The sequence below is a fragment of the Choloepus didactylus genome, chromosome 14 (genome assembly GCF_015220235.1).
Source record: "Choloepus didactylus isolate mChoDid1 chromosome 14, mChoDid1.pri, whole genome shotgun sequence".
In the NCBI taxonomy this organism is placed as follows: Eukaryota; Metazoa; Chordata; class Mammalia; order Pilosa; family Megalonychidae; genus Choloepus; species Choloepus didactylus.
The window spans coordinates 77,212-149,300 of NC_051320.1; positions in this window are offsets into that span (position 1 = coordinate 77,212).

Genomic DNA, 72,089 nt, shown 5'->3' on the forward strand with positions numbered 1-72,089 from the left:
CGGAGCCCCGCGCACACCTCTGGCCCCTGCCGGGCTGCGGGCAGGCTCCCCGGGGAAGGCCCTGGCGGTGCAGAGGCTGCCGCGTTCGGCCTTGCTGTGGGGAGGAGGGCGGATGCTCCCCCAGCACCCCAGCCCCTCTGCCCCCGCGCCACCCGGCACCACCCCTGCTCGGCCTCGGTGCCACAGCGGATTCTGACCCAGGCGTCGCAGAGCTCCTGAAAAGATGCGCCAGGGCCGCGGGAAGACGATTGGCAACGGTTTCCAAAACTTAGCGAAAGCGTCTAGGCCCGTGGAGACCCCTTGGGGGCTCCTACTCCCAGTGGGCTGTCACTTGGGGGTGGGTTCCCAAATCTGCCCGGCAAGGAGCCCTCCCTCGCAAACCTCCTGGCACCTAGAGTGACGCCCTGATCTGTTGGGTCCGTCAGTCTCCACCCACTCGCCTCCGGGGTGCAGCTTGCTGGGCTCTCATCCTGGACAGGATGTCCGGCCACCCGGTAGACCCTTGGCCAACCTGGGCTCTCCCAGCCTGAGGTAGGGAAGTCCAGGTGTGCGGCCAGATGTGGTGGGGGCCAAAGGACTCGGACATGGGCTCTCAGACGATGGTGACAGTTGCACAAGGAGAGAGTGCTCAAGCTCAGACTCTGGTGAGCCTGAAGATGGTTCTGGTCTATCACTCCCCTCTGATTTTTTATTAAATTCAGTTTTATTGAGATATATTCACATGCCATACAGTCATCCATGGTGTACAATCAACTGTTCAGGGCACCATCATATAGTTGTGCCTTCATCACCCCAATCCATTTTTGGACATTTTCTTTCACCATAAAGAATAAAAATAAAAATAAAAAAAGAGTAAAAAAGAACACCCAAATCATCCCCTCTCCCCATCCCACCCCAATCTTCATTTAGTCCCTGTCCCCATTTTTCTACTCATCCATCCATACACTGGGTAAAGGGCATGTGCTCCATAAGGTTTTCACCATCACACTCTCACCCCTCGTAAGCTACATAGCTGTACAATCTTCTTCAAGAGTTATTGCCATTGGGTTACTCCCCTCTGTTTTGCCAGTGTTTGCCTGATGTATTTTTGGGCAACTTGACTAGAGGCATAAATATTTATGATTGTTATTTCTTCTTTTACTAACAGATAGTGGCCTCCTTCATCTCAATAAATATTTTGCATTTAAAATCTATATTATGTGATATTAATATAGCTACTCCAGCTTTTTTTTTTTTTTTTTTTTTGGTTACTTGCTTGCATGGAGTATCTTTTTCCATTCTTTTGCTTTTAACTTATTTGTATCTTTGGGTCTAAAATGAGTCTCCTGTAAACAGCAAATAGATGGATCATATATATATATTTTAATCCATTCTGCCAATCTGTGTCTTTTGATTGGGGAGTTTAATCCATTACCATTCAAAATTATTACTGTAAAGGCACTTCTTACTTCAAACATATTATCCTTTGGTTTTTATTTGTCGGAACTATTTTTTCTCTTTTTATTCTTTTAGTTACCCTGACTAATTCTCTTTAGTTCTGTACCTTCCTCTTGGCCTCTGTCTCCTGTGTTTTCTTTTTAGCTGGCAGAACTTCCTTTAGTAGTTCTCCTTGGGCTGGTCTCTTACTAATAAACTCTCTCAGCTTCTGTTCATCTGTGCATATTTTAAACTCACACTCATTTTTGAAGAACTGTGTTGCTGGATAGAAAATTCTTGTTTGGAAATTTTTGTCTTTCAGTATCTTAAATATATTGTACCAGTGCCATCTTGTCTCCATGGTGTCTGATAAGAAATCAGCACTTAGTCCTATTTGACTTCCCCTGTATGTGGTGAACTCCTTTTCTCTTGATGCCTTCAGAAATTTCTTCTTCTCTTCAGCATTTGACTACCTAATTAGGAGATGCCTTGGAGTGGGCCTAATGGATTAACTCAGGAGAATGTTGGGCATCTTGGATTTGCATATTTATGTCTCTTATAAGAGTTGGGAAATTTTCAGCCATCATTTCTTCAAATATTCTTCCTGGCTCTCTTCCTTTCTCTTCTCCTTCTGGAAAACCCATGATGAGTGTGTTTGTGCGCTCTGTGTGGTCAGTCATTTCCCTGAGACCCTGCCCAAACTCTTCCATGTTCCCTTCATTGGTTTTTTTCTCTGTTTGAATTAGGTTGCTCTGTCTTCTAGCTTGCTGATTCTGTTTTCTACCTTTCCAAATCTGTTTTTGTGTATGTCCAGTATATTTTTAATTTCATCTTCAGAGTCTTTTATTTCTGTATTATCTGTTATTTTTGTACATATTCTGTCAAATTCTTCTTTCTGCTTTTCTACTGTGTTTTTTAAATATTTTTTCTCTTTTTGTGCACATTATTCTTCATTTTTTTGAATTTATTCAGGAGATTTTTTGTCTCCTCCAAGTTTTTGATTTGTTCCTTTGACTCAGCAATTTCTTCTTGAGATTTAGTGTACCTTGTGAATTTTTGCTGATATCTGGTCATCTGATTATCTTGACGGGTGTGTTCTGAAGGTGGGTTTCTCTCTTGTCTAGGATTAGTTGTTGCCTTTGTTGGTATTAGGGCATTGCTTCGACAGTTGAGCTTCAGTATTTCTCAGCCAAAACAGGGCTGGATCCCTGTGCAGGAGGGTGTAGACCACGTCCACTCTCTCTGACTTTGGCTCTGGAGAGGCTCTGAAAAGTCTCAAACTTTCCTCCTGCATTTTCTAGCCTGCCCAGCCTCTTTAGTTACTTAAACCTCAGAAGCTTTTTACCTCCTTGGAACCCCACAGAATCTGATGATTGGACCTGAAACTGCTCTCAATGCACCAGACAGAATCTGGCTCTGTACTTGCAGTCAACTTCCACAGCCACCCTAGTCTGCAGCCCTCCCCAAGGCAAGGATTGGGCTGCCCACAGCAGTTCCCTCAAGGATGGTGGGTGGGCATCAGGACCATGGCTGGATTTACAGTCTCTGCCCTCATTTTCTCAGATTCTTCCTCCATCACTGGCCTGTGCTTTGAAATGTCCTCCCCTCTCCCCTGGGTCCCCAGAGCGTTGATTCAGACAATTTCTGCTTGGCTATGTGCTGCTTTGAGGAGAGAACTAGGTTCTGACTTTTCCTCCCTAATCCTCCATTGGAAGCTCTTCCTCACTCCTCTTTTGTATTCCCCCCTCCCCAGAGGCTTGAGTCTTGCTGTGGGTCCCTCTGGGCTTGCATCTCTGTGTCAGGATGTAGATGGGGATCTGTCTCACTCCTGTGAGAGGTTTTATACTCGGTGTCCCTGGTGGGAGGTGGGAGGGGTCCTGGCTGCTACCTCTGGGCACTTCCAGAGCTGTGTGGTGCTGAGCGGGAGGGGAGAGGATGACTTGTGTAGTATAGAAGTTTCCTACCTGACTTCTCTCTTTCTTTGATTTAGTGTCCGTGTGATCTTTCTCCAGTCTTTACCTTCCTCCAGAGTTCTGAACAAGTGAGAATTGCCCCTTTTCACTGAGTCTCTGGGGAGAGGTTTCAAGTAACTGCCCCACATTGCCATGTTCTACCCAGTATGGACTTTTAAATGATGTGATTAAGTTTGTTAATTATTTATCTGTTTCAAGAGTTTGTGTTATTGCTGGTTAGTTGGTTTGTAATCTACCTTATTCAAAATAATTTAAGGAGGTTTAACAATTATTTTTGTTATACTTTGACATCTTTGAACCTCCATTAATTTGTTTTCACTGAAATAAATTTTGTTGGGTACATGACTATATGATGTGCCTGAGAAAATTGCGCTGATTTCCAATGCAAATTCTTGGGTTTCTGTTTTTAATTTTTAAAAACTTTTAATATTTTTTCTGTGGTAGCATATATACAGCATAATTTTCCCTCCTTTTAGTCGCTTCCAAGTATAAAATTAGTGGTGTTAATTACATTCACAATGCTTTGCTATGATCACCAACATCCATTGCCAGAAGAAATTATTGTTTTTTAACATGAGGCTGTTTATATTCCAGGAACTCTATAGTTGAACATAGAAAAATTCTTCCCTGTACTTTTAGATACTGTAATAGACCCATCTATTATTGTGCCTTGAATAATTTTTTTTAAACCTGAATTTTTATTATAAAAGAGGTTCCAACATGTCTCAGCCCCAAGACTGAAGAACACGCAGGCACAGAGTTACACATGAGTTTTTAATAGGACTTATGGACAGGAGAGTTCTTCCCATTGGAAGCCAGTGGGGAAAGATGGAAGTTAGTGCTCCACAAAGGGTGGGCATTGCAAGGAGGTGATTTATAAGGGTTAGAACAAAGACACTCCATCAGGTGTGAGAGCAGAGTTTTGGCAGGGTCTTGTGACACAGGTGTGTGGAGATTTGTTATCAGCAGTGATCAGGGGAGGAATTTTTCATGCTTTTTTATGATACAATTTGTACATTATTTTCCCCCTGCCCCCGAGGGGTCTTATAACCATTAACGACTCTTCCAGTGAAGTAGGCAATACATGAAATAACTCACTTTCACTATGGAGGGGAGGGGGGATGGGCCCTGTCACCATAGCCTGGTAACCTCTGATCTGTGTTCTGTCCCCATTAATTTGTTTCTCCTAGATATTTCCTATAAGCAGAATGATACAATGTGTGCCCTTCTGCCTCTGGCTTATTTCACCCAACACAGTGACTTCAAGGTTCATTCACGTTGCAGCATGTGCCAAAATGTCATTCCTTTTTACATCAGAATAACATTCTGTGGTATGGATAGACCATATTTTGCTTGTTCATTCATCTGTTGGTGGGCACTTGGTTTGTTTCCAGCTTTGGGCTGTTGTGAAAAATGCTGCTATTGAACATTGGTGTACAAATATCTGTTCACGCCTTTGTTTTCAATTTTTTTGGAGTATATACCTAGGAGTGGAATTGCTGGCTCATATGAAAATTCTATATTTAACTTTTTTGAAGAAGTTTCCAAACTTTTCCACATCATCTGCAACATTTTATATTCCTACCAGGACTGCACGAGGTTTCAAGTTTCTCCACATCTTTGCCAACACATTTACATTTTTTAAAATAGTAGCCACCCTAGTGTGTGTGGTATCTCATTTTGGTTTTGATATACATTTCCCTAATGACTAGTGATATTGCGCATATTTTCCTGCACTTATTGGACATTTATATGTCTTCTTTGGAGAAATGTCTCTTCATGTCCTTTGTCTGTTTTTAAGTTTAAGGGCAATTTTTTGAGATGAACTGGCACACCATAGAATCCATCTAAACTTTACAGTCGATGCCACATGGTATCATCCTATAGTTGTGTATTTGTTGCCACAATCAATTTTTGAGCATTTTCATTACTCCAAAATAAAAACAACTATAAAAATTTTAAAAAATGAAAAAGAACACCCAAACCATACATACCACTTATTTCCCCTATTTTTATATATTTTTGTCATTATTTTATTATTCATCTGCCCATACATTGGGTCTAGAGGGAGTGCCAGTCACCAGGTTTTCACTATCACATGGTCACACAATAAAAGCTATACTCTAAGACAATCATCATCAAGAACCAAGTCTACTGGATTACCATTCAACAGATTTAGGTGTTTCCTTCTAGCTATTCTAATACACTAGAATCTAAAATTGAATTTCTACATAATGTGTAAGAATAACCTCCAGATTCAACTCTGGACTGTACTTGAGATCTGTCAGCCACTGAAACTTTATTTTGTTTCATTTCTTTTTCCCATTTGGTCAGGATGGTTTTCTCAATTCCATGATGCCATGGCTAGGTTCATCCCTGGGAGTCATGTCTTGCATTGCCGGGGAGACTTACACCACTGGCAGTCATGTCCCATGTAGGGGGAAGGCTCATGTGTTTATTTACAGAGTTGAATGAAAGTCTTTGCCCATTTTTAATTGGCTGGTTTGTCTTTTTGTTGTTGAATTGTAGGAGTTCTTTTTATATTCTTGATATTAAACACTTATTAGTTACATGGCTTCCAAATTTTTTCTTTTTGCATTCTGTAGAATGTCTTTTCACTTTCTTGATAATGCCTTTTGATATCCAAAAGCTTTAAATTTTGGTGAAGTCCAATTTATTCTTGTTGTTGTTGTTCTTGCTTTTGATGTCATTTCTAAGAAACTATCGCCTAGTCTAAGGCCTATGCTTTCTTCTAATAGTTTTCATGGTTTTAGCTCATATATTTCAATTCTAGATCCATTTTGAATTAAGTTTTTAATGTGGTATAAGACAGGGTTTCATCTTCATTTGTTTCTCATGTCTTTCCAGCACCATTTGTGGAAGAGATTATTCTTTCCCCATTCATGTACTTGGCTCCCTTGTCAAAAATCAGTTGGCCATCAATGTATGGTTTGTCTCTGGTCTCTCAATTCTTTCCATTGTTCTCTATGTCTGTCCTCATGCCAGTCCTACCCTGTCTTGATTACTGTTGATTTGTGGTAAGTTTTGAAATTGGGAGGTGTGAGTCCTCTGGTATTGTTCTTTTTTTGCAATATTAATTTGGTTGTTTGGTCCACTTGTGATTCCATATGGATTTGAGGATCTGCTTTCCCATTTCTATTTTTAAAATGTTGCTGAAACCTTGATGAGGATTGCATTGAACTGTAGATCACTTTGAGGAGTGTTGATATCATACCAATATTAATTCTTCCTGTCCATGAACACATGCTCTTCTTTAATTTCTCTCAGTAGCATTTTGTAGATTTTAGTGCATACGTCATTCATCCCAATGGTTAAATGTATTCCTAAGTGTTTTGTTCTTTTGGATGCTATTTAAATAAAATTGTTTTCTTAATCACCTTAGCATCTCTTGGCTTTTTATGCCCCCATATAAATTTAATATCAAGTTCCACAAAAAAAAAAAAAATTGATGGGACTTTCCTTGGAATAGCATTGACCCAGATAGGTCAATTTGCAGAGAACTGACAACTTTCCCATTTTGTCTTCCCCTGTGAGACTATGACCCATTTCTCCATTTCCTGAGTTCTGCCTTAATGTCTTTCAAGCAGGTTTTATAACTGTTGTGCTGCTTTGTATATATTATGTCCCCCAGAAAAAGCCATATTCTTTGATGCAATTTTGTGGGGGCAGATGTATTTAGTATTGATTAGATTGGAATCCTGTGATTGAGTATTTCCATGGAGATGTAACTCAATCAACTGTGAGTGAAATGTTGGATTGGATAATTTCCATGGAGGTGTTTCCCTGCCCATTCAGGGTGGGTGTTAATTGGATCACTGGAATTCACAGACAGAAGGACCTCAGAGCAACTGAGAGTGACATATTCTAGAGGAGCTGCAGCTTACAGAGACATTTTGAAGATGCCTGTTGAAAGCTGACATTTTGGAAAAAGCCATTATGAAACACCACCTGGGAGCAAAGAAAGAAGACACTAGCCATGTGCCTTCCCAGAGAGCAGAGGTGTTTCGGATGCCACTGGCCGTCCTTCAGTAAAGGTGCTGTGTTGTTGACGCCTTAGCTTGGACACTTTTTATGGACTTAAGACTGTAACTGTGTAGCCAAATAAACCCCCTTTTATAAAAGCCAATCTGTTTCTGGTGTTTTGCAAAATGGCAGCATTAGCAAACTGGAACAACTGTCTTTAGAAAGAGTTCTGCAACGTTTTTAGATCTATTCCTGGGTACTTTAAGTTTTGCTGCTTTATGGTATAGCTTCCAAATTATAATTGCTGATGGTGGCTAGAGTACAGAAATGCCACTGACTTTGTTATATGACTTTATCCAGCCACCTTGGAAAATTCTTTTATTAATTCTATAAGTTTTTCTGTTGATTACATCTTTTATTTCATATTCTTTTCTCTCTTTTCTGGCTAGGACCTGCAATAAAATGCTGAATAGAAGTAATGATAGGGGGCATACACATCTTTTTCTGGATCTTAAAAGAAACATTTTCAAATTTTCTGTTTATTCTAGTTTTTGTACATGTCTGTAAGTGTGTGTGTGTCTTGTGTAGTTTGATTTGGTATTATGGGAAATGCAGTTTATAGGCTAAAGTATTTCATCCTAATCCTAGAGTGCTGAGAGTTTTTGGTGTCACCAGCTATGGATACTGAATTCCTTCACATACTTCTTTACATCTGTTGCCAATTAATTACATTAATTTATTTTCTAGAAGACCAATCAGTTTCCTAGGATAAGCCCAACTTGTTAAGATGTAGTTAATGTTTGTATACATTGCTGGACTCCATTTGCTAATATTTTGTTTAGGATTTTCCCATTTAAGTTCCTGAATGAGATTTGCCAGTCATTTTCCCTTCCAGAATTGTTCTTTTCTAATTTGGGACAAGCTTATGCCAGTGTCATGAAACCAGCTGGGGAGTGCTCTATCTTCTTTTCTCCTGAAGGCATAGGTAAGGTTCATATTTGTTCCTTTCATCATGGACCAACTCTTATCAGAAAGTCACCTAGGCCTCATGTTTTCAGTTTCTTTCAGATAACTGAGTAATTTGAGTCATTTGTCCTAACTCTGGATCCATTTAAAAACTTCCTCTCCAGCTATTGAAGCACCCCAATCCTATATGTCCAGCCTCTCCTACTGCTCTTCACTGCCTTCAAATACATGGATTTCCCATCTGACAAAGCTGTTCAGATTCTCTCCATGGGCCCTTCATTCAACTGACAAACAGATAGATTGATGCACCTTCCTGCACCATCATCACCTGCTGACATGGGCTCTCTACCTGCTGTCCCTGGTCCCACAGCCATGGCCATGGCTCCCTGCTGGGTGGAATCTGGACCTGTTAATTTCTGGGTCCCAGCCAGGCCCTGTCCTGGGTCAGGCATGTGGCGGGAGATCTGAGGGTACAAGGAAGGGTCTTGATGGCATTGGGCTGTGCACCAGGCAGAGGGGAAGTGTGGACTTCCAGGAGGGTGGCCACCACCACTCACCTGACCTGGGGGTACAGGGAGGCTTCTCTCAGGTTTTAGCTCAGGTGGGCTCCAGTGGTCCTGGACCAGATCTCTGCATCTCAGTACCTCTGCCAGCCCTGGAAACTTTGAAACTTGGGGCAATTGCTTCCCGCCTTCTTTCTCAGGTGTCAGTGATTTCAAGGGAAGCAAATTAAGTAGGAGGCCCACATGGTACTAGGAAATGTCTGGGGTCCAGCCAAGTGCCACAGGCCTTGTAGACATCTATTGAACATCTACTGTTTGCAGGTGCCACATGGTGCCTTTGGGGAGGAGGCTCCCTGCATGGGTGGATGGGGCCTAGAAAGGCACTGTCACTTGCCACCTCCCTCCCCTCTCCCATGACTCTGGGGTATTGGGGGTACTCGAGGCTGCAGTTTCTATCCTCTGATTTGCAGAGCAAGCAGACCCAGCCAGAGAGGTGGCCCTGAGCAAGGCTGGGCATTTCCAGAGGTGAGCATTGAGAGGTAGCTCCCTCTGGGGCCCAGCAGCCTCTCTGCAGAGATGAAAAGCTCTTCTTTAAAACCAGTTGCACCCATGTTATAAATACATTTATTAAATTACATGTTGCTATGCATGGTGCTGTGTATTTTTTTTTGCACTGTTAATTCCTTTATTTTCTGCATATTAGTGCTATGCTAACACCACAACCATAAAGAGCACAGTTCCAACTTCTGTATGTTTTAGTTTGGGGAGATCACAGTCTACAGACTCATTTACTCATGTTAGACAAGATTAACCTCATTCAAAACTTACTGCAGTTTATAAGTTGACATAAATACAGAAGTTGATGCAATTAAATAAAAACTTCAAGATATTATTTTTAAAAAGTCTTAAGTTTTTAGATTATACCTGTGCTGGTTTATATATATTATATCCCCCAGAAAAAGCCATATTCTTTAATGCAATCTTGTGGGGACAGACACATTTGTGTTGATTAGGTTGGAAACTTCTGATTGAGTGTTTCAATTGAGATGTGACCCACCCAACTGTGAGTGACACCTTTCATTAAGAGGTGACCTCTTGTTTGTTTCCATGGAGATGTGACCCTACCCATTCAGCATGGGCCTTTACTAGTTTACTACAGCCCTATATAAGGCTCAGACAGAAGGAGCTTGGTGCTGCAACTTACAGAGACATTTTGAAGACAGCCATTGAAAACAGAATTTTGCTGATGCTTTGGAGGTACTAGCCCAGAATTTGACCCAAGAAGCTGATAAGAGACATTTTGGAGAATGCCATTTTGAACCTGGGAGCAAGCAGACACCAGCCATGTGCCTTCCCAGGTAACAGACATTTTTCAGATAGCAATGGCCTTTCCCCAGTGAAGGTAACCTATTGTTGATACCTTACTTTGGACACTTTATGGCCTTAAGAGTGTAACTTTGTAACCAAGTAAACCCCCTTTATAAAAGCCAATCTAGTGACATAGCACAGTCATCCCTCAACAGAGGACCTGGGGTGCACAGCCTGGAATAGGGGCCCACTTGCAAGTCTCAGGAGCCATACGCCAATACCAAGGACTTGTGGGTCAGTGGCAGACACAAACTGTGGCAGGACTGAACTGAAGGATTAGACTATTGCAGCAGCTTTAAAACTCTAGGATCACCAGGGAGAGTTGATTGTTAGAGCCACCCCCCCCTCCCTGACTGCCCAGAAACATGCCCCATATACAGGGTGGGCAACACCAACTACACACGCAAGCTTGGTACACCAATTGGACCCCACAAGACTCACTCCCCCACTCACCAAAAAGGCTAAGCAGGGGAGAACTGGCTTGTGGAGAACAGGTGGCTCGTGGACGCCACCTGCTGGTTAGTTAGAGAAAGTGTACTCCACGAAGCTGTAGATCTGATAAATTAGAGATAAGGACTTCAATTGGTCTACAAATCCTAAAAGAACCCTATCAAGTTCAGCAAATGCCAAGAGGCTAAAAACAACAGAAAATTATAAAGTGTATCAAAAAACCAGATGATATGGATAACCCAAGCCCAAGCACCCAAATCAAAAGATCAGAAGAGACACAGCCCTAGAGCAGCTACTCAAAGAACTAAAGATGAACAATGAGACCATAGTACGGGATACAAAGGATATCAAGAAGACCCTAGAAGAGCATAAAGAAGACATTGCAAGACTAAATAAAAAAATGGATGATCTTATGGAAATTAAAGAAACTGTTGACCAAATTAAAAAGATTCTGGACACTCATAGTACAAGACTAGAGGAAGTTGAACAATGAATCAGTGACCTTGAAGATGACAGAATGGAAAATGAAAGCATAAAAGAAAGAATGGGGAAAAAAATTGAAAAAATTGAAATGGACCTCAGGGATATGATAGATAATATGAAACGTCTGAATATAAGACTCATTGGTGTTCCAGAAGGGGAAGAAAAGGGTAAAGGTCTAGGAAGAGTATTCAAAGAAATTGTTGGGGAAAACTTCCCAAATCTTCTAAACAACATAAATACACAAATCATAAATGCTCAGCAAACTCCAAATAAAATAAATCCAGATAAACCCACTCCGAGACATATTCTGATCACACTGTCAAACACAGAAGAGAAGGAGCAAGTTCTGAAAGCAGCAAGAGAAAAGCAATTCACCACATACAAAGGAAACAGCATAAGACTAAGTAGTGACTACTCAGCAGCCACCATGGAGGCGAGAAGGCAGTGGCACGATATATTTAAAATTCTGAGTGAGAAAAATTTCCAGCCAAGAATACTTTATCCAGCAAAGCTCTCCTTCAAATTTGAGGGAGAGCTTAAATTTTTCACAGACAAACAAATGCTGAGAGAATTTGCTAACAAGAGACCTGTCCTACTGGAGATACTAAAGGGAGCCCTACAGACAGAGAAACAAAGAAAGGACAGAGAGACTTGGAGAAAGGTTCAGTACTAAAGAGATTCGGTATGGGTACATTAAAGGATATTAATAGAGAGAGGGGAAAAGTATAACAAACATAAACCAAAGGATAAGATGGCTGATTCAAGAAATGCCTTCATGGTTATAATATTGAATGCAAATGGATTAAACTCCCCAATTAAAAGATATAGATTCGCAGAATGGATCAAAAAAAATGAACCATCAATATGTTGCATACAAGAGACTCATCTTAGACACAGGGACACAAAGAAACTGAAAGTGAAAGGATGGAAAAAAATATTTCATGCAAGCTACAGCCAAAAGAAAGCAGGTGTAGCATATTAATCTCAGATAAAATAGACTTTAAATGCAGGGATGTTTTGAGAGACAAAGAAGGCCCCTACATACTAATAAAAGGGGCAATTCAACAAGAAGAAATAACAATCGTAAATATCTATGCACCCAATCAAGATGCCACAAGATACATGAGAGAAACACTGGCAAAATTAAGGAAGCAATTGACGTTTCCACAATAACTGGGGGAGACTGCAACACATCACTCTCTCCTATACATAGATCAACCAGACAGAAGACCAATAAGGAAATTGAAAACCTAAACAATCTGATAAATGAATTAGATTTAACAGACATATACAGGACATTACATCCCAAATTACCAGGATACACATACTTTTCTAGTGCTCATGGAACTTTCTCCAGAATAGATCATATGCTGGGACATAAAACAAGCCTCATTAAATTTAAAAAGATTGAAATTATTCAAAGCACATTCTCTGACGACAATGGAATACAATTAGAAGTCAATAACCATCAGAGACTTAGAAAATTCACAAATACCTGGAGGTTAAACAACACACTCCTAAACAATCAGTGGGTTAACGAAGAAATAGCAAGAAAAATTGCTAAATACATAGAGACGAATGAAAATGAGAACACAACATACCAAAACCTATGGGATGCAGCAAAAGCAGTGCTAAGGGGGAAATTTATAGCACTAAACTCATATATTAAAAAGGAAGAAAGAGCCAAAATCAAAGAACTAATGGATCAACTGAAGAAGCTAGAAAATGAACAGCAAAGCAATCCTAAACCAAGTAGAAGAAAAGAAATAACAAGGATTAAAGCAGAAATAAATGACATAGAGAACAAAAAAACAATAGAGAGGATAAATATCACCAAAAGTTGGTTCTTTGAGAAGATCAACAAGATTGACAAGCCCCTAGCTAGACTGACAAAATCAAAAAGAGAGAAGACCCATATGAACAAAATAATGAATGAAAAAGGTGACATAACTGCAGATCCTGAAGAAATTAAAAAAATTATAAGAGGATATTATGAACAACTCTATGGCAACAAACTGGATAATGTAGAGGAAATGGACAATTTCCTGGAAACATATGAACAACCTAGACTGACCAGAGAAGAAATAGAAGACCTCAACCAACCCATCACAAGCAGAGAGATCCAATCAGTCATCAAAAATCTTCCCACAAATAAATGCCCAGGGCCAGATGGCTTCACAGGGGAATTCTACCAAACTTTCCAGAAAGAACTGACACCAATCTTACTCAAACTCTTTCAAAACATCGAAGAAAATGGAACACTACCTAACTCATTTTGTGAAGCTAACATCAATCTAATACCAAAACCAGGCAAAGATGCTACAAAAAAGGAAAACTACCGGCCAATCTCCCTAATGAATATAGATGCAAAAATCCTCAACAAAATACTTGCAAATCGAATCCAAAGACACGTTAAAAAAATCATACACCATGACCAAGTGGGGTTCATTCCAGGCATGCAAGGATGGTTCAACATAAGAAAATCAATCAATGTATTACAACACATTAACAAGTCAAAAGGGAAAAATCAATTGATCATCTCAATAGATGTTGAAAAAGCATTTGACAAAATCCAACATCCCTTTTTGATAAAAACACTTCAAAAGGTAGGAATTGAAGGAAACTTCCTCAACATGATAAAGAGCATATATGAAAAACCCACAGCCAGCATAGTACTCAATGGTGAGAGACTGAAAGCCCTCCCTCTAAGATCAGGAACAAGACAAGGATGCCCGCTGTCACCACTGTTATTCAACTTTGTGCTGGAAGTGCTAGCCAGGGCAATCTGGCAAGACAAAGAAATAAAAGGATCCAAATTGGAAAAGAAGAAGTAAAACTGTCATTGTTTGCAGATGATATGATCTTATATCTGGAAAACCCTGAGAAATCGATGACACAGCTACTAGAGCTAATAAACAAATTTAGCAAAGTAGCGGGATACAAGATTAATGCACATAAGTCAGTAATGTTTCTATATGCTAGAAATGAACAAACCGAAGAGACACTCAAGAAAAAGATACCATTTTCAATAGCCAGTAAAAAAATCAAGTACCTAGGAATAAACTTAACCAAAGATGTAAAAGACCTATACAAAGAAAACTACATAATTCTACTAAAAGAAATAGATGGGGAACTTAAAAGATGGAAAAATATTCCATGTTCATGGATAGAAAGACTAAATGTCATTAAGATGTCAATTCTACCCAAACTCATCTACAGATTCAATGCAATCCCAATCAAAATTCCAACAACCTACTTTGCAGACTTGGAAAAGCTAGTTATCAAATTTATTTGGAAAGGGAAGATGCCTCGAATTGCTAAAGACACTCTAAAAAAGAAAAACGAAGTGGGAGGACTTACACTCCCTGACTTTGAAGCTTATTATAAAGCCACAGTTGCCAAAACAGCATGGGACTGGCACAAAGATAGACATATAGATCAATGGAATTGAATTGAGAATTCAGAGATAGACCCTCAGATCCATGGTGACTGATCTTTGATAAGGCCCCCAAAGTCACTGAACTGGGTCATAATGGTCTTTTCAACAAATGGGGCTGGGAGAGTTGGATATCCATATCCAAAAGAATGAAAGAGGACCCCTACCTCACCCCCTACACAAAAATTAACTCAAAATGGATGAAAGATCTCAATGTAAAAGAAAGTACCATAAAACTCCTAGAAGATAATGTAGGAAAACATCTTCAAGACCTTGTATTAGGCGGCCACTTCCTAGACTTTACACCCAAAGCACAAGCAACAAAAGAGACAATAGATAAATGGGAACTCCTCAAGCTTAGAAGTTTCTGCACCTCAAACGAATTTCTCAAAAAGGTAAAGAGGCAGCCAACTCAAAGGGAAAAAATTTTTGGAAACCATGTATCTGACAAAAGACTGATATCTTGCATATATAAAGAAATCCTACAACTCAATGATAATAGTACAGACAGCCCAATTATAAAATGGGCAAAAGATATGAAAAGACAGTTCTCTGAAGAGGAAATACAAATGGCCAAGAAACACATGAAAAAATGTTCAGCTTCACTAGCTATTAGAGAGATGCAAATTAAGACCACAATGAGATACCATCTAACACCAATTAGAATGGCTGCCATTAAACAAACAGGAAACTACAAATGCTGGGCGGGATGTGGAGAAATTGGAACTCTCATTCATTGTTGGTGGGACTGTATAATGGTTCAGCCACTCTGGAAGTCAGTCTGGCAGTTCCTTAGAAAACTAGATATAGAGCTACCATTCGATCCAGCGATTGCACTTCTCGGTATATACCCGGAAGATCGGAAAGCAGTGACACGAACAGATATCTGCACGCCAATGTTCATAGCAGCATTATTCACAATTGCCAAGAGATGGAAACAACCCAAATGTCCTTCAACAGATGAGTGGATAAATGAAATGTGGTATATACACACGATGGAATACTACGCGGCAGTAAGAAGGAATGATCTCGTGAAACATATGACAACGTGGATGAACCTTGAAGACATAATGCTGAGTGAAATAAGCCAGGCAGAAAAAGAGAAATATTATATGCTACCAGTAATGTGAACTTTGAAAAATGTAAAACAAATGGTTTATAATGTAGAATGTAGTGGAACTAGCAATAGAGAACAATTAAAGAAGGGGGAACAATAATCCAAGGAGAACAGATAAGCTATTTAACATTCTGGGGATACCCAGGAATGACTATGGTCTGTTAATTTCTGATGGATATAGCAGGAACAAGTTCACAGAAATGTTGCTATATTAGGTAACTTTCTTGGGGTAAAGTAGGAACATGTTGGAAGTTAAGCAGTTATCTTAGGTTAGTTGTCTTTTTCTTACTCCCCTGTTATGGTCAATTTGAAATGTTCTTTTATTGTATGTTTCTTTTCTTTTTAACTTTTTTTTCATACAGTTGATTTAAAAAAGAAGGGAAAGTTAAGAAAAAAAAAAAAAAGAAAAACAAGGGAAAAAAGATGTAGTGCCCCCTTGAGGAGCCTGTGGAGAATGCAGGGGTATTGGCCTACCCCATATCAATGGTTGCTAACATGACCACAGACATAGGGGACTGGTGGTTTGATGGGCTGAGCCCTCTACCATAGGTTTTACCCTTGGGAAGACGGTTGCTGCAAAGGAGAGGCTAGGCCTCCCTATGGTTGTGCCTAAGAGCCTCCTCCCGAATGCCTCTTTGTTGCTCAGATGTGGCCCTCTCTCTCTGGCTAAGCCAACTTGAAAGGTGAAATCACTGCCCCCCCCCCCTCGACGTGGGATCAGACACCCAGGGGAGTGAATCTCCCTGGCAACGTGGAATGTGACTCCCAGGGAGGAATGTAGACCTGGCATCGTGGGACGGAGAACATCTTCTTGACCAAAATGGGGATGTGAAAGGAAATGAAATAAGCTTCAGTGGCAGAGAGATTCCAAAAGGAGCCGAGAGGTCACTCTGGTGGGCACTCTTACGCACACTTTAGACAACCCTTTTTAGGTTCTAAAGAATTGGGGTAGCTGGTGGTGGATACCTGAAACTATCAAACTACAACCCAGAACCCATGAATCTCAAAGACAGTTGTATAAAAATGTAGCTTATGAGGGGTGACAATGGGATTGGGAAAGCCCTAAGGACCACACTCCACTTTGTCTAGTTTAGGGATGGATGAGTAGAAAAATAGTGGAAGGAAACAAACAGACAAAGGTACCCAGTGTTCTTTTTTACTTCAATTGCTCTTTTTCACTCTAATTATTATTCTTGTTATTTTTGTGTGTGTGCTAATGAAGGTGTCATGAATTGATTTAGGTGATGAATGTACAACTATGTAATGGTACTGTGAACAATCGAAAGTATGATTTGTTTTGTATGACTGCGTGGTATGTGAATATATCTCAATAAAATGAAGATAAAAAAAAGGAAGGAAAGAAGGAGGAAGGGAGGGAGGGAGGGAGGGAGGGAGGAAAGGAAAAAAGGAATTAGGGAAAAAAAAAAAAAAGCCAATCTGTTATTTTGCATTCTGGCAGTATTAACAAACCAGAACAATACCTTTCTCTGCAGGCTATTACCTACCCCGTGATAACCATTGAATTAACTATATCAATTATAAACCTTTTTTTACTCTTTAACAAAATGTAGGTAGTTCTGAAAGCAGTGACACGAACAGATATCTGCACACCAATGTTCATAGCAGCATTATTCACAATTGCCAAGAGATGGAAACAACCCAAATGTCCTTCAACGGATGAGTGGATAAATAAAATGTGGTATATACACACGATGGAATACTACACGGCAGTAAGAAGGAATGATCTCGTGAAACATATGACAACATGGATGAACCTTGAAGACATAATGCTGAGCAAAATAAGCCAGGCACAAACAGACAAATATTATATGCTACCACTAATGTGAACATTGAAAAATGTAAAGCAAATGGTTTATAATGTAGAATGTAGGGGAACTAGCAATAGAGAGCAATTAAGGAAGGGGGAACGATAATCCAATAAGAACAGATAAGCTATCTTGGGTAAATTAGTGTTCTGGGAATGCCCAGGAATGACTATGGTCTGTTAATTTCTGATGTGTATAGTAGGAGCAAGTTCACAGAAATGTTGCTACATTAAGTTACTTTTTTGGGGTAGAGTAGAAACATGTTGGAAGTAAAGTAGTTATCTTAGGTTAGTTGTCTTTTTCTTACTCCCTTGTTATGGTCTGTTTGAAATGCTTTTACTGAATGTTTTTTTAAATTTTTCTATTTTTTATATAGTTGATTTTTAAAAAAGAGGAATTAATTTAAAAAAAAAGAAAACAAGGAAAAAATATGCAGAGCCCCCTTAAGGAGCTGGTGGAAAATGCCGGGGTAATGGGCTTCCCCACCTCGATGGTTGCTAATGTGCTCACAGACATACCGGACTGGTAGTTTGATGGGTTGAGCCCTCTACCACAGGACTTCCCCTTCAGAAGACTTGCTGCAGGGGAGAGGCTAGGCCTCCCTGTAATTGGTCCTAAGAGCCTCCTCCCAAATGCCTCTTTGTTGCTCAGATGTGGCCCTCTGTCTCTAGCTAAGCCAACCTGGCAGGTGAAATCATTGCCCTCCCCCCTACATGGGATCAGACACCCAGGGGAGTGAATCTCCCTGGCAACGTGGAATATGACTACCGGGGAGGAATGGAGACCTGGCATCATGGGATGCAGAACATCTGCTTGACCAAAAACAGGAAGTGAAAGGAAATGAAACAAGCTTCAGTGGCAGAGAAATTCCAAAAGGAGCCAAGAGGTCATTCTGGTGGGCACTCTTATACACAATATAGACAACCCTTTTTAGGTTCTAATGAATTGGGGTAGCTGGCAGTAGATACCTGAAACTATAGAACTACAACCCAGAACCCATGAATCTTGAAGATGATTGTATAAAAGTGTAGCCTATGAGGGATGACAATGTGATTGGGCAGGCCATATTGACCACACTCCCCTTTGTCTAGTTTATGGATGGATGCGTCGAAAAATGGGGGAAGGAAACAAACAAACAAACAAAGGCACCCAGTGTTCTTTTCTACTTTAATTGCTCTTTTTCTCTTTGATTATTATTCTTGTCATTTTTGTGTGTGTGGTAATAAAGTTGCCAGGAATTGATTTTGCTGATGAATGCACAACTATGTAATGGCACTGTGAACTATCAAATGTATGATTTGTTTTGTATGACTTCATGGTATGTGAATATATCTCACTAAAATGAATTAAAAAAAAAGAAAAGAAAATGTAAGTGAAAATTACAATTTCTTACCAAAATGTTTAGGGCTTTTCAAATTTCAAATATTTGCTTCCCATCCCACTTTTTCAGACATTTCAAATAAACTAAAAAAAAAAAAACCCCACATCTCAACTGCAATACTCAAAAGCAATCACTTAACATATAAAATTTAAACTATGCCCCCAATAATTTGTAGACACAGAAAAATGGCTGCCTGCCAATCTGTTTGTCACAAGTCAGGAATACTAAATTTAAGAATTAACATGAGGGTTTCATGTTTCCTCCAGTTTAGGCATTTATATCTTTGTGCTTGTCTTCTTTCAGGATGTTATTAAGCATTGTTATTTGTATCATCCATGTTTATGTACCTTAAATATCATCAATTAATACCTAAGATTTAAATTTATGGTGGAGCTTTGGGAAGTTTACAAGCAACCAATGTTCTTAGATGTGCTTGTCAGCCTCATTTCTAGAGATACTTCCAATAAAGTGAAAAAGAGAACTTTATACTTCAGTTGCATATTGAATTCAAAAACCCCTCTATACCATCCGGAGACTGCAAACTTTCTTATCTGCTTTAAGTAAAATGTTTGTCAATACTTTTACTTTGAATAATTTTTATAGCCTTATGCTTGTGATACATCTTTGGTACAAGCTCAATTATACAATATGGCCAAAGCATGAAGGACCCATACTGTCCAATTATAACATGATATCCTGCTCAGTTTTAGTGTTCAAACACTGCCATAATCAAAACCCACCCCACCTTTTCCTGTATACTGCCTTTGCAGGCTACATTTCTAAAATTCCCTACATTTAATTCATAGAGGATGTCTAAAATTACCCCATAAGGCTACTGTTGCAGTTTGCTAATGCTGCCCTTTTGCAAAACACCAGAAATGGATTGGCTTTTACAAAGGGGGGTTATTTGGTTACACAGTAACAGTATTAAGGCCATAAAGTGTCCATCAACAAAGGGTACCTTCACTGAAGGATGGCCAATGGCATCCGGAAAACCTCTGTTAGCTGGGAAGACACGTGGCTGGTGTCTGCTTGCTCCCAGGTTGGGTTTCAAAATGGCATTCTCCAAAATGTCTGCATTAGCTTCCAATGGCCATCTTCAAAATGTCTTTATCAGTTCCAGCTAGCTATGAACTCCTTCTGTCTGAGCTTCTATAGTGCTCCTGTAAACTAAACAAGGCCCATGCTGAATGGATGTGCCATGCTCCCATGGAAATTATCCAGAGTTATCACCTACAGTTGGGTGTGTCATATCTCCATGGACACTGAACTAATAGGTTCCAACCCTGCACTAATACATCTGCACCCACAAGAATGCATTAAAGAATATGCCTGTTTCTGAGGGACATAAACGTACAATCCAGCACAGCTACCTAAGAACTAGATGCTGTTTCATAATTCTCTATCAAGCACTGGCATTTGGTTCAAAGTGTTAGCATAGTGGTTTCAACAGCCTACTTACAGTTAAGTAACTATCTTGCTAGAATCTGTTTATCTGCACACTTCAAGAAAAATACATTTACAATCATTGTCATCTGTAGATTCTTTCTCTTTATCCTAATTCCCCTTTGTCAATCCTCAAGTCTATCCATCATTATTTCCTTAAAGGAAATAGTATATTATTGAACCACCAGGCATCTGACTTACTACTTGCATGAGTTCATTTTACAATTGAACAGAATTAAATTATCTTTTTTATAAAACATCTTTTCATCTAATTAATGGAGTTGTGGATCACTCACCTGTAACAAATGACTTATAAACTTAATCAGTTGCTGTAATGTGAAAACATAAACATATATTTCTCCAAGTAGGTAAAAGGTGCACATTATTAACTGCCTTATTAACAAGCAAGATATTCTAGTAATTTTAAAACTGTTAGTCTTAGACATTTGAAATAAAGTAAATATGTGTAACCCAGTTTTGTAAAAAGTCATTAAAATATATACAAATATTTCATCTATGTGTGGCATACACCATTATTGCTTCATTTTCTAGAAAGAGTCTTTTAAGTTTTTAAAAATGAGGGAAAATACAGCAAAGTTGCTAACTTTGCCATGAAAAGATCTGTGTCTTTGATGGGTTGCACTTTCATAATTTTATGCAGTGTAAGTTAGCTATATTATGGGTAAAAGGTTTTGTCCCTACTCATGCATGATGTATGTTTCACAACTTGATAGCTAACATTTCAAAGAACTTCTTACATTACCAGTTAAACATATACTGATGTGTAACTGGAACATATTAAAATATTACTCATTATTTGCTACTGTGAGCTCAGTTTACTACACTTACCTTCCATATGAAAGGTCACCCTTGAACTTACTAAGCTAAAATTAGAACTCCTAAGAGAGGGGGAAGGGTCTTAAATATAAAAGACAAAATGGTTTGATTAAGCAATACTTTTAAGTTTGCTAGATGAAACAGACTTGCAGCATACTCTGCATGAATGCAAAATAAGCCATCTACAGCAAGTGATAAGAAAAGTGGGCCAAGGGGAAAAAGGATACATTGGAAAAAACTATTCCCTTGATATTAAAAAAAAATCAAACTGTTATTATAAAGCACTTTAACAAAGTGCTGAATAACTCCCATTCCATTTGATAGAAGTCAACAAGAACATCGCCTGGCTCCCATCCCAGCATGTCGGGCGCTCCCTGCGGTCCTCCACGCCCCACGACCCGAGCTATACCTGCCACTGGCCCTACTGGCATGAGACCAGCACCTGCCCCTTGGCCATAGAGCCAACTGGGAACCATCGTACCAGGACGCCGAACTATTGGGGCGTGAAAGAATCACGCCTGGAAGACCCAGTGCGTCTTCCCGCCACACCCAGTGACTGGCCAGTGGGCATCGGATCCCCACGAGTACTGGGAGAATCCCCGCGCCTCTGATCCTGTCCACACTCACCAGACACACCAGGAAGGGCCAGAAACGGAGGCAAGCGGGTCGGGGGCTTGGGGACACCCTGTGCGGGGTCATCCTCCAGCGGCCTCCTAGATGCCCTTGCAGCGGGCAACTGGCACGGCTCTTGGCCGGGCAGATGGCGCGGGGTCAGCGAGGAGAGGCGGGCATCCAGAATTCGGGTGAGACTTCAGGGCAGCGAAGCCACATCGCAGGCGCAGGCCCAGCGGCTGCTGGCGGGAACCCTGCGGACAGCGGGCGGGGCCTCCGACGCCAATCGCGCCTCTGGAGCGCTGTGCCTGCAGACCTGTGAAAGGCCCCCACAGCAAAGGAACTGCCGCCCCCTTTCCCGAGGCGGATGAGAATCCCGTTTGGCTCCACCGCCCCAGCCCCGCTCTAGCCCTCGCCCGCCCTCCCCGCACCGGCTCCCCGCCTCCGGGCGCCAACCCGCACCACCCCCTCTAGGCTCTGCAGCCACTGAGGTTTTGGATCCAGGCTCGTGAACTCGCGAAAAAAATGGGAGCACCAGGGCTATGGGAAGTGTTTCCCCGGCATTTCCAAGCTTGGCGAAATGGTCCAGGCCCCTAGAGTCACAGGCGCTTGTAGCTCCCTCAACTGGGCTGTCACTTCCGGGTTTGGTGGGGAGTGCCCTTAGAGTGCGCCTTACCGATCACCGCGGCAGGGGAGCCACCCCTCTGCCAACCTCGGGCTCTACTGTCTCCCTGATCCCCTGGATCATTCCAAGTCCACCTAGTCGCCTAACAGGCGCGCGGGAAGCACTGATTCAGCCCACAACGCTCTCGCAGACAGGAGATCAGCGCCCATGGTAGACGTTCACCCAGTAGGGTCTCTCCCAGTCCAAAGCAATGAAGTCTAGGGATGCGGACAGATATGGGGCCGGCCCAAGTCTTCTGACGGCGGTCTCTGATCCGGTGTCCTGCCGGTGCGCAAGGAAAGGGCGCTGTAGCTGGGAGGGGCCCTGGCAAGAGGGGAGCTGGTGACGGGGCTGGAGGCTTTTGGGGAAGGCACTGCACTACCAAGCAGATTCACCGAAGGTGTTGATTCACATTTACTCCATGTATTTTTGGAGAGCAGAATATTTTCATTGAAGTCCTTCCTTATTTTCAGGAAAGGATATGTTATTTCACAAATTGGGAAAAACTGGTCAACTGGGCAGATAAAATACTCAGGAAAAAACTCATAGCTGCCAAAAAAGAAGCCAGGGGAAAATTTCTCTTCTATTTCCATCCTATTACATGGCGCAGCAAGAGTTTGTTTAATTTACTTATGTTTATTATAAACTTTTATTTGTTATCAAAATCTGAACAAGCAGACCCACTTGGCTGAACACAGTCTTACCAAGCAGTGGTCTGAATAACATGAACTCTCCAGTAAATAACCAAGCTAAATACTGGCCATTTCAAACACAGTGCAACACAGAATATCAATACAAGGTAGATTCAAGAGGCTGGCAAAAGGGAGTCAAAGTACGAAATGCTATTTACTTCTCTGAAACCAGGAAACATGGACTTCCCTTTTTCACTTCCCTTTGATTAGATTTTTAGTGCAAGATTTTCCGGGGAAAAAAAAGGCGGAAGGCGACAAAGGCCACTGCTGGCGAGGGCGGGAGCGGCCCTGGAGTGCACGGTGTCAGCGGAGTAGCAAACGGCTAGCGGCCCATGGCGGAGATGGAGTCTAGTGGGTAAGGGTCTTGCCCTTGTCCTTGGAGGTCGCACAGTCCCTGACCCCTGCCAGGGTACGGTTTCTTCGGGGACCGACGGACATGAAGAGCCCGAAAGCAGCCATCTTCCTGCCTCTGGCTCGGGTGCAGGAGTTGGGTGAGGGCGAGGGTCTGCGGTAGGGGGGCGCCTGGCGTCCGGTGTGAGAGCCCTGGTCGGATGCGCGACCGAAACATGAACGGAAGGAGGCAAGGGGACACGACGTGCCCAACAACAGCTGCCGGCACCCGGTATTCCCGGGCGGTCTCCCATCCCGGTGTGAACCGGGCCCGACCCCGCTTAGCTTCCGAAGGCAGACGCGAGCCGGCACCTTCAGGCTGGGAGAGCCGCGGCGGGGGCGGGGCTGCGCCAGGGGCCTCAAGAGGAAGTTCTGCCTCCGGCAGGGCAGCCTCAGAGGGCCAGCGGCTGGGTTGTACCGCCCGGCACAACACCGTTCCCACCCTGGTGCCTGCCCCTGAGCGGAACATGTTTGCACATCCCGCTGAGCGGAATCGCCAGGGCGCGGTGCCATCCCGGCAACTCTGGCATCAAGCAGCCACCCTCCCGTCCAGCCCCTCCCCTGAAGCCCGCGCGGGTCCCCGATCCCCGCCAGGATCCCGCCCACACACTGCAGGGCACTGAGCGCGCCAGGGCAGGCAAGGGTGACGAGCAAGCCGGCGGAGGGCTTGGCAGCCCGAGACACAGGCGCGTCTCCTCGCTAGAGACGATCCATTGCTTCTCCCCCCCGCCCAGCCCGTCCCGCCGTCTCTGCGGTGCTCCGCGCCACCTGCTACCGGTGCTGCACCTGCCACTGGCCGTGCTGGCAAGAGACCTGAACCTTCCCCTTGGGGAGCCATCGTGCCCGGATGGTGACCACTTGGGGCGCAAAAGAGCCGGTCCCCCCGAGGTTTCCGCGAAGTGCTGCGCCTGTGATCCTGTCCGCACACACGGGGGACATCAGGCTGGGCCCTAAACGGAGGCCACCGTGTCGGAGGCTTGGGGGCAACCTCTGCGCAGGCATCCTCTGGTGGCCTCCTAGATGTCCTCGGAGCGGGCAACTGGCAGCGGTCTTGGCCGGGCAGAGGACGTGGGCTCTGCGAGGAGACGTGGGGATCCTGAATCCGGGTGAGGTTTCCCAGCCACGGACAGAGGCTGCGTCAGCGGAGGCGGGGGACCAGCAGCTGCTGGCAGGAAGGCTGGGGGAGAGCGGGCGGAGCCTCGTCCGCCAATCCTGCCCCCGGGGCGCGGGTGTGCCTGCAGACTCGTGAAAGGCCCCGGCAGCTTAGGAGCCTCCAAACCTTTCTTGAGTCGGCTGAGCGGCCGGTGTGGCTCCACCACCCCAGCCCCCCTCTAGCCCTCGCCCGCCCTCTCCGCACCGGCTCCCCACCTCCGGGCGCCAACCCGCACCACCCCCTCTGGGCTCTGCAGCCACTGTGGTTTTGGATCTAGGCTCTCTTGAACTCGCGAAATCAACAGATTTTGGTGCCAGAGAAGTGGGGTGCTTTTGCTGCTGAGTTTGCAAATACCAAACATGTTGGAACGGCTTTTTAAATGGATAACGGGAAGATTTTGGAAGAATTGTGAGGAGGTTGATAGAAAGGGCCCAAACTGCTTTGAAGTGACTGTGGAAACACGGACTCGAAAGATACTTCTGAGGAGGCCTTGAGCAGAAATGACGAATGTGTTGTTGCAAACTGGAAGAAAAGTGTTCCCTGTTTTTAAGTGGCAGAGAATTTGGCAAAATTGAGTCCTGGTGTCAGATGGAAGTAAGAATTTGAAAGTGACAACCCTGAATACTTAGCTGAGGAGGTCTCCAGACCATGCGTGGAGGATGTACCCTGGCTTCTCCCTGCAGCTTATAGTAAAATGCGAGCGGAGAGAGATAAACTTAGAACTGAACTCTTGGGTTCAAAGAAACCAGAAGCTGATGGCTTGGAAAATTATGGGCGTCCAGGCGGTGGAATCCCAGAAGCCAAAGCCCAGCATGAGGACGTAACCAAACATGGAACCCAGTCACCATTTCAGTACAAGCCAAGATTGGAAAAGGAGTTAAGCAGAAAGGATTTGTGGAAAGTCCTATTGTCTGACTGCTTTGACCCGTGTGTGCTTCATGAAAAGCCAACAGAATTTTTGAGAGATCTTTATAGACAGATGCTGCTGGTCTGGACTGGAGGAGACAGACAAGAATAAATTGAAGGAAAAATTTCTTCAAAGACAGAGCCATGGAGGTTGAGGTCTGGAGTCAAGAAGCCTTGGGCTTTGAGAGCAGAGAGGCCCAAATTCATGGAAAGGGTGAGTTTGACCCAGAGGTCAAGGGTGGGCCTTCTGCCTCGATGCTTGGGAAGTTTCGCCACCTCAGGACTCAAAGAGTTTTGCCACCTCACATTCCCAAGGGAATGGGGATAGCCTGGCCACCACCCCACTGTTCTGAAGGGGTTGAGCATGTGCCCTGGAGATGGAAGGGAATCCGGGTGCAGCCCCGATGTTTGAGGAGGGTGGGGCCGAGAAGGTGGTCTCCCCAATGTGTGGATATGTTGGAGCACTCACCCCAGCATTTGGAGAGGAAAGGGCTGCCACAGAGGCCCTTAGGAAGGGTTAGGCTCCCGCTCTCTCAAGCCCCAAGGATGCAACGTTGTTCTGTAAATGACTCTCAGACTTTGAAATCTAATGGAGTTTGTCCTGTGGGTTTTAGGAACTGTTTTAGTCCTGTGAACCCTGTTTTCCTTACTGTTTCTCCTTATGGCAATGGGAATGTTTATCCTATGAATGTCCCTCCTTTGTATATTGGAAGCACATAACTTGTTCTAAGTTCACAGATCCACAGCTAAAGGAAAATTATGCCTTAGGACTGACCACGCCTATGATCAATTTTGATGGGATCTTGTACTTAACTATTGTTACCGAAATGAGTTAAGTTTCTGTGATTTTTTGTGGGATGAATATATTTTGTATAAGGAAAGATAATGTCATTTTGGGGTCCAGGGGGTGGAATGTGCCAGTTTGAATGTATTATGTCCCCCCAAACACCATTATCTTTGATGTAATATTGTGTGGGCAGACTATCATTGTTAATTAGATTGTAATTCTTTGAGTGTTTCCCTGGAGATGTGCCCTGCCCAACTGTGGGTAATGACTCATTGGATAATTTCCAAGGAGGTGTTGGCCCATGAATTCAGGGTGGGTCTAAATTAATTGCTGGAGGCATATAAATGAGCTGACAAACAAAAGGAACTCAGTGCAGCTGTGAGGGATGTTTTGAAGATGAGCTACAGCCAAGAGGGACACTTTGAAGAAAGCCCAGAAGCTGCAGATGAGAGATAGTTTGAAGATGGCCATTGAAAGCAGACTATTGCTGCAGAGAAGCTGAGAGAGGACAGATATCCCAAGTGCAACTAAGAGTCACATTTTTGAGGAACTGCAGCCTAGAGAGGAATGTCCTGGAAAAAAGCCATTTTGAAACCAGAACTTTGGAGCAGACGCCAGCCATGTGCCTTCCCAGGAACAGAGGTTTTCCGGACGCCATTGGCCATCCTCCAGTGAAGGTACCCGATTCCTGATATGTTACCTTGGACACTTTATGACCTTAAGACTGTAACTGTGTAACCAAATAAACCCCCTTTTATAAAATCCAATCCATCTCTGGTGTTTTGCATTGTGGCAGCATTAGCAAACTAGAGCAGATTTCAGTGAATTCGCTTGGTTATGCAGTGCCTTCCCCAAAAGCCTCCAGCCCTGTCACCAGCTCCCCTCTTGCCAGCGCCCCTCCCAGCTACAGCGCTCTTTCCTTGCGCACCTGCAGGACACCGGATCAGAGACCGCCCTCGGAAGCCTTGGGCCGGCCCCATATCTGGCCGCATCCCTGGACTTCATTGCTTTGGACTGGGAGAGACCCTACTGGGTGAACGTCTACCATGGGCGCTGATCTCCTGTCTGGGATGAGAGCGTTGTGGGCTGAATCAGTGGTTCCCACACGCCTGCTAGGCGACTAGGTGGACTTGGAGTGATCCAAGGGATGAAGGTGTCAGTAGGCCCGGAGGTTGGCAGTGGTGATCCCTAAGGCGCACTCTCCGCACACTCCCCACCAAACCCCAAGTGACAGCCTAGTTGAGGGAGCTGCAAGCCACTGTGACTCTAGGGGCCTGGACCATTTCGCCAAACCTGGAAATGCGGTGAACAATTTCCCTAGCCCTGGTGCTCCCATTTTTTTCGCGAGTTCACGAGCCTGGATCCAAAACCTCAGTGGCTGCAGAGCCTAGAGGGGGTGGTGCGGGTTGGCGCCCGGAGGTGGGGAGCCGGTGCGGGGAGGGCGGGCGAGGGCTAGAGCGGGGCTGGGGCGGTGGAGCCACACGGGATGCTCATCCGCCTCGGGAAAGGGGGCGGCAGTTCCTTTGCTTTCACAGGTCTGCAGGCACAGCGCCCCAGAGGCGCGATTGGCGTCGGAGGCCCCGCCCGCTGTCCGGAGGGTTCCCGCCAGCAGCCGCTGGGCCTGCGCCTGCGATGTGGCTTCGCTGCCCTGAAGTCTCACCCGAATTCTGGATGCCCGCCTCTCCTCGCTGACCCCGCGCCATCTGCCCGGCCAAGAGCCGTGCCAGTTGCCCGCTGCAAGGGCATCTAGGAGGCCGCTGGAGGATGACCCCGCACAGGGTGTCCCCAAGCCCCCGACCCGCTTGCCTCCGTTTCTGGCCCATCCTGGTGTGTCTGGTGAGTGCGGACAGGATCAGAGGCGCGGGGATTCTCCCAGTACTCGTGGGGATCCGATGCCCACTGGCCAGTCACTGGGTGTGGCGGGAAGACGCAGTGGGTCTTCCAGGCATGATTCTCTCACGCCCCAATAGTTCGGCGTCCTGGTACGATGGTTCCCAGTTGGCTCTATGGCCAAGGGGCAGGTGCTGGTCTCATGCCAGTAGGGCCAGTGGCAGGAATAGCTCGGGTCGTGGGGCGTGGAGGACCGCAGGGAGCGCCGGACATGCTGGGAGGGGAGCCAGGCGATGGGGCGGCTTTGCGTTAGGATGCTCTGATGTGACATGAACACAAAGCGGCAGATGTTCTTGTTGACTTCTAGCAAATGGAATGGGAGTTATTCAGCACTTTGTTAAAGTGCTTTATAATAACAGTTTGATTTTTTTTTTTAATATCAAGGGAATAGTTTTTTCCAATGTATGCTTTTTCCCCTTGGCCCACTTTCCTTATCACTTGCTGTAGATGGCTTATTTTGCATTCATGCAGAGTATGTTGCAAGTCTGTTTCATCTAGTAAACTTAAAAGTATTGCTCAATCAAACCATTTTGTCTTTTATATTTAAGACCCTTTCCCCTCTCTTAGGAGTTCTAATTTTAGCTTAGTAGGTTCAACTGTGACCTTTCATATGGAAGGTAAGTGTAGTAAACTGAGTTCACAGTAGCAAATAATGAGTAATATTTTAATATGTTCCAGTTACACATCAGTATATGTTTAACTGGTAATGTAAGAAGTTCTTTGGAATGTTAGCTATTAAGTTGTGAAACATACACCATGCATGAGTAGGGACAAAACCTGTTACCCATAATATAGCTAACTTACACTGCATAAAATTATGAAAGTGCAACTCATCGAAGATACAGATCTTTTCACAGCAAAGTTAGCAACTTTGCTGTATTTTCCCTCATTTTTAAAAACTTAATAGACTCTAGAAAATGAAGCAACAATGGTGTATGCCACACATAGATGAAATATTTGTATATATTTTAGTGACTTTTTACAAAACTGGGTTACACATATTTACTTTCTTTCAAATGTCTGAGACTAGCAGTTTTAAAATTACTAGAATACCTTGCTTGTTAATAAGGCAGTTAATAATGTGCACCTTTTACCTACTTGGAGAAATATACATTTATGTTTTCACATTACAGCAACTGATTAAGTTTATAAGTCATTTGTTTCAGGTGAGTGATCCACAGGTCCACTAATTAGATGAAAAGATGTTTTATAAAAAAGATAATTTAATTCTGTTCAATTGTAAAATGAACTCATGCAAGTAGTAAGTCAGATGCTTGGTGGTTCAATAATATACTATTTCCTTTAAGGAAATGAATGATGTGTAGACTTGAGGAATGACAAAGGGGAATTAGGATAAAGAGAAAGAATCTACAGATGACAATGATTGTAAATGTATTTTTCTTGAAGTGCGCAGATAAACAGATCCCGGCAATATAGTTACTTAACTGTAAGTAGGCTGTTGAAACCACTATGCTAACACTTTGAACCAAATGCCAGTGCTTGATAGAGAATTGGGAAACAGCATCTGGTTCTTATGTAGCTGTGCTGGTTTGTATATTTATGTCCCCCAGAAAAAGCCATATTCCTTAATGCATTCTTGTGGGGGCAGATGTATTAGTGAGGGGTTGGAACCTATTAGTTCAGTGTCCATGGAGATATGACACACCCAACTGTAGGTGATAACTCTGATTGGATAATTTCCATGGGAGCATGGCACACCCATTCAGCGTGGGCCTTGTTTAGTTTACTGGAGCACTATAGAAACTCAGACAGAAGGAACTTATAGCTAGCTGAAGCTGATACAGACATTTAGAAGATGGCCATTGGAAGCTGATGCAGACATTTTGGAGGACGCCATTTTGAATTCCAACTTGGAAGCAAGCAGACACCAGCCACGTGTCTTCCCAGCTAACAGAGGTTTTCCGGATGCCATTGGCCTTCCTTCAGTGAAGGTGTCCTTTGTTGATGGACACTTTGTGGCCTGAATAGTGTTACTGTGTAACCAAATAAACCCCCTTTGTAAAAGCCAATCCATTTCTGGTGTTTTGCAAAAGGGCAGCATTAGCAAACTGCAACAGTAGCCTTAAGGGGTAATTTTAGACATCCTCTATGAATTAAACTTAGGGAATTTTAGAAATGTAGCCTGCAAAGGCAGTATACAGGAAAAGGTGGGGTGGGTTTTGATTATAACGGTGTCTGAAAACTAAAATTGAGCAGGATATCATGTTATAATTGGACAGTACGGGTCCTTCATGCTTTGGCCATATTGCATAATTGAGCTTGTACCAAAGATTTATCACCAGCATAAGGCTATAAAAAATTATTTAAAGTAAAAGTATTGACAAACATTTTACTTAAAGCAGATAAAAAAGGTTGCAGTCTCCTGATGGTACAGAGAAGTTTTTTAATTCAATATTCAACTAAAGTTTAAAGTTCTCTTTTTCACTTTATTGGAAGTATCTCTAGAAATGAGGCTGACAAGCACATCTAAGAACATTGGTTGCTTGTAAACTTCCCAAAGCTCCACCATAAATTTAAATCTTAGGTATTAATTGATGATATTTAAGGTACATAAACATGGATGATACAAATAACAATGCTTAATAACATCCTGAAAGAAGACAAGCACAAAGATATAAATGCCTAAACTGGAGGAAACATGAAACCCTCATGTTAATTCTTAAATTTAGTATTCCTGACTTGTGACAAACAGATTGGCAGGCAGCCATTTTTCTGTGTCTACAAATTATTGGGGGCATAGTTTAAATTTTATATGTTAAGTGATTGCTTTTGAGTATTGCAGTTGAGATGTGGGGTTTTTTTTTTTTTTAGTTTATTTGAAATGTCTGAAAAAGTGGGATGGGAAGCAAATATTTGAAATTTGAAAAGCCCTAAACATTTTGGTAAGAAATTGTAATTTTCACTTACATTTTCTTTTCTTTTTTTTTAATTCATTTTATTGAGATATATGCACATACCATGCAGTCACACAAAACAAACCGTACATTTGATTGTTCACAGTAACATTACATAGTTGTTCATTCATCAGCAAAATCAATCCATGGCACCTGTATTACCACACACACAAAAATAACAAGAATAATAATCAAAGAGAAAAAGAGCAATTAAAGTAGAAAAGAACACTGGGTGCCTTTGTTTGTTTGTTTTTTTCCTTCCCCCATTTTTCTACTGATCCATCCATAAACTAGACAAAGGGGAGTGTGGTCAATATGGCTTTCCCAATCCCATTGTCACCCCTCATAAGCTACATTATTATACAATTGTCTTCAAGAGTCATGGGTTCTGGGTTGTAGTTTGATAGTTTCAGATATCTACCGCCAGCTACCCCAATTCATTAGAACCTAAAAGTGTTGTCTGTATTGTGTAAGAGTGCCCACTAGAGTCACCTCTTGGCTCCTTTTGGAATTTCTCTGCCACTGAAGTTTATCTCATTTCCTTTCACTTCCCCTTTTTGGTCAAGAAGATGTTCTCCATCCCATGATTCTGGGTCTACATTCCTGCCCGGGAGTCTTACTCCACAGTGCCAGAATGATTCACTCCCTTGGGTATCTGATCCCATGTAAGGGGGAGGGCAGTGATTTCATCTGCCAAGTTGGCTTAGCTAGAAAGATAGGGCCACATCTGAGGAACAAAGAGGCATTTGGGAGGAGGCTCTTAGGCACAGTTATAGGGAGGCCTAGCCTCTCCTTTGCAGCAACAGTCTTCCCAAGGGCAAGTCCTGTGGTAGAGGGCTCAACCCATCAAACTACCAGTCCCCTATGTCTGTGAGCACATTAGCAACCATCCAGGTAAGGAAGCCCAATACCCCTGCATTCTCCACCAGCTCCTTAAGGGGGCTCTGCATATTTTTTTCCCTTTTTTTTAATTAACTCCTTTTTTTTTTTTTTAAATCAACTATATAAAAAATAAAAAAATAAAAAAATTTAAAAACACATTCAATAAAAAAAACATTTCAAACAGACCATAACAAGGGAGTAAGAAAAAGACAACTAACCTAAGAATCTACTTTACTTCCAACATGTTCCTACTCTACCCCAAGAAAGTAACCTAAGATAGCAACATTTCTGTGAACTTGTTCCTACTATACCCATCAGAAATTAACAGACCATAGTCATTCCTGGGCATTCCCAGAACATTAAGTTTACCCATGATAGCTTATCTGTTCTTATTGGATTATCTTTCCCCCTTCCTTAATTGTTCTCTCTGACTAGTTCCCCTACATTCTACATTATAAACCATTTGGTCTACATTTTTCAATGTTCACATTAGTGGTAGCATATAATATTTCTCTTTTTGTGCCTGGCTTATTTCGCTCACCATTATGTCTTCAAGGTTCATCTATGTTGTCATATGTTTCATGGCATCATTTCTTCTTCATGCCACGTAGTATTCCATTGTGTGTATATACCACATTTTATTTATCCATTCATCTGTTGAAGGACATTTGTGTTGTTTCCATCTCTTGGTAATTGTGAATAATGCTGTTATGAACATTGGCATGCAGATGTTTGTTCATGTCACTGCTTTCAGAACTACCTACATTTTCTTAATGAGTAAAAAAAGTTTTATAGTTGACATAGTTATTCAATGGTTATCACAGGGTAGGTAATAGCCTGCAGAGAAAGGTATTCTGGTTTGCTATGCTGCCAGAATGCAAAATAACAGATTGGCTTTTATAAAGGGGGTTTACTTGGTTACAAACTTACAGTCTTAAGGCTGTACAGTGTCCAAAGTAAGGTATCAACAATAAGGGACCTTCACTGGAGAAAGGCCATCGGTATCCGGAAAACATCTGTTAGCTGGGAAGGCACATGGCTGGTGTCTGCTTGCTCCCAGGTTCAAAATGGCATTCTCCAAAATGTCTCTTGTCAGCTTCTTGGGTCAAATTCTGGGCTAGTACCTCCAAAGCATCAGTAAAACTCTGTTTTCAATGGCTGTCTTCAAAATGTCTCTGTAAGATGCAGCAGCAAGCTTCTGTCTGAGCTCTTATTTAGGGCTGTAGTAAACTAACCAAGGCCCATGCTGAATGGGTGGGGCCACATTTCCATGGAAACATTCAATCAAGAGGTCACCTCCTAATGAAAGGTGTCATCACAGTTGGGTGGGTCACATCTCCATTTAAACACTCAATCAGAAGTTTCCAACCTAATCAACACAAATATGTCTGTCCCCACAAGATTGCATTAAAGAATATGGCTTTTTCTGGGGGATATACTATATACAAACCAGCACAGGTATAATCTAAAAACTTAAGACTTTAAAAATAATATCTTGAAGTTTTTATTTAATTGCATCAACTTCTGTATTTATGTCAACTTATAAACTGCAGTAAGTTTTGAATGAGGTTAATCTTGTCTAACATAAGTAAATGAGTCTGTAGACTGTGATCTCCCCAAACTAAAACATACAGAAGTTGGAACTGTGCTCTTTATAGTTCTGGTGTTGTTAAAGTACAAATATGCAGAAAATAAAGGAATTAGCAGTGCCAAAAAAAAAAAAAAAAAAAATACACAGGACCATCCACAACAACATATAATTTAATAAATGTATTTATAACATGGGTGAGGCTGGTTTTAAAGAAGAGCTTTTCATGTCTGCGGAGAGGCTGCTGGGCCCCAGAGGGAGCCACCTCTCACCCTCCCCTCTGGAAATGCCCAGCCTTGCTCAGGGCCACCTCTCTGGCTGGGTCTGCTTGCTCTGCAAATCAGAGGATAGAAACTGCAGCCTCGAGTACCCCCAATACCCCAGAGTCATGGGAGAAGGGAGGGAGTGGGCAAGTGGCAGTGCCTTTCTAGGCCCCCATCCACCCATGCAGGGAGCCTCCTCCCCAAAGACACCATGTGGCACTTGCAAACAGTAGATGTTCAATAGATGTCTACAAGGCCTGTGGCACTTGGCTGGACCCCAGACATTTCATAACAACATGTGGGCCTCCTACTTAATTTGCTTCTCTTGAAATCACTGACACCTGAGAAAGAAGGGGGAAGCAAGTGCCCCAAGTTTCAAAGTTTCCAGGGCTGGCAGAGGTACTGTGATGCAGAGATCTGGTCCAGGACCACTGGAGCCCACCTGAGGTAAAACCTGAGAGAAGCCTCCCTGTGCCCCCAGGTCGGGTGAGTGCTGGTGGCCACCCTCCTGGGAGTCCACACTTCCCCTCTGCATGGTGCACAGCCCAATGCCATCAAGACCCTACCTTGTACCCTCAGAACTCCTGCCACATGCCTGACCCAGGACAGGGCCTGGCTGGGACCCAGAAGTGAACAGGCTGAGATTCCACCCAGTAGGGAGCCATGGCCATGGCTGTGGTACCAAGACAGCAGGTAGAGAGCCCATGTCAGCAGGTGATGATGGTGCAGGAAGGTTCATCAATCTGTCTGTCAACCGAATGAAGGGCACATGGAGAGAACCTGAACAGCTTTGTCCAACTGGAAATCCATATATTTGAAGTCTGTGAAGTACAGCAGGAGAGGCTGGACATATAGGATTGGGGGTGCTTGAATAGCTGGAGAGGGAGTTTTTAAATGGACCCAGAGTTAGGACAAATGACTCAAATGAATCAGTTACCTGAAAGAAACTGAACCAGAAGTTAAACATCTTTTCCGTAAGGAAATCATGAGGCCCAGGTGGCTTTCTGATCAGAGTTGGCCCATCATGGAAGGAACAAATACAAACCTTACCTATGCTTTCAGGAGAAAAAAAGATAGAGCACTCCCCAACTGGTTTGATGACACTGGCATAAGCTTGGTCCCCAAATTAGACAAGAACAATTCTGGAAGGGAAAATGACTGGCAAATCTCATTCAGGAACTTAAATGGGAAAATCCTAAACAAAATATTAGGAAATGGAGTCCAGTGATGTATAGAAACATTTACTACATCTTGACAAGTTGGGCTTATCCTAGGAACCTGATTGGTCTTCTAGAAAATAAATTAATGTAATTAATTGGCAACAGATGTAAAAAAGTATGTGAAGGAATTCAGTATCCATTCCTGGTGACACCAAAATCTCTCAGCACACTAGGATTAGGATGAAACAATTTAGCCTATAAACTGCATTTCCCATAATACCAAAGCAAACCACACACAGACACACACACGCTAACACACATGTACAAAAAACTGGAATAAACAGAAAATTTGAAAATGTTTCTTTTAAGATCCAGAAAAAGATGTGTATGCCCCCTATCATTACTTCTATTCAGCATTTTATTACAGGTCCCAGCCAGCAAAGAGAGAAAAGAATATGAAATAAAGGATGTAATAAACAAAAAAACTTATAGAATTAATAAAAGAATTTTCCAAGGTGGCTGGATAAAAAAGTCATATAACAAAGTCAGTGGCATTTCTGTACTCTAGCAACCATCAGTGATTGTAATTTGGAAGCTATACCATAAAGCAGTAAAAATTAAAGTACCCAGGAATAGATCTAAAAATGTTGCAGAACTCTTTCTAAAGACAGTTGTTCCAGTTTGCTAATGCTGCCATTTTGCAAAACACCAGAAACAGATTGGCTTTTATAAAAGGGGGTTTATTTGGCTACACAGTTACAGTCTTAAGTCCATAAAAAGTGTCCAAGCTAAGGCGTCAACAACACAGCACCTTTACTGAAGGACGGCCAGTGGCATCCGAAACACCTCTGCTCTCTGGGAAGGCACATGGCTAGTGTCTTCTTTCTTTGCTCCCAGGTTGTGTTTCATAATGGCTTTTTCCAAAATGTCAGCTTTCAACAGGCATCTTCAAAATGTCTCTGTAAGCTGCAGCTCCTCTAGAATATGTCACTCTCAGTTGCTCTGAGGTCCTTCTGTCTGTGAATTCCAGTGATCCAATTAACACCCACCCTGAATGGGCAGGGAAACACCTCCATGGAATTTATCCAATCCAACATTTCACTCACAGTTGATTGAGTTACATCTCCATGGAAATACTCAATCAAAGGATTCCAATCTAATCAATACTAAATACATCTGCCCCCACAAAATTGCATCAAAGAATATGGCTTTTTCTGGGGGACATAATATATACAAAGCAGCACAACAGTTATAAAACCTGCTTGAAACACATTAAGGCAGAACTCAGGAAATGGAGAAATGGGTCATAGTCTCACAGGGGAAGACAAAATGGGAAAGTTGTCAGTTCTCTACAAATTGACGTATCTGGGTCAATGCTATTCTAAGGAAAGTCCCATCAATTTTTTTTTTTTGTGTGGAACTTGATATTAAATTTATATGGGAGCATAAAAAGCCAAGAGATGCTAAGGTGATTAAGAAAACAATTTTATTTAAATAGCATCCAAAAGAACAAAATACTTAGGAATACATTTAACCAATGGGATGAATGACATATGCACTAAAATCTACAAAATGCTACTGAGAGAAATTGAAGAAGAGCATGTGTTCATGGACAGGAAGAATTAATATTGGTATGATATCAACACTCCTCAAAGTGATCTACAATTCAATGCAATCCTCATCAAGGTTTCAGCAACATTTTAAAAATAGAAATGGAAAAGTGGATCCTCAAATCCATATGGAATCACAAGTGGACCAAACAACCAAATTAATATTGCAAAAGAAGAACAATACCAGAGGACTCACACCTCCCAATTTCAAAACTTACCACAAATCAACAGTAATCAAGACAGGGTAGGACTGGCATGAGGACAGACATAGAGAACAATGAAAAGAATTGAGAGACCAGGGACAAACCATACATTGATGGCCAACTGATTTTTGACAAGGGGCCAAGTACATGAATGGGGAAAGAATAATCTCTTCAACATATGGTGCTGGAAAAACATGAGAAACAAATGAAGATGAAACTCTGTCTTACACCACATTAAAAACTTAAATCAAAATGGATCTAGAATTGAAATATATGAGCTAAAACCATGAAACCTATTAGAAGAAAGCATAGACCTTAGACTTAGCAATAGTTTCTTAGAAATGACATCAAAAGCAAGAACAACCACAAGAAGAGTAAATTGGACTTCACCAAAATTTAAAGCTTTTGTGTATCAAAGGGCATTATCAAGAAAGTGAAAAGACATCCTACAGAATGCAAAAAAAAAATAAAATAAAATTTGGAAACCATGTAACTAATCAGTGTTTAATATCAAGAATTATCAAGAATATAAAAAGAACTCCTACAATTCAACAACAAAAAGACAAACCACCCAATTAAAAATGGGCAAAGACTTTCATTCTACTCCGTAAATAAACAGACCCTTCCCCCTACATGGGACATGACTGCCAGTGGTGTAAGTCTCCCCAGCAATGAGGGACATAACTCCCAGGGATGAACCTAGCCATGGCATCATGGAATTGAGAAAACCATCCTGACCAAATGGGAAAAAGAAATGAAACAAAATAAAGTTTCAGTGGCTGACAGATCTCAAATACAGTCCAGAGTTGAATCTGGAGGTTATTCTTACACATTATGTAGATATTCCATTTTAGATTCTAGTGTATTAGAATAGCTAGAAGGAAACACCTAAATCTGTTGAATGGTAATCCAGTAGACTTGGTTCTTGATGATGACTGTGTTAGAATATAGCTTTTATTGTGTGACCATGTGATAGTGAAAACCTGGTGACTGGCACTCCCTCTAGACCCAATGTATGGGCAGATGAATAATAAAATAATGACAAAAATATATAAAAATAGGGAGAATAAGTGGTATGTATGGTTTGGGTGTTCTTTTTCATTTTTTAAAATTTTTATAGTTGCTTTTATTTTGGAGTAATGAAAATGCTCAAAAATTGATTGTGGCAACAAATACACAACTATAGGATGGTACCATGTGCCATTGACTGTAAAGTTTAGATGGATTCTATGGTGTGTGAGTCCATCTCAAAAAATTGCCCTTAAACTTAAAAAAAGGCAAAGGACATGAAGAGACATTTCTCCAAAGAAGACATATAAATGTCCAATAAGTGCAGGAAAACATGCGCAATATCACTAGTCATTAGGGAAATGTATATCAAAACCAAAATGAGATACCACACACACTAGGGTGGCTACTATTTTAAAAAATGTAAATGTGTTGGCAAAGATGTGGAGAAATTGGAAACCTCGTGCAGTCCTGGTAGGAGTATAAAATGTTGCAAATGCTGTGGAAAACAGTTTGGAAACTTCCTCAGAAAAGTTAAACATAGAATTTTCATATGAGCCAGCAATTCCACTCCTGGGTATATACTCCAAAAAAAATTGAAAACAGAGACGTGAACAGATATTTGTACACCAATGTTCAATAGCAGCATTTTTCACAACAGCCCAAAGCTGGAAACAACCCGAGTGCCCACCAACACATGAATGAACAAGCAAAATATGGTCTATCCATACCACAGAGTGTTATTCTGTTGTAAAAAGGAATGACATTTTGGCACATGCTGCAACGTGAGTGAACCTTGAAGTCACTGTGTTGGGTGAAATAAGCCAGAGGCAGAAGGACACACATTGTATGATTCTGCTTATAGGAAATATCTAGAAGAAGCAAATTAATGGGGACAGAACACAGATCAGAGGTTACCAGGCTATGGTGACAGGGCCCATCCCCCCTCCCCTCCATAGTGAAAGTGAGTTATTTCATGTATTGCCTACTTCACTGGAAGAGTCGTTAATGGTTATAAGACCTCTCAGGGGCAGGGGGAAATAATGTACAAATTGTATCATAAAAAAGCATGAAAAATTCCTCCCCTGATCACTGCTGATAACAAATCTCCACACACCTGTGTCACAAGGCCCTGCCAAAACTCTGCTCTCACACCTGATGGAGTGTCTTTGTTCTAACCCTTATAAATCACCTCCTTGCAATGCCCACTCTTTGTGGAGCACTAACTTCCATCTTTCCCCACTGGCTTCCAATGGGAAGAACTCTCCTGTCCATAAGTCCTATTGAACTCATGTCTAACTCTGTGCCTGCATGTTCTTCAGTCTTGGGGCTGAGACATGTTGGAACCTCTTTCATAATAAAAATTCAGGTTTAAAAAAAATTATTCAAGGCACAATAATAGATGAGTCTATTACAGTATCTAAAAGTACAGGGAAGAATTTTTCTATGTTCAACTATAGAGTTCCTGGAATATAAACAGCCTCATGTTATAAAACAATAATTTCTTCCAGCAATGGATGGTGGTGATGATAGCAAAGCATTGTGAATGTAATTAACACCACTAATTTTATACTTGGAAGCGAGTAAAAGGAGGGAAAATTATGCTGTATATATGCTACCACAGAAAAAATATTAAAAGTTTTTAAAAATTAGAAACAAAAATCCAAGAATTTGCATTTGAAATCAGTGCAGTTTTCTCAGGCACATCATATAGTCACATGCTCAATAAAATTTATTTCAGTGAAAACAAATTAATGGAGGTTCCAAGGATGTAAAACTAGAACAAAGGAATTGTTAAACCTCCTTAAGTTATTTTGAATAAGGTAGATTACAAACCAACTAACTACCAATAACACAAACAATTGAAACAGATAAACAATTAAGAAACTTAATCATATCATTTAAAAGTCCATACCGGGTAGAACATGGCAATGTGGGACAGTTACTTGAAACCTCTCCCCAGAGACTCAGTGAAAAGGGGCAATTCTCACTTGTTTAGAACTCTGGAGGAAGGTAAAGACTGGAGAAAGGTCACACGGACACTAAATCAAAGAAAGAAAGAAGTGAGGTAGGAAACCGTTATACTGGACCAGTCATCCTCTCCCCTCCCCCTCAGCACCACACAGCTCTGGAAGTGCCCAGAGGTAGCAGCCAGGACCCCTCCCACCTCCCACCAGGGACTCGGACTATAAAACCTCTCACAGGAGTGAGACAGATCCCCATCCACATCCTGACACAGAGATGCAAGCCCAGAGGGACCCACAGCAAGACTCAAGCCTCTGGGGAGGGGGGAATACAAAAGAGCAGTGAGGAAGAGCTTCCAATGGAGGATTAGGGAGGGAGAGTCAGAACCTAGTTCTCTCCCCAAAGCAGCACATAGCCAGGCAGAAACTGTCTGAATCAACTCTCTGGGGACCCAGGGGAGAGGGGAGGACATTTCAAGACACAGGCCAGTGATGGAGGAAGAATCTGAGAAAATGGGGGCAGAGACTGTAAATCCAGCCATGGTCCTGATGCCCACCCACCATCCTTGAGGCAACTGCTGTGGGCAGCCCAATTCTTGCCTTGGGGAGGGCTGCAGACTAGGGTGGCTGTGGAAGTCGACTGCAAGTACAGAGCCAGATTCTGTCTGGTACAGTGAGAGCACAGGAACCCTACACTTTCAGGCCCAATCATCAGATTCTTTGGGATTCCAAGGAGGTAAAAAGCTTCTGAGGATTAAGTAACTGAAGAGCCTGGGCAGGCTGGAAACTGCAGGGGGAAATTTTAAGATGTTTCAGAGCCTCTCCAGAGCCAAACTCAGGGAGAGTGGAAGTGGTCTACACCCCCCTGCACAGGAATCCAGCCCTGTTTTGGCTGAGAAATACTGAAGACTCAACTGTCAAAGCAATGCCCTAATACCAACAAAGGCAACAACTAAATCCTAGACAAGAGAGAAATCCACCTTCAGAATAGACCCATCAAGATAATCAGAGGACCAGATATCAGCAAAAATTCACAAGGTACACTAAATCTCAAGAAGAAATTGCTGAGTCAAAGGAACAAATCAAAAAGTGGAGGAGACAAAAAAATCTCCTGAATAATTTCAAAGAAATGAAGAGTAATGTGCATAAAGAAATAAAGGATATTAAAAAAAGACAGTAGAAAAGCATAAAGAAGCATTTGACAGAATACGTACAAAAATAACAGAAATTACAGAAATAAAAGACTCTGAAGATGAAGTTAAAAATATATTGGACATACACAAAAAGAGGTTTGGAGAGGTAGTAGAAAGAATCAGCCAGCTAGAAGACAGAGCAACCTAATTCGAACAGAGGAAAAAACCAATGAAGGAAACATGGAAAAGTCTGGGCAGGGTCTAAGGGAAATGACTGACCACACAGAGCGCACAAACACACTCATCATGGGTTTTCCAGAGGGAGAAGAGAAAGGAAGAGAGCCGGGAAGAATATTTGAAGAAATAATGGCTGAAAATTTCCCAGCTCTTTATAAAAGACATAAATATGCAAATCCAAGATGTCCAACATTCTCCTGTGTTAATCCATTAGACCCACTCCAAGACATATCCTAATTAGGTAGTCAAATGCTGAAGAGAAGAAGAAATTTCTGAAAGCATCAGGAGAAAAGCAATTCACCACTTACAGGGGAAGTCAAATAGGACTAAGTGCTGATTTCTTACCAGACACCATGGAGACAAGATGGCAGTGGTACAATATATTTAAGATACTGAAAGACAAAAATTTCCAACCAAGAATTTCTATCCAGCAAAGCAGTTCTTCAAAAATGAGTGTGAGTTTAAAATATGCACAGATGAACAGAAGCTGAGATAGTTCGTTAGTAAGAGAACAGCCCAAGGAGAACTACTAAAGGAAATTCTGCCAGCTAAAAAGAAAACACAGGAGACAGAGGCCAGGAGGAAGGTACAGAATTGAAGAGTATTAGGGTAACTAGAAGAATAAAAAGTGAAAAAATATATCTGACAAATAAAAACCAAAGGATAGTATGTTTGAAGTAATAACTGCCTTTACAGTGATAATTTTGAATGGTAATGGATTAAACTCCCCAATGAAAAGACAGATTGACAGAATGGATTAAAAAATATATATATGATCCATCTATTTGCTGTTTACAGGAGACTCATTTTAGACCCAAAGATACAAATAGGTTAAAAGCAAAAGTATGGAAAAAGATACTCCAGGCAAGCTGGAGTAGCTATATTAATATCAGATAATATAGACTTTAAATGCAAAATAGTTATGAGATGAAGAAGGCCACTATCTGTTAGTAAAAGGGGCAATTCACAAAGAAGAACTAACAATCATAAATATTTATGCCCCTAGTCAAGGTGCCCAAAAATACATCAGGCAAACACTGGCAAAACAGAGGGGAGTAACCCCATGGCCATAACTCTTGAAGACGATTGTACAGCTATGTAGCTTACGAGGGGTGAGAGTGTGACGGTGAAAACCTTATGGAGCACATGCCCTTTACCCAGTGTATGGATGGATGAGTAGAAAAATGGGGACAGGGACTAAATGAAGATTGGGGTGGGATGGCGAGGGGGGATGATTTGGGTGTCCTTTTTTACTTTTTTTTTTATTCTTAACTGTGTAAAGAAAATGTCCAAAAATGGATTGGGGTGATGAAGGCACAACTGTATGATGGTGCCCTGAACAGTTGATTGTACACCATGGATGACTGTATGGCATGTGAATATATCTCAATAAAACTGAATTTAATAAAAAATCAGAGGGGAGTGATAGACCAGAACCATCTTCAGGCTCACCAGAGTCTGAGCTTGAGCACTCTGTCCTTGTGCAACTGTCACCATCGTCTGAGAGCCCACGTCCGAGTCCTTTGGCTCCCACCACATCTGGCCGCACACCTGGACTTCCCTACCCTCAGGCTGGGAGAGCCCAGGTTGGCCAAGGGTCTACCGGGTGGCCGGACATCCTGTCCAGGATGAGAGCCCAGCAAGCTGCACCCCGGAGGCGAGTGGGTGGAGACTGACTGACCCAACAGATCAGGGCGTCACTGTAGGTGCCAGGAGGTTTGCGAGGGAGGGCTCCTTGCCGGGCAGATTTGGGAACCCACCCCCAAGTGACAGCCCACTGGGAGTAGGAGCCCCCAGGGTTCCTCCACGGGCCTGGACGCTTTCGCCAAATTTTGGAAACCGTTGCCAATCGTCTTCCCGCGGCCCTGGCGCATCTTTTCGGCAGCTCTGCGACGCCTGGGTCAGAATCCGCTGTGGCACCGAGGCCGAGCAGGGGTGGTGCCGGGTGGCGCGGGGGCAGAGGGGCTGGGGTGCTGGGGGAGCATCCGCCCTTTCCCCACAGCAAGGCCGAACGCGGCAGCCTCTGCACCGCCAGGGCCTTCCCCGGGGAGCCTGCCCGCAGCCCGGCAGGGGCCAGAGGTGTGCCGGGGGCTCCGCCCATCGTCCCGCAGGCTCCCGCAGGCTCCCGCCAGCCAGACCGCCACTGCCGCTGCCGATCGGGAAAACCCACCGAGACCCCGGAGCCTCGTCCCCCTCCCGGAGTCCGCACCACCTGCCCGGCCAAGACAGGTCCCAGGTGCCCGCGCAGAGGACTTCCGCGCCCGCGGAGGATGCCTCCGACACCCCGTCCCCAGGCCCGCGACCTGCTGGCCTTGGTTTCGGGGCCTGGCGTGGGTTCCCCGCGAGAGCGGAGGGGACCCGAGGTGCGGTGCTGCTCCAGCAGCTCAGGGGACGGGCTGCCACCGCCCAGGGAGTGTGTGTGTGGCCAGGCCCGCCCTCGCGCCCCAAGGCGGCTTCCCGGGAAGACGGCTCCCGGTTGGCTCTGCGTCCCGAGGGACGCGTGCGGTGCTCATCCCAGGGCGGCCAGTGGAAGGAGCACCGTGGGCAGCAGGGGCTGCAGGGCGGGAGGGTCGGCTGGACACCACTGGAGGGGAGGCGAGGCGAGGGGATGGCTCCTGGGGAGAGACGTTCGGGTGCGTTGGCGGCCACGCAGGCCCCGGGCTTCCCCCTCCCCGGGCCTGGCTTTGGCCTGGCGCGCTCAGTCGGGTCCACCTGGCTGGCCAGGAAGGGCGGGAGGGGCAGGTCGCCTCTTGCGGGCTGGGCAGGTGGGATGGCAGGGGCACTGGCAGTTCGGTTTAGGAGACTGGGGGAAGCAGGGTCCTGGCAGGGGTGGGCACACAGGGTGGGAATGGGATTGTGTGGGGTCCCTGGGTGGGGGTAGAATTAGGGGGTCAGTCTAGGGACTGAGCTGGGCTGCACAGGGCTGTCCTTCACCGATGGTCAGAGGCACAGAGACACCCCTGAGGAGAGCGGTGAGCCTGGCCCGGTGTCTCAGATCCCCGCCCCGGGTGGCACAGACCCCGCAGCTGGCCAGGCAATGCGCACAGCCAAGCACAGCACCTGCTCTTAAGTCTGCAGGTGGCATCAACCAGCATCTGTGGGCAAACCACCACTTTTGGGTACCTGGTGTTGCAATTCTCATTTTCTCTCTCTCTCTCTCTCCCTCTCTCCTCTTCTCTTCTCTTGGTATCTGCTGTTTATTTGATTTAATTAGACAGTCTCTTCTGTTTGAAAACAATAACCCTTTAGAGATGATTACAGAATGCCACATTAGACAGGATTTCTGAAAATCAAATTGTAAAAAATTGGTAAAAAAAAATTGGTACACTAAATGAAAATATCATTTCATGAATAGGACACATTAGGCTTTACATTGCATCCTAACAGCTACACATAACTCAGTGAGGTGTGGTTAATGGGAGTTGGGCATTTCCAATTAGAATGTATACAGAGATTTACTGCCATTGCTTCTTTTTTCTCCAGATTGGGACTGTATTTTTCCAGATAAGCCAGAATAATATGGACAGATGAGAAGAGAAATAGGGACAAAAAACTAAATGAAAAATAGGGTGGTGTTGGACTATTTAGGTGTTCTTCATTATTTTTATTTTTATTTATTTTGTTTTGCAGTACAGAAACTGTTCAAAACTTGATTTTGGTGATGAATGGACAACCATGATGGTACAGTGAACAACAGACTGCAATAGATTGTACGCTGTGGATGATTGTAAGGTATGTGAATACATCTCAATAAAACTGTTTAAAGTAAAAAATCAGTGGACCAGTTGAGTCTACTTTTGGGCTCTATTCTGTTCCATTGCTCAGTTTGTCAACACTTTTGCCAGCACGACCATCTTTAATATGGCCTTAAAATGTGCCTAGAAGGCAGAGAACTTGAATTCTCCAATGATGCTTTGCTTTATCAAAGTGCTTTGCATTTCCCTATAAATTTTAGATTCAGTTTATCGATTTTGGAAAAAGTCCTACTGCAGTTTCTATTGTGATTGTGTTGAACCTGTTGGTCAGTTTGGGGGAACTGACATCTTAACAATATTGAGTCTTCCTGTGCATAAATGCTCATTGATTTTCATCCTCTTTAATTACCCTCAGAAATGTTTTATGGTTTTCATTGTATATTGTACATATTTTTAAATTTTATCCTCATTTTTTTTTTGATCCTCTGCTAAGGTATTTTTACATTTCTCTTTCCAAATATGTTTGCACATATATAAATAATAAAAGTTTTTTTATGTTAAAAAACTAATATTTGGGGCATCTCATAAAATTTTAAGTGTTGGTAGCACAATCCAATCCAGTGCACATACCCATTTCTGGACAAACAGCTTGCCATGCAATGATTCCAAAGTAATGAAACTACTTCCTTGAAGACTAAAGTGGCCTGGGTGGAATGGAAATCCAGGTAGTATATAGAAGTATCATATAGATTGATTTTACTACTGGTGTTATATTAGCAAAAAGACAAGCTAGAAGAGTAAACTGGAAGAAGTACACCATTCCCATGATTTCGTGTAAAACGAATGGTGCCCTTCGAAACTGACTGTGTTTTAAAACTTCAACTTCCATGTGAGACCAAGGGAAGAGATGTCTATTTGGTGCAGCTTCTATATTTTCTAAACAGTAGAACTCTACAGTCAGTTTGTTCAAACACCACAATTACATGGAACTTTGAATAGGAAGTGAGATACAGTAGGTTAGTATAGGTTAGAGTAAAATAGTGACACATGCCGAAGTAATTTGGGCAGAAAATAAAAAATATATTTACAGCCTCACACCCCCACCCCCCACCCTAAGGAGCTGGGGAAAGGTGCAGAAGTGTCGGATATCCTCACCTGGAGTGGTGTTGATGTTGTCACAAACATTGGGACTGGCAGTTTGATATGCTGAGCCCTCGATCATGGGACTTGCCCTTATGAAGCTCGTTACTGCAAAGAAGAGGCTAAACGTGCATATAATTGTGCTTAAGAGTCTCCCCCTGAGTACCTCTTTGTTGCTCAGATGTGCCCTCTGTTTCTCTAACTGAGCCACCTCAGCAGGTGAACTTGCTGCCCTCCCCACTATGTGGTACCCAACTCCCAGGGGTGTAAATCTCCTTGGCAATGTGGGACATAACTCCAGGGAATGAATCTGGACATGTGGGATTGAGAATATCTTCTTGACCAAAAGGGGGATGCAAAATGAGACGAAATAAGTTTCGGTGGCTGAGAGATTCCAAATGGAGTCGAGAGGTCACTCTGGTGGACATTCTTATGCACTATATAGATAACACCTTTTAGGTTTTAATGCATTGGAATACCTAGAAGTAAATACCTGAAACTACCAAACTCCAACCCAGCAGTCTGGACTCCTGAAGATGATTATATAACAATGAAAATTACAAGGGGTGACAGTGTGATTGTGAAAACCCTGTGGATCACACTCCCTTTATCTAGTGTATGGATGGGTGAGTAGATAAATGGGGATAAAAGCTAAATGACAAATAGGGTGGGATGGAGGGATGGTTTGGGTGTTCTTTTTTTACTTTTATTGTTTATTCTTATTCTGATTCTTTCTGATGTCAGGAAAATGTTCAGAAATAGATTGTGGTGATGAATGTATAACTACATGATCACACTATGAACAGTTGATTGTACACCATGGATGATTGTATGGCATGTGAATATATTTCAATAAAACTGAATTAAAAAAAAAAGAATGACAACCTTAACTACAAGTGTCAGCAGATGAAGACATCCTTTAAAGTATTTTTCCTTATAATGTCTCTGATTGTTGTATCAGAGTGCTACTAGCCAAATAAAATGATTTGGGGATGGGTTCCTCATTTATTTCCTGGGAGGGATTGCACAGAAATGATGGTACACCTATGTTAAATCTTGGGCAGAATTCAGCAGTGAAACCATCTGGATCTGCAGTTTTCTTTTCTGGAATGATTTTCACTACAAATTTAATTTCCTCAACCAATACAGGTCTTTTGGTTGTTTCCTCAGTGAACTTTGGTAGTTTGTACCTTCAAATTAATTTGTCTGTTTTACCTAAGTTGTTAAACATATGGTGTGAAGTTGTGATTTTCTAAATGATCCTTGTGACCTCCAGGGCTGAGGCCGAGACCCCTCACCCACTGGAACCCTTCATAGCCGTGGGCCCCTAGCTGTTATCAGCACCTGCCCACAAATTGGGCACACCACGGAAGCCCCTTCCCTGGCCAGCACAGGCCTTCACTGCCCTGGCACCACAGGAATGAGCCGAAATTCATCCGTTCCCTCGGCACCTGGGCCCCACATTCCAGGGTTCCCATGCAGTACAGTCCCCAGGAGACAAGACCCACCTGGCCACCCCCCCAGCCCCTTTCAGCTCGATCTTGGACCACTGCTCTCCAGAAGCCACATGGGACATTGAGCCAGGGAAAGTGTGGTGCAGGAGCTCCTGGGCATAAATGGGAAGTGACCCCATGAGCCCCAATTACCAGGCTGCCAGTGGTGTGCCTGGCTTCTGTCTGCTTCTTAGTGGTCCAGATAATTTGCTCGAGAACAGCAGTGATGACAAGCATTTCTTGAGCAGTTGAAACCTGCTCAACCACAACTGAAATCTCCCATGTGACAGTCCTTCACCTTGACCAGCCCCAGAAGCTCCAACCTGTTCTGCCTGCAGATGAGGAGGCTCGATGCAGGTGGTAGAGCAGGGGTGAGCCGAGCCCCTGGCCTGGCTGGTCCCAACCCACAGCCCACTTCCTGGCCTGGCTCCCGGACCCCCTGCCCCTTTGCCCCTTCACCCACTGGGCCACATCTTAAATCACAAGTTTCACTGGTTTGTCAGAGGATTGACCTTCCAGCCTGTCTGAGGTATACCCCTCTCTGATGTTTTGCCTCTGAGGCTCTGTGTCCCCAGAGCTGGGAGGCCCATCCCTGAGAGTGTGGATGGCACAGCTATGGGGGCAGTGGGAGCTGTACCCATGGGGCAAGGGAGGGGGTGGGCCAGGGGAAGGGGAGGGCCAGGGAGAGTGTGTGGGGTCCTATGACTGGGGTCACAGGGAGGGGGTCATGTGGGCCATGGTGAGCTGTAGGGCACAGGGACTACAGGGCAGGGGACCACGGAGGTTGTGGAGGTGGGAGGCCAGGGCAGGGGACCACAGGAGAAGTGGGCTGTGGGGCTGCAGGGGCTGTAGGGGCCAAGAGCTGTGGGGACAGGGAGGCCATGGAGGTGGGGGTGGGGTGTGGCTGCTGGTGTCCAGCTTCAGCCCTGCCCTGTCATAGCCACCACAGGGGTTCCAGTGGGGAGACCCCCAGGCCTGGCCTGGCAGCCACAACTGCTTGTGGCCCTTTTTTTTTTAGCAATTGCCCTCCTGAGTTATGTGCAAAATGATTATTTTTAAGACGAAAGGAAGTCAGGCCTCTTTAGGATTCCCTGACTGGAATCAGGCCCAAAGCCCAGTTCCCCTGAGCCCATGGAAAGGCAGGGACTGTAAGGGCTGTTGTGGAAAGAGCCCCAGGCAGCTGCAAGCACAGGTGGGCCAGGTCAGAAGGTGGGGTGTGGCAGCGAGTTCTGAAGTGACCCCACATAGGGACATGTTCAGGGATCCAGAGTGCTTGATCTGCATTCCAGGGAATGTGGACATCTGTCCCACCTCTGAGAAGAAGGGGTGCATCTGGGGGCAGGGGAAGGTGGACGTGTCTCAGGGAGGTGGGTTCTGCTGAGCTCACGCAGGATGGGAGCGGTGGTCTTAGAAAGGAGGGAACCCCTGTCACCACCACTGAAAGTGCTGGTCTAGGGTGAGTGACTGAGCAGTGGGTGGACTCTGAGGAGAGGGAGGGAGGAGGGAGGGAAGGAAGAAGGAACAAGGAAGGACAGGTCAGCAAGGGAAAGAAAGCCCCACCTCCCAAGATTTGCCCTGGGAGGGTCGCCATCCTGAGTGTGGATCTTCTGCCCAGCTGCCCCTGAAGTGGGTGAGACTCTCTCCGTGTCCTTTGCTAACACAGTTTGGGGAGGTAACCCCGCATGTTTCCTCACTCAGCCTGGGCCCTGCCCGTGAGCCCCCAGCCCCCAGATACCACCCTGCTGCCCCCGGCCTCCCAGGGCCCACAGCTAGGCCTGCTGAGCCCAGGGCTGCATGTCCCCCAGGAGGTACAGTTTCTTCTCTCGCATGAGCGGCCCCCCTGGCACAACTGTAACCATCGGCTCCCTCCATCGCAGGGTCCACCACCCACCATGAGCAGGAGCCCTGAATCCAGTTCTGCCGAGGCTTGTTTCCCTCTGTCCCAGTGAGGCAGGCACTGTTCTTGGAGGAGACATGTGGCCCCATCACCCTCCCCTTGTCCTACACCATCCCCAACCCAGGCTGCACCAGCTCCCCCTTCCCCAAGGCCCCCCACACCTGCACTCCCTCCTGTAGGGACCAGACCCCCATGGGCCATAGCCAGCCCTGGGACAATGACTTGTCTGATTTTCTGTAGTAGGACACCATGTCCTTCCTCTCCTGGGCCTGGACATATGCCAGGCTGAGAGCTCAGGGGTGGGTGGAGAAAGCCCTCAAGTGGGGTGACCAGGACAGGTGCGGTTCAAGGAGGGGCTGGTCAGCTGGGAGACTGGGGGAACCACCACCGGGGTGGTCAAAGCATCCCTGGGTGGGCAGAGGAAAGAGGATTCCACACACAGCCTCTCCCTGCCCACATCTCGACAAAACCACAGGAGCCACAGCCAGGGGAGTTGGGGAGGGATGGACAGATGGACAAGTGGAAGAGCAAGGGAGGCTCTGCCCCAGTGCCCTGGCCCATGCTACCAGGAGCAAATGGCCACTCAGCCATCCCCTGGCTTCATCCAGTGATGGGGAGGCTCCTGTGCCCCACTAGGAGCATCACACCGGGAGCCTGCTTCTGCTCCAACCCCTCCTCTCACTAAAAGCCTATTTTCTCCTCCACATCGAGGCTCATTTCCAAATGCCATTTTCTCTTAGTCATATCTTAGTTCACTGCATGCTCCAGGCAGCAGGTGAGAGAATGTGAGGGGGGACCCTTCTGTCCACCCCCAGGACTGGCTGACTTGGGTTTATAGATGGGAAGAGATGCCGTCCTCGGTGGGGAGGGGCTGCTTGTCCAGGGTCAGGGGCTTCGCCAAAGAAGGCTGGATGGTGAAATGGTTGCTGCTGCCTTCCTGGGTGAGTTGGGCAGCTCACGCCCCTCAATCCCTTGAGTCCCCCATTTGACACCTTTCACGCTCCTTTGAAATGAACTGATGGCTTTTCACCTGGACAGTGACAAAGCAATGGGCTGAGAGCCCCACTCGAGTTCCTGGCTTACACACAGCTCCTCTCCAGGTGCAGAGCTTTGTCACTGACAGGGGAGTGGTGCATGCCTGCTCCCCTAGAGTGGCAACTGGCAGAGGGGAAAACCGGAGGGGCACCCCAGAATCAGGCAGCACTGGAAATGAGACCTGCTCAGGTGAAAGGCCAGCTCACTGGCCAAATGGTCAAGACTCCATGGCTTCATCCAGTGCAGGGAGAATACACACCCTCTAGTCTCTCTTTGAGCACAAGAGGATGACAAAAACAGAGGCTGAGAGGTAGGCCCTGCTTTGTGAGAGGTTCCTCCCAAACATGAGCACTTCCAAACCTCAAAGCCCTGCTCCAAGGTCACTCATTTAGAAAACGGGGGAGGGGGGCTTACACCCAGACATGCCGACCCCTGTACAGAGTGTAGCACTTGCTATTCTCCAGCTAGGGGCCTGCAGCTATAGCAGGGTCACTGTGACTCAGTGGTGGGAGGCCAGCCCCTCCCAGCACTCAGATGGGGGGTTCAAGCCTAAGGGAAGCCCAAAACCCACCCTACCCATCCCACCACCCATGTGCCTCATTGCTCAGTGAGGAGCGCGGAAACTTAACCCCCTCAGAACCACACTATACAGGCCCATGCGCTTAACTCTGCTTCCAACCTTGCAGTGATGGATGTAAATATATATTTAAGTGAAATATGAAGTGGACCTGTGGGTTTGGAGGGGATCCTCTGAGAGGAGGGGCCTGCCCTCATGTAGCTAGAGGCAACCACGGCTGCTAGGAAAGGGCCTGCAGCATTTAGGCACCACACTCATCAACAGGGTTGGCAGCTTCTCCATTTCACCACTTCTGCAGCAGCCTGAGAGATGACTGCCACCTTATGTAGCTAAACCTGAGGCTCCTTGGAGGGGGGATTGTGCCTTTCTCTTCCTTTTCCCCTTCGCCTCTCTATTCCCCTCCAGAATATGGCAACATGAAGGGTTAGCAGTGAAGGAATGGCATGTCCTCTGAGTGGGTGAGGAAGCGATGATGGCTCAAAAGGGAAACTTATAACTAATCCAGGCAGGATGACAGGCAGCAAAGATAATTTTTTTATAGCGTTACAACACTTAGCTCTCAGATCTTAATTTAAAAGCTCAGGACTCTTTGTCCCAGAGGGGAGAAAGGGAATTGGGCTGAAAAAAATATTTAAAGAAATAAAATGATCATAATGAACCCAGATTTCATGAAAATCATAATTTCAAACATCCAAGAAACTCATGAATCCCGAGTAGAAGAAATGAAAAGAAAATCCTTCCTCAGCACATCATAGTTAAATTGCTGAAAACCAAAATACATTGAAAATCTTGAAAGCAGACTGAAGATGGAAAAGAGACACATTACATAAAGGAAAAAATGAACAAATAATAGATAAATTCTCATCCAAAACCATGCATCCCGGAAGACAATGGAACATCATCTTTAATGTGCTAAAGGGAAAAACTGGCAACCTAAAATTCTATATCCAGTGAAATATCATTTAAAAATAAAGGCAAAATGAAAACATTTTCCAATCAACAAAAACCAAGAGAATTTGTTCTTCACCAAACTGAATATAAGAAATGCACTGAAGAAGACTTTTCAGACTCAAGGGAAATGAAATCAAATTGAAATTCTTATCTATAGGAAGAAGTAAAAGGTACTGGAAGTGGTAAATAAATGAGTAAATATTTTTTAAAAAGATTTTTTTTTTGTTTCTCTTAATTTCTTTAAAAGATCAAACTGTTTAAAGTAAAAATTATAAAAGACTATGATGGACTTTATAATATATAGAGATAGAATATTCATGATAACAAAGGCAAAAAGGATGAGAATGTGATGAGATGGAACTATACTATTACAAAGTTCTTACATTTTATACAAAGTGACATAATATAAATTCAGGATAGACTGTGATAAATTAAGAATGCATATTGTAATCCCTAGAGCAACCACTTCAAAAAATATGAAGTGGTAAAACTAAAAAGCCAATAGAGGATTTCAAGTAGAATACTAAAAAATACTCAGTTAACCCAAAAGAAAGCTGAAAAAGAAAGAATAAAGAATTAAAACCGATAAAGCAAAAAGAAAATAAATAGCAAAAGTATAGATTTTAATCCAGTCATATCAACACATACATTAAATGCAAATGGACTAAAGAATCCAGTTAAGAGAAAAAGATATTTCCTAATGATAAATGGTCAATTAATCAGGCAGACAGAATAATAATAATTATGTGTCTGATAACAGAATTTTAAAACATATAAATCAAAAAGTTATAGAACTAAAGAGAAAAAATAGAAAAACACACAATCGTAGTTGTACATTTCAGCACCCTTTTTTTCAATTACAGAATACCTAGAAAACTACAAGAAAAATATGGAATATCTGAACAACACTATCAACCAACTTGACCCAATTAATATTGATACAACAGCACACCCAACAACCTCAGAGTATATACTCTTCTTAAGTTCACATAGAATGTTTCCCAAGACAGACGTTATGCTGGATCATTAAAAGGTCTTGATAAATTTGAGAATTTTGAAATCTTACATTACATATTCTCTGACCACAATACAGTTAAATTAGAAATCAATGACAATGATTGCTAGAAGATAGGAAAGAGAATGACAAAGAAGGAAGGAGGAAGACTGGCATGTACCCTGGGGTGTTGGTTAAGAAAGGGAAATATCAGTAGGAATTTTAATATGTATAGAGATATATTTAATATGTACACAGAAATGTACACTTACATGAATATCTGTGTGTGTGCATCCTAGTTTGGTGTCCTGAGAAGTTCCAGAGGCAGTGACTTCCCAGAAGCAATGAGCACTTGTTTTGGATGTTATGTGATGGGTGATGAGGTGCACACACAGGCAGACAGACAGTGGAGAAAGCGTGAAAGGACAGCTTTGTTAGATCAAAGGCCCCAGGCGGGGAGAAGGGAGAATGGGGGGGCAGAAAGGCCTCCTGGGCTTCCCCAACCTAGACCCCTGCAAGGGTCCACTGAGGGCAGAGCATGTGGGTCCCAGAATCTTGTCTTTATTGTGACTCAGAGGGAGGGTATGTTTTTATCCCAGATACTGGGAACTGGAAGTTTCAAACTACACACATGAAAAGCAGAAGTGAGAGCTATTTAGAGAAGCTGCGGACAGTTTATTATACAAGCCAAATGCCATGATAGTAAATTATGTGACGTGAAAGGGCAGAGGTAGGAAGCAGCTATTCAGAGAAGAATCTTCAGGGACCACTCCAAGAAGCTAGAAGCACCTCTTACCATCCCAAACCATGTAGAGTAGGGGTACAGGTATTGCTAATTGCAGTTACGCCCAGGGCAGGGCTAACTGGGGTGATGGCTCAAAAGGGAAACTTATAACTAATCCAGGCAGGATGACAGGCAGCAAAGATAATTTTTTTATAGCGTTACAACACTTAGCTCTCAGATCTTAATTTAAAAGCTCAGGGCTCTTTGTAGAAAAGGTTGATTCTAGCATTGGTGCCTAAAATATCCTGATACTCCAAAAAGTAAAGAAGTGTTCAAAGGATGATAGAAACATGTCAGAAGTACACGGGAGAATTTGTGGTATTATCGCAAGTAAATTCCTGATATTCTTGCAAGAATTAGGGACACCCAATTTAATAAATCAAGCCCTTGATCTTGGGGCTTGCTCTTATGAAACTTTTTCCTGCAAAGGAGAAGCTAAGCCTACATTTTAATAATGCCTGAGTTACCGCCAGAGAATATCTTGCTCATATGTGGCCTCTCTCTCTAAGCCAACTCTATAGGTAAACCCACCACCCTCCCCCATACGTGGGAATGTCTCCCGGGGTGTAAGTCTCCCTGGAAACATGGGACATGACTCTCGGGGTTGAGTCTGACCCTGGCATCGTGGGACAGAGAATGCATTTTTGACCAAAAGGAGGGAGAAATGAAAGTTTCAGTGGCTACAAGATGTCAAATAGAGGTGAGAGGCCATTCTGGAGATTATTTCTTAAACATTATATAGATATTCTTTTTAGTCTCTAGTGTATTAGAATAGCTGGAAGGAAACGCCTGAATCTATTGAACTGTAATCCAGTATACTGGATTCTTGATGATTGTATAATTATATAGCTTTTATCATGTGATCATATAATTGGAAAAACTTTGTGACTGACACTCCCTTTGTCCAGTGCATGGGCAGATGAGTAATAAAATAAAGACAAATATATATATAAATAATAGGGATGAAGATAAAGGAAACGGATGTTTTTGGTGTTCTTTTTTTCTTTATTTTGGAGTAACGAAAATGTTCTAAAATTGATTCTGGTGAGGAATACACAAATACATGATGATATTTTGAGCATCTGATTTTAAATTTCATACTTTACACTGAAGATGTCCCTTCATCTCAGGATAGTTGCTAGATCTGCTGAGGCTTCATTTGAGCCTATCACAGTTCAACTTCTCTCTGTCCATCTGCTTCCTTCTCTTCCTTCCCACAGGTGTGTCCCAAGAGCTTCTCTATGAAACCCTATTCACTACCCTCTATCTCAGCATCTGCTTCCCAGAGAACCCAACTGTGACATCTGCACAGTCTCAAAGTATTAACTATTTCTAAATTACAGAGAAATACATTGACTTTATAGTGGGGAAACTTGACGAACACCACTTAACCAAGCAATGACAGCTAACGTGGCCAACGTTGGAATAAACATAAAAATAAATAAGATCACAATCACACCTCCTCATATGGTTCTCTGAGGGTACATCAGCACTGCAGGGATATCCCTGTCCCTAAAAGAGGCCTGAATCTAATCATTAGGCAACAGCAGCTAAATCCAAATTGAGAGGTACTTTTTAAATAGCTAGACGGTTTTCATCAAAAATGTTAAGGTCGAGAAAGACAAAGAGAAACAGAAGAACATTTCCAGATTAAAGAATACTAGAGACATGGCAACAAAATGCAATGTCTGACCCTAGTCTTGGATGGAGGGTGAAACACACACACTCACACGTATACTTGAAAAAATTAAATGAAGAATTGACAAAATTCAGACATGGTCCATTGATAGATAATAGGCTTGTATTGATGTTAATTTTCTGATTTTTACAACTGTACAGGGTCATTTAATAATTTACGTATATTAAGTGTCTCTGAGCAAAAGAAATAAAGGACGTAAAGGAGTTCCTTGTATCCTTTTGCAATTGTCTTGTAACTTTTCAAATTATATCATTGTAGAAAGTTACCAAAAAATGAATACCCTGAGCTTGCTGAAACCGCCTTAAAAGTCTTTTCTTCCATTCTTGCAACATACTTCTGTGAGTCTGTTTACTTTAATAACGTGCTATTAAAACAAAATATATGATCAGTTTAGATATCCATTGTCCCCAGCGTGTATGTGGTTTTACAGGTAACAGACAAGAAGCAAACTCAATTGTCACCTTAAAATTTTAACATTGATATGATTTAAGTTCAAAGTGTGTATATTGGCATTTAATGTGGGGGGATTGCTTTCTGATTCAACTTTTTCTTCACTTATCATTATGGAATAAAAAAAGTTACTAGTGAGTCTCTATACTATCCACTTACATGAACATTTAAAATGAACAACAGTTTTTGTAATTGTGTTCTTTATTCCTATTTTGTTTGTTCTTGTTATGTTTACTGAAATGTAATTTGTACATGTTGGATTTATTAATTAAAATTGGAACTTGTTTTGCTTTCGCTGTATGGATTTTTTGTTTTGTTTTGTTACTTTTCTAAAAATTCATTTTCCTTATGTCGGCCCATGACATTGAAAATTATAAATACATATAGGGTCATTCACCAGATATTTGAAAAGCAGTGATTAAAGGACTGATTAATGCTTACACTCTCTGGCCTCCCAGGGTATCTGCTTTCTGAAAGGAACAGCTCTCTTTCACTAGAAGAATGAAGAGCGTATGGAGTCAGGATTTATTCAGTCTTTATTTTTTTTAAGTGTTTCAGTTTGTTTTGAACAACAAGTATTCCCACTATAGCTGAATTATGCTGTCACATATGTCCATTTTAAGGAGTGGGGCTAAAAGAGCCCAAATAGGAGGGTTAGGTCTGAAAGCATCACCTATTCTGACTCTAAGAGAAGTTGTTCTGAGACCACAGTCTGCAGATGTTTTTCTGCAGTCACCTCACAAAATGCAGTGAGTAACGGGACTGTACATGTAGCTCAACATTTTTGGGGGTTGGAGAGATGAAGGGGAGAGGGACATTTGTGAGGAGATTAAAAACATAGACTATTTAAATGTACATGGAAATTTCTTTTAATTTCATTCAATTAGTAAAACATTTTTTCTCAAGGGTTTTCATTGAAAGCATTTTATTTGCCATCTCTAGTGCCCTTTACATGGCAAGCTAAACCCACACAATTTCATCTCTACTCTGTAAGGTAACAAGCCCAGATATATGAGCTGAAGTAGAAACAAAGTAACAAGCACAATGATTAAATACTGTCAGTGAAGAATTAATTACTGCCAAGAGAAATTACCCAGTACTTGCAAATAACCAGTGGAGTGATGGAAATGTTTTGGTAATGGATGGTGGTGATGGTAGTACAACACTGTGAACATAATTAACATCACTGAAATATCTGACTGTGGTTAAAAGGGGTAATATTAGGTGGTATATGGAGCTAGAATAAATTAAAAAAAAATCCACATAACTGCACTACACAACAGTGAACCCTAAGTTAAACCATAGACATAGTATAGTACAGTTGTAAAAATGTGCTTTCATCAATTATGACAAATGTGCCATACCAATGGAAGGTGTTAAAAATAAGGGGGCATTTGGGAATTTTGCATTTTATGCAATCTATGTATTTTATGTTCTATAAACCCACAACTTCTCTAATTAAAAAAAAGAGTGATTACTAGGTATCTACTCAGTGGAGTCTCAGGCATGCATTGTCTCATGGAAGCTGTTTATTATCTGATTCTATAGGGATGTGTACCTTTGATTTACTTTCTGTCAACCAGGCTATATAGCAACTCAGTAGGGGTAGAGGTTATGTTAGAGAAAACATATTACAATACAAATTATCCCTGTTAATAGCAATGCAAATTATGCCTATTCATAATAATGCAAAGGAATGTTATCCAGTAGAGAATATAAATCTCTGTAGCTCAAATTCTCATTTGGACCAATTTTAACATCTTCCTGGCCCTTCAATTAATAAATGAGTTGAACAACATCTTTCACACTTCCACTTATTATTTGCAGGAGTCATATTTCTAACTGTTGACAATTACACTTAACACCACTATGAGGTAACAAGAGATGCTGGGAAAAGTTCACCGTCTAAATAATATGAAATAGGTCATTTCCCCAATGTCTAGTCAAGGAAACCAGAGTCAACATGGTCAAAAGAAGAGAGGGGGTAATGCCTTTAGCAATAATTAAAAACGTCCGTGGCGCTTTCCCCGCCCTCTCCCGCCCGCCCTCCTTTCCGTGCCTGGAGGTTGGGGTCAGCTCCAGCCGCTGCAGTGAGCCCCTCACAGCCCTGGCGCAAGTGCCGGGCTGCAGCCCCGAACCGCCCGGTCCCCTTTCTCCGCCTCCTTTCTGTCTCTCTGACTCTCTTCCCCTTCGCCGTCTCTCCCCACCCCTCTACCTCTGAATCTCCACCTTAATTTCTCGCCCCCTCCCTTGGCCGCCCCCTCGCGTGCCCAGTCACCGTCCAGCGCGGGCTTTCCGAGGACCACAGCTGAGCGCCGCCGCACCCCGCACCCCGCAGAAGCGAGGCTGAGCGCCCGCACTCTCCCCTGACCCAGGAGCCGCCTACCCGCCGAGCAGATGGGGAATGAGGCAAGTTCTCTTTAGAAATGTGCTCACACTGTTCTAGGTGGCCTAGATAGCCACAAAAAGATGGTGGTGGATGCGTGACTTTTTTAAAGAGTACTACCCAACACTTTTGCTTTCTTCTCCTCTACAAGAAATAGTAAAGGGAGTGCTACAGACAGATAAGAAAAGACAGGAGAGAAGGTTTGGAAAAGAATGTAGAAATGAAGATACCAGGAGACAGAAGGTGGGTAAAGATCAGGCACTGATGCTTAAGGAGTACAGAATGCTCAAGGACGGATTGCACAGCTACAGAAATGGATGGCACAGTTTTGGGTGATGGTAGCACAATGATGTAAGTACACTGAACGAAGATGACTGTGAGTGTGGTTGAAAGAGGAAGTTTGGGACATGTAGGTCACAAGAAGGAAGATAGAAAATAAATACTGCTACGGTATAACTTAGTGAAACCTAGAGTGGTCAGTGATTGTGATTAAATGTACAAATATAAGAATGTGTTTACATGAGGGACAAGAAATGAATGTCAACTCTGAGGTGTTAAAAATGGGATGGTATTGGGGAAAAAATACAGTGAATGCAAACTGGAATCTATAGCTAACAATAACACTTTAATATGCTTCCACTAATTGTAACAAAGGAAATATATCAAAGCTAAATGTATATACCAGGCAGATGTAACGGAAGACTATGGGATTCTTGGTGTTGGTGCTGTTGTCTGATCTTTTTATTGCGTTTTATTTTAATTTTACTCTTTCTTTTGTTACTTTTTAGCTGTCATTTGTTTTTTTTTTTTTTCTGTTTTCATCTCTTCCTCTTTCTTTGTGGAAGAAACGGAAAGGTCCTCAAATAGATAGTGGTGATGAGTGCATAACTATGTGATAATTCAGGGAACCATTGGTAGTTTACTTAGGAGGGAATGTATGGTATGTGAATAAAACCATCTAAAAAATAAACAGAGGCATTCTAGTGCTGGAGAAAATGTGGGGAAAGGGATGTACCTAATCACAATTGGTGGGGAAGTAGAATGGTACAGCCCAACTGGAGGGGAGTGTGGTGGCTCCACAGGAAGCTTAGCACGGGGTTGCCAAATGGCCCTGCAACCCTGTTATTGGGTATTGTATTAGTTAGGGTCCTCTAGGGAAACAGAATCAACAGGAGATATCTATAAATATAAGATTTATAGAAGTCTCTCATGCAACTGTGGGTGTGCACAAGTCCAAATTCGGTAAGGCAGGCAGCAAACTGGCAACTCCAATGAAGATGTTTGATGAACTCCTCAGGAAATGAACTGATGACTTCAACAAACTCCTCAGGAAATGCTTTGCTGGTTAACCAAAGAAGAATGGAAGGTCCTCTGTCTCGCTTAAAAGTCTTCGACTGATTGGACTCAATCCAGCTGACTGCATTCTCTCATTGTGGAAGACATACCCTCTGTTGATTTAATTAGTCACAGCTGCAGCCAAATGACTGATGATTTCATAAACCAGCCTTCTGGTTTATTAAGCAGCCAGAAATGTCCTTGCAGTAATGGTTAGGCCAGTGCTTGCTTGACCAGACATCTGGGTACCATCACCTGGCCAAGTTGACACATGAACTTTATCACCACACGTATACACCTGGAAGAACTGAAAGAGGGACACAAATGGACATTTGCACAGTGGGGCTTATGGGGGCAGTAGGCATGATTCACAAAGGATGGAGGTGGACTAAGGGTGCATCGACTGGTGAATGGAATGGCCAACTGTGCTGTACACATACAGTGGAATACTGAGCAGCTGCAAGAAGGAATAAAGTTGTGAGGTATGTAAATAGGTGAATGGACATTTAGGACAGTATGTTGAGTTAAATAAAGCAGACATGAAAAGAGAAACTTTATAATGACCCACTAATATGGACTAACTATAATGTGCAAACTCTGAGAATTGAATCTGAAAGCATAGGTTATCAGGGGAAGGCTTATTGTAAAGGTTCCTAGATTGTAAGCTGTTACAGTAGTTACATCTATTCTTGAGTTGTAATGGCTATTTCTAAATTCTAAGAGTCAGGGCCTTTCATGTATAACCTGGCTGGTCCCTGGAACTTTGGGTATCTGTGTGACACCTGAAACTCAGAGCCAGAGCCCGGCAGCTATGAATCTCAGCATTACCCCATAAAGCAAATGTTAAAGAGTCTGGAAAAGAGATCGGACTTCAACTAGTGACATGAATGAAATATACTTGGATAGGACTAAGGTAAATCAGACTAAAGTGTAAAGGACAATAGTGACACTATTTTTGGGGAATTACTGATATTCTCACAAGCATTGGGGACTACCACTTGAGAAAGTTGGGCCCTCAATCTTGGGGCTTCCCCTTATGAAGTTTGTTACTGCAAAGAAGAGGCTAAGTCTACTTAAAATGGTGCCTAAGAGTCACCCCCAGAGAACCTCTTTTGTTGCTCAGATGTGGCCTCTCTCTCTCTAAGCCACCTTGGCAGGTGATCTCACTGCCCTCCCCACTACGTGAGACCTGACCCCGAGGGGTGTAAATCTCCCTGGCACATGGGACATGACTTGCAGGATGTGCTTGGCCCTGGCCGCATGGGATTGAGAAAGCCTTCTTGGACCAAAATGGAGAAGAGAAATTAAAAAAAAATAAAGTTTCAGTGGCTGAGAGATTTCAAATGGAATTGAAACACCACTCTGGAGGTTATTCTTATGTGTTATATAGAGATCCATTTTTAGTTTTTAGTGTATTGGAATAGCTAGAAGGAAATACCTGAAACTGTTGAATTCCAACCCAGTAGCCTTGATTCTTGAAGACAATTGTATAACTATATAACCTACACTGTGTGACCATGCGACTGTGAGAACATTGTGGCTCCCACTCACTTTATTCAGTGAATGGACAGATGAGTAGAAATGAGGGAAGAAAGTAAATGAATTATAGGGAGGGATAGGGAGTATGGAATGTTTGTGGTATTCTTTTTTACTTTATTTTTTTATTCTTATTTTTTTGTTAATGAAAATATTCAAAACTTGATTTTGGTGATGCACAACTATATAATGGTGCTGTGAACAATTAATTGTGCACCATGGATGATTGTACAGTTTGTGAATATATCTGAATAAAGTGAATTTTTAAAAAATGACATAGACTGGCAGAATGGATTAAAAAACAGGACCCATCTACATTTTGTCTACAAAAAACTCACCATAGACACAGGACAAAAATAGGCTGAAAGTGAAAGGTTGGAAAAATATACTTCACACACACAACAAAAAGAAAAATGTAGGAGTAGCTATCTCACCATTAGACAAACTAGACTTCAAATGTAAAATAATTAAAAAAGCCAAAGAAGGACAATATATATCAATAAAAGTGTCAATTCATCAAGAAAACATAACAATCATAAGTATTTATGCAATGAGCCAGATTCCTGCAAAATACATGAGGCAAACACTGATAACACTGAAGGGAGAAGTAGATACCTCTACAGTAACAGTTGGAGACTTCAATACACCGCTCTCATCAATGGATAGAACATCTAGACAGAGGATCAATAAGGAAACAGAGATGTTGAACTGTATGATGAATGAACTCAACTTGACAGACATTTATAAAACACTACACAGAAGAGCAGAATCCACATTTTTCTCAAGTGATCATGGGTCGTTCTCTAGAAGAGACCACATGTTAGATCACAAAGCAAGTCTCAACAAATTTAAAAATATTGGAATTATACAAAACACTTTCTCAGTTCATAATGGAATGAAGTTGGAAATCAAGAACAGGCAAAAGTACATACCCCGTGATGAGGTTGCAGGACCTTATGGCCCCACAGACTTGCTTCTTGTGGAACCACCAGTGACCTCCAGAAAGTCTACACCATTCTGCCTCCTCATCAACAGTAAGTAGGTACATCCCTCTCTCCATGTTTTCTCCAGCACTTTTACCCCCTTTATATTTTTTCCTACAATTTTATAGAGATATATTCACACAATATGCAATTATCCACAGTGTATGTTACGGTGCCCGCGAGTTAAAGCACGAGACAGCCAAACAGAATTTAAAGAGCCTCTATCAGCCGGCCGGTGACTGCCGTCTGTCACTCCGCGCAGGGACTTCAGTGAGCAGCAGCCGCGACCTGTGTGCGCTGGGGCCTTATGTAGACAGAAACCGTGTCCTAGGAACGCAAGCAGGCAAGCTATTCTAACAGAAGCAGAGCTGGCAGTTAGCTGTTGATCACAAAAACACAATTTCACAAAGAGTTTCACTTGGAGCTGGAGCAGTTATTGATCATAAAAAACAATTTCACAAAAACAATTTCACAAAGAGTTTCACTTGGAGCTGGAGCAGCTATTGATTATTAAAGGGCTACAAAAAATTTCACTTGGACCTGGAGCAGTTATTGTTAAAAGGGTTACGCTTGGCTGATGCGTGCAACCGCAGCTTTGCCTCCCCTAAACGGTAAAGTTTTGCTCTCTTTAACTGGTACAGACCCAGTCTCACTCCCCCCTCCTCATGGCCTAATGCTGTTTACACAACACTGTTGCTTTGCAGGTGTTTTGGGATTCAGGGAAAGGGACCCCACTTCATGTACAATCAGTTGTTCACAGTATCATCATATACTTGTGCATTTATCACCACAGTCAGCACTTGAATGTATTGATTACTATGAAAAAGTGTTTTTTTGTGTGAATAATAAAAAAGATAATAATAAAAAAAATAAAGTGTCATACAATACATTAGTAAGGCAGAAAACACCACCACTACCAAGGATCCCATATCCCTCCCTTGTTTCCCCCTCTCATACACATTTAACTTTGGTATATTGCCTTTGTTACATTTAATGGAAGCATATAATGTTACTGTTGACCATAGACTCCAGTTTCCTTTGATTATGTTTTTTCCCAATACCATCCCTTTTTCAACACTTTGCATGGTTGACATTCATTTGTTCTCCATGTGAGAACATTTTTATATTTGTACATTTAGTAACAGTCATTGGCCACTCCAGTGTTTGCCAAGTTACACAATCCCAGTCTTCATCATCTATCTTTACCTCCGGTGTCATACATTCCCCTATCCCACCTCTTTCAGCCTTACTCATAGATATCTTAGGGAACACCTAACAGGGAAATCATTGTTATAATGGTCCCTCGATTGTAAGCTCTTGCAGCAGTGAAATCTATTCCTGAATTGTAATGGCCATCCCCAAACTCGGAGATGTTGATCCCTTGGTGTATAACCTGATTGGTCTCTGGAACACTGGGTATCTGTGTGACAACTGAAACTCAGAGCTAGAGCGTGGCAGATATGAATGTCAGTATTAACACATACAGCAACTGTTTAAAAAAAAAAAAAAAAAAAAGCTGAAAAAGCGTCCAGACTTCAGTTAGAGATATGAAGGAAGCAGATCTGGTTAAGAGCAGGGCAAATCGGGCCAAAGAGTAAACGTTGAAACTGACTGTGTGTTAAAACCTCGACTTCAAATGAGACCAAGGGAAGAAATGTTTATTTGGTGTAGGATCTATATATATTTTCTAAACAATATAACTTCTACAGTCAGTTTGTTCAAACACCACAATTACATGGAACTTTGAATAGGAAGTAAGATCTGGTAGGTCTGTATAGTTTAGAGTGAAATAGCAACACATCCCGAAGTAATTTGGGTGGAGAATAGAAATGTACATTCAGGGCCCTCCTGAGGAGCTGGGGGAGGATGTGGAGGAGGTGGACTTCCTCACCTGGATGGTTGCTGATGTTCTCACAAACACTAGGGACTGACGGCTTGACATGCTGAGCCCTCTGTCTTGGGGCTTGCTCTATGAAGCTTGTTACTGCAAAGGAGAGATAAACATGCTTGTAATTGTAACTAAGAGTCTCCCCCTGAGTGCCTCTGTGTTGCTCAGATGTGGCTTCTCTCTCTCTCTAACTAAGCCACCTTGGCAGGTGATCTCACTGCCCTCCCCCCTACGTGGGAACTAACTCCTAGGAGTATAAATCTCCCTGGCAATGCAGGATATGACTCCTGGGGATGAATCTGGACCCAGCATCATGGGATTGAGACCATCTTCTTGACCAAAAGGTGGCTGTGAAATGAAACAAAATAAAACTTCAGTGTCTGAGAGATTTCAAATGGAGTAGAGAGGTCACTCTGGTAGATATTCTTATGCACTATATAGATAACACTTTCTAGGTTTTAATGTATTCAGCTAAAAGTAAATACCTGAAACTACCAAACTCCAACCCAGTAGCCTTGACTCTTGAAGGTGATTGTATAACAATGTATATTACAAGGGGTGACAGTGTGATTGTGAAAACCTCCTGCATTGCACCCCCTTTATCCTGTGTATGGATGGAGGAGTAGAAAAAATGGGGACAAAAACTAAATGAAAAATAGGGTGGGATGGGGGGAATGATTTGGGTGTTCTTTTTTATTTTATTTTTTATTCTTATTCTGATTCTTTCTGGTATAAGGAAAATCTTCAAAAATAGATTGAGGTGATGAATGCACAACTATATGATCGTACTGTGAACAGTTGATTCTACACCATGGATAACTGTATGATATGTGAATATATCTCAATAAAACTGAATTAAAAATAAAACAGGCAAACGGTCAGAAAATTCACGAATATATGGGGGCTTGTTCTGGTTTGCTAATGCTGCCAGAATGCAAAACACCAGAAATGGATTGGCTTTTATAAAGGGGGGTTTATTTAGTTACACAGTTACAGTCTTAAGACCATAAAGTGTCCAAGGTAACACATCAGCAATCGGGTACCTTCACTGGAGGATGGCCAGTGGCATCTGGTAAACCTCTGTTAGCTCAGAAGGCATGTGGCTGGTGTCTACTCCAAAGTTCTGGTTTCAAAATGGCTTTCTCCCAGGATGTTCCTCTCGAGGCTGCAGTTCCTCAAAAATGTCACTCTTAGTTGCACTTGGGGGATTTGTCCTCTCTTAGCTTCTCTGGAGCAAGAGTCTGCTTTCAACGGCTGTCTTCAAACTGTCTCTGTAAATATTTCAAAAGATAGGAATAAAAAGGAACTTTCTCAATATGATAAAGGCAATATATGAAAAGCAGAGAGCTAAGATCATATTCAAGGAGGAAAGACTGAAAGCTTTCCCTCTAAGATCAGGATCAAGACAGGGATGCCCACTGTCATCATTTTTGTACAACATTGTGCTATAAGGTCTCACTAGAGCAATTAGGCAATAAAAAGAAATAAAAGGCATCCAAATTGGAGAGGAAGAAATAAAACTTTCAGTGTTTTGCAGATGATGTGATTGATCTTACATGTAGAAAATCCAGAAAAAATCTAGATCAGAGCCACTAGAGCTAACCAATGAATACAGCAAAGTGGCAGGTGACACGATCAACACATGAAAATCAGTAGTGTTCCTACACACAAGTAATGAGCAACCAGAGGAGGAAATCAAGAAACAAATTCCATTTACAATAGCAACCTAAAGAACCAAGTATTTAGGAAAACACTTAACCAAGGCCACAAAGACCTATACAGAGAAAACTACAAGAAACTGCCAGAAGAAATCAAACAGGATCTAAAAAAGAGGAAGAACATGCCTTGCTCACAGATTGGAAGACTAAATATAGTTAATATGTCAGTTCTACCTAAACTAATTTATAGATTCAATGCAATACCAGTTAAAATGCAGAAACAGAAAAACCATGAACCAAATTTACCTGCAAGGGCAGGATGCTCCAAAGAGCCAAAGTATGTTGACAAAGAAGATGAAGTGGGAGGTCTCACACTAGCTGACTTGGAAGCATACTGCAAAGCCACAGTGGTGAAAACAGCATTGCACTGGCATAAAGATAGATATGCCAACCAATGGAATTGAATTGTGAGTTCAAAAACAGACCTCATCTACAGACAACTGACCTTTGATAAGGCAGTCAAGCCAATGCAGGCTGGACAGAGCAGTGTCTTCAATAAACGGTGTCTGAGGAACTGAATAGCCATATCCAAAAGAAAGAAAAGGGCTCCTATGTCACACCTTATACAAAAACTGACTCAAATGGATCAAGGACTTAAACATAAGTGCTAAGACAATAAGATTTTAGAAGAAAATGTGGGGAAATATCTCAAAGATCTTGTGATAAGAGGTGGTTTCTTAGACCTTGTACTCAAAGAACAAGCAATAAAAGAAGAGAGAGACAAATGGGATCATCTCAAAATTAAACACTTTTGTACGTGAAAGGGGATGTGGTCAGAAAAGTGGGCAGCCTACACAATGGGAGACAATATTTGGAAACTACATATCAGATACGAGTTTAATATCCAGAATATATAAGAGATTCTGCAACTCAACAACAGAAAGACAAAAAATGCAATTTAAAAGTGGGCAAAAAAACATAGATAGGCACTTTTCTGAAGAGAAAATACAAATAACACAAAAAACATTTGAAAAGATGCTCAACTTCACTGGCTATCAGGGAAATGCAAATCAGAACCACAATGAGATATCATCTCACACCTACTAGAGTGGCCACTATCAAGAAAACAGAAAATTACAGGTGCCAGAGAGGATGTGGAGAAAGAGGCACACTTGTTCACTGTTGGTGGGGATGCAGAATGGTGCAGCCACTCTGGAAGACAGTGGGGTTGTTTCCTCATGAAGCTAAGCATAGAACTGCCACATGATCCAGCAAGTCCATACTAGCTGCATACTCAGAGAACTGAAAGCTGAGACACACGCAGACATTTGTAAACCGTTGTTCATAGCAGCATTACTCACAATAGCCAAGAGATGGAAACAGCCCAAACGTTCATCAACAGATGAGTGGATAAATAATCTGTGGTATATACACATGATGGAATATTACACAGCTGTTAGACAGAACAAAGTCATGGAACATATAATAACATGGATGAACCTTGACGACATTTGTGTTGAGTGAAGAGTAAGCCAGAAACAAAAGGACAAATACTGTATGGTCTCACTGGTATGAACTAACATTGATGAGCAAACTTTGAGAGTCAAAAGCTGAGGATGGGAACCTTGATCAGAGTAGGCATTTGATGCTGAAGGAGTATAGAATTTTCAACAAGAGTGATTGTATAGATCCAGGAAATAGATAGCATAGTACTGTGTGATGGTAGCAGAATATTGTAAGTACACAGAACAAAGATGTCCTGGAGTAAAGCTGAAAGAGGAGGGCTTAGGAGAATTTATGACACCAGAAGGAGAGACATACAATAAAAGAATGGAACTATATATCTTAGGAAACCTAGGGTGGTCAATAATGGTGATTAAATGTACAAATATAAGAACCAATGAGAGAGGCGGGGCAAGATGGCAGACTGGTGAGCTGTATGTTTTAGTTACTCTCCCAGGGAAAGTAGGTAAAAAGCCAGGAACTGCGTGGACTGGACACCACAGAGCAATCTGTCTTTGGGCATACTTCATACAACACTCATGAAAACGTGGAACTGCTGAGATCAGCGAAATCCTGTAAGTTTTTGCGGCCAGGGGACCCGCGCCCCTCCCTGCCAGGCTCAGTCCCGGGGAGGAGGGGCTGTCAGCTCCAGGGAAGGAGAAGGGAGAATTGCAGTGGCTGCCTCATTCCTCGGAAACTCATTCTACTGATTCAAACTCCAACCATAGATAGGATGAGGCCAGACACCAGAGACTCTGAGAGCAGCCAGCCCAGCAGAGAGGAGACGGGCATAGAAGGAAAACAACACGAGAAGCTCCAAAGTAAAGCAGAGGATTTTTGGAGTTCTGGTGAACACAGAAAGGGGGAAGGGCGGAGATCAGGCCTTGAGGCGCATATGCAAAGCCCGAAGCAAGGCTGATCTCTCTGCCAGGGCACCTTTCCTTAATGGGCCCTGGTTGCTTTGTCTATTAGCATTTCAATATCCCAATTAGATCTCTGAGGAGGGCCGTGTTTTTTTTTTTTTTTTTTTTTTTTAAATCCTTTTTGCTTTTCTAAAACAATTACTCTAAGAAGCTCAATACAGAAAGCTTCAAAGAATTGAAATTTGGGCACGTCAAGTCAAGAGCAGAACTAAGAGAGCTCTGAGACAAAGGCAATAATCCAGTGGCTGAGAAAATTCACTAAACAACACAACTTCCCAAGAAAAGGGGGGTGTCCGCTCACAGCCACCATCCTGGTGGACAGGAAACACTCCTGCCCATCGCCAGCCCCATAGCCCAGAGCTGCCCCAGACAACCCAGTGTGACGGAAGTGCTTCAAATAACAGGCACACACCACAAAACTGGGCGTGGACATTAGCCTTCCCTGCAACCTCAGCTGAATGTCCCAGAGCTGGGAAGGTGGGAGCAGTGTGAATTAACAGAGCCCCATTCAGCCATCATTTGAGCAGACTGGGAGCCTCCCAACACAGCCCAGCAGCCCAGAAACTGCCCTGGGGGGACGGCACTCACCTGTGACATAGCACAGTCATCCCTCAACAGAGGACCCGGGGTGCACAGCCTGGAAGAGGGGCCCACTTGCAAGTCTCAGGAGCCATACGCCAATACCAAAGACTTGTGGGTCAGTGGCAGAGACAAACTGTGGCAGGACTGAACTGAAGGATTAGACTATTGCAGTAGCTTTAAAACTCTAGGATCATCAGGGAGATTTGATTGTTAGGGCCACCCCCCCTCCCGACTGCCCAGAAACACGCCCCACATACAGGGCAGGCAACACCAACTACACACGCAAGCTTGGGACACCAATTGGGCCCCACAAGACTCACTCCCCCACTCACCAAAAAGGCTAAGCAGGGGAGATCTGGCTTGTGGAGAACAGGTGGCTCGTGGATCGCCACCTGCTGGTTAGTTAGAGAAAGTGTACTCCACGAAGCTGTAGATCTGATAATTAGAGATAAGGACTTCAACTGGTCTACAAACCCTAAAAGAACCCTATCAAGGTCAGCAAATGCCACGAGGCCAAAAACAACAGAAAATTATAAAGCATATGAAAAAACCAGACGATATGGATAACCCAAGCCCAAGCACCCAAATCAAAAGACCAGAAGAGACACACCTAGAGCAGCTACTCAAAGAACTAAAGATGAACAATGAGACCCTAGTACGGGATATGAAGGAAATCAAGAAGACCCTAGAAGAGCATAAAGAAGACATTGCAAGACTAAATAAAAAAATGGATGATCTTATGGAAATTAAAGAAACTGTTGACCAAATTAAAAAGATTCTGGACACTCATAGTACAAGACTAGAGGATTTTGAACAACGAATCAGTGACCTGGAAGATGACAGAATGGAAAATGAAAGCATAAAAGAAAGAATGGGGAAAAAAAATTGAAAAAACTCGAAATGGACCTCAGGGATATGATAGATAATATGAAACGTCCGAATATAAGACTCATTGGTGTCCCAGAAGGGGAAAGAAAAGGGGTAAAGGTCTAGGAAGAGTATTCAAAGAAATTGTTGGGGAAAACTTCCCAAATCTCTAAACAACATAAATACACAAATCATAAATGCTCAGCGAACTCCAAATAGAATAAATCCAAAAAACCCACTCCGAGACATATACTGATCACACTGTCAAACATAGAAGAGAAGGAGCAAGTTCTGAAAGCAGCAAGAGAAAAGCAATTCACCACATACAAAGGAAACAGCATAAGACTAAGTAGTGACTACTCAGCAGCCACCATGGAGGCGAGAAGGCAGTGGCACGATATATTTAAAATTCTGAGTGAGAGGAATTTCCAGCCAAGAATACTTTATCCAGCAAAGCTCTCCTTCAAATTTGAGGGAGAGCTTAAATTTTTCACAGACAAAGAAATGCTGAGAGAATTTGCTAACAAGAGACCTGCCCTACTGGAGATACTAAAGGGAGCCCTACAGACAGAGAAACAAAGACAGGACAGAGAGACTTGGAGAAAGGTTCAGTACTAAAGAGATTCGGTATGGGTACAATAAAGGATATTATAGAGAGAGGGAAAAATATGGCAAACATAATCCAAAGGATAAGATGGCCGATTCAAGAAATGCCTTCACGGTTTTAACGTTGAATGTAAATGGATTAAACTCCCCAATTAAAAGATATAGATTCGCAGATGGATCAAAAAAAATGAACCATCAATATGTGCATACAAGAGAGACTCATCTTAGACACAGGGACACAAGAAATTGAAAGTGAAAGGATGGAAAAATATTTCATGCAAGCTACAGCCAAAAGAAAGCAGGTGTGTAGCAATATTAATCTCAGATAAAATAGACTTCAAATGCAGGGATGTTTTGAGAGACAAAGAAGGCCACTACATACTAATAAAAGGGGCAATTCAGCAAGAAGAAATAACAATCGTAAATGTCTATGCACCCAATCAAGGTGCCACAAAATACATGAGAGAAACATTGGCAAAACTAAAGGAAGCAATGATGTTTCCACAATAATTGTGGGAGACTTCAACACATCACTCTCTCCTATAGATAGATCAACCAGACAGAAGACCAATAAGGAAATTGAAAACCTAAACAATCTGATAAATGAATTAGATTTAACAGACATCTACAGGACATTACATCCCAAATCACACCAGGATACCACATACTTTTCTAGTGCTCACGGAACTTTCTCCAGAATAGATCATATGCTGGGACATAAAACAAGCCTCAATAAATTTAAAAAGATTGAAATTATTCAAAGCACATTCTCTGACCACAATGGAATACAATTAGAAGTCAATAACCATCAGAGACTTAGAAAATTCACAAATACCTGGAGGTTAAACAACACACTCCTAAACAATCAGTGGGTTAAAGAAGAAATAGCAAGAGAAATTGCTAAATATATAGAGACGAATGAAAATGAGAACACAACATACCAAAACCTATGGGATGCAGCAAAAGCAGTGCTAAGGGGGAAATTTATAGCACTAAACGCATATATTAAAAGGAAGAAAGAGCCAAAATCAAAGAACTAATGGATCAACTGAAGAAGCTAGAAAATGAACAGCAAACCATCCTAAACCAAGTAGAAGAAAAGAAATAACAAGGATTAAAGCAGAAATAAATGACATAGAGAACAAAAAACAATAGAAAGGATAAATATCACCAAAAGTTGGTTCTTTGAGAAGATCAACAAGATTGACAAGCCCCTAGCTAGACTGACAAAATCAAAAGAGAGAAGACCCATATAAACAAAATAATGAATGAAAAAGGTGACATAACTGCAGATCCTGAAGAAATTAAAAAAATTATAAGAGGATATTATGACAACTGTATGGCAACAAACTGGATAATTGTAGAAGAAATGGACAATTTCCTGGAACATATGAACAACCTAGACTGACCAGAGAAGAAATAGAAGACCTCAACCAACCCATCACAAGCAAAGAGATCCAATCAGTCATCAAAAATCTTCCCACAAATAAATGCCCAGGGCCAGATGGCTTCACAGGGGAATTCTACCAACTTTCCAGAAGAAACTGGACACCAAATCTTACTCAAACTCTTTCAAAAACATTGAAAAAATGGAACACTACCTAACTCATTTTATGAAGCTAACATCAATCTAATACCAAACCAGGCAAAGATGCTACAAAAAAGGAAAACTACCGGCCAATCTCCCTAATGAATATAGATGCAAAAATCCTCAACAAAATACTTGCAAATCGAATCCAAAGACACATTAAAAAAATCATACACCATGACCAAGTGGGGTTCATTCCAGCATGCAAGGATGGTTCAACTCAGAAAAACAATCAATGTATTACAACACATTAAAAACTCGAAAGGGAAAAATCAA